Raw genomic sequence first — 72,089 nt, 5'->3', positions numbered from 1 at the left:
GTACCAGAGATAAAATGTAGCATAGTTTAATAAAATCTATTTTTATATTGAAATGTAGGAACTGGCTTCTACAATTTGAACCCCTGCTGTCTCTGGCTCCACACCCACCCCGCCCAGCCATCTAGATGTGTGAAAGTTAGTGTATAAGTTAATGATCCATCATGTATGACATTCCTGAGAGTGTGTAAACTTCATTTTGTATTACCATATCATTTTTGTATGTTCTCTATAGTTATGTATAAACAATCCACCCAAGGTTTCTTGGTGGAGTGGCATGCCTTAGCTAACCGTTGTTTAATGGATTGGTTAGCTCTCTCGGTATCCCCATTACTCTGGGGCTGGTAGATGGACACAAACCTCTGGTCCACTCCCATCATTATGACTACCTGCTTCACCACATCACCAGTGAAGTGGGTACAATTGTCTGCAGTTAAACCTCAGGAACACCAAATCTAGGTATTATCTCCCTCACTAGGAGCTTTGCTACTGTCTTAGCATCACAGTGTGTGGTTGGAAATGCCTCCACCCACCTGGTGAACCTGTCAATAAGGACTAAACAGTACCTTTTCCTTTGCTTTCTTTTTGCAAGATCTATAAAATCCATGGCAAGATGGACAAATGGTCCTCTTGGCGCAGGGAAATTACCTGGTTTCAGGGGTGTTCCTTTGGCAATGTTAAATTGCATGCACATAGCACATCGAAACAGAAACTGTTTCACATGCTGAGTCAAATTTGGACAAAACCAATCCAAATAAATTGCCTCTATCATATCCCCCCTCGACAAATTGGCCATACCATGGGCCACTTGGCAAACAGAGGCGATAAGACAAGCTGGCAGACACGGTCTGCCAGACAGTCTGTCTCCAAATTTTAGAAACGGGGTCACGTTTACAACCCCGCTGTTGCCATGCCTAATGAGAACCAACATCCAAAGCCTGTTTAGATGCCAAATCATCAGTGTCTTTCCCAACAGTAGCAGAGAAGGACATGGAGTAGCTATGACACTTTGAGGCAGCCAATTTAGCAGCCTCATCTGCCATGGCGTTACCCATACTCACAAAATCTTTCCCCAAGTGTGAGCAGCAACCTTCACAATAGCCAAAGCAGAGGGCAGCATCATAGCCTCCAAGAGATCTAAAACCATAGTTCTAATACGAATAGGAATTCCACAAGCATTGTGAAAACCCATACTCCTCCAGACACCACACCAGGAGAGACTAACCCCTATTGCATAAGCAGAATCAGAGAAAATTGTAACCCTTTCCCTTTTCCCATTTTACAGGCAGTCGTTAGTGCCAAAAATTCAGAGTGTTGAGCTGAGAAATGATCTGGTAATGGTTGTTGTATGTGAGTGGTTCTATCAATTGTCACAATACCAAACCCTGCATGTTTCTTCCCTGTAGTTTGATCTATATATGCAGAACTGTCAACGAAAAGCTCCAAGTCAGCATTAGTCAGGGCAGTGTCAGAGAGGTCAGGCCCAGCCTTCATTGGTGTGGGAGCCACAGTCTCTGCACTGCCTTTGGTTGAATCTGTCACGGTGCCCCGTGATTTTGTTTTAATCAGGTTCTATGTAATGTGGACTGAGTGACTTATCTGTATGGTACTGTAGAAAAACCCAGTTCTATCCCCGTATACGGGTAGTAGAACGTAACATAGGATGATATACCCAACGCAGTTCTATTTTCTATAACCCCTCTTCTTTAGTTTCACTACATTTATTCACTAACCACGCTAATGGCTAAATGGTTCCACATATGTTTGGTAAATAAACACAATTGGTTTCAATTGTATTTTAACTTCAGTACAGGGGCTTCCCTGTCTCCTCTCTTGCGGATGTAATGGAAGAGTAAACTCACAACATGTCTTTCCCAATACACAATTCGCAAATGTATCCCTTCTTGTACTAGTCTTAAAGACTTGTTGTCTGTACTAGTCTAGATTTATTTCAGTACATAGAAATGCTTGATATTGACTAGCATATATCCATTCACTTTTATCAAATACACTCACCTCATACAACAATTGTCCCACATCAAATCTGTTACACATATATCAAAACAAAACCAATGCCTTCCCTCAGGTAAGGTCACCACACATAAATCCAGTGTCTTCCCTCAGGTAAGAACACTACACATAAATCCAGATACTTCCCTCAGGTAAGAACACTACACATAAATCCAGTGTCTTCCCTCAGGTAAGAACACTATACATAAATCCAGTGTCTTCCCTCAGGTAAGAACACTATACATAAATCCAGTGTCTTCCCTCAGGTAAGAACACTACACATAAATCCAGTGTCTTCCCTCAGGTAAGAACACCATACATAAAACCAGTGTATTCCCTCAGGTAAGAACACCAATCAAGCTAGTCATCTTGACTACTTTCTTGTCTCTTTCTCTCTTGCATCAAAGGTTAAAAAAGTTTTAATAGGAGACAGAATGCGATCGGATCATCATCTAATTGGCATTCACATAACTCTTATAGATTTTCCACGTGGATGGGGATATTGGAAATGTAATCAAAGTTTACTGGAAGACAACTTATTTTTAACTAAGACAAAATAATTTATAACTGAATTTTTACAGTATAATATAGGCTCAGCAAATCCCCTTATTGTTTGGGATACCTTTGCAAAATAGTTGGGAAGAGATTTTTGATGTACCGATTCCATGGTACAGGGTGTATGAGTTGATATATAAAACAACGCAAGATTCAAGACTTCATGCTTTTCAGCTAAAATTATTATATAGAATTCTTGCCACCAACAAAATGTTGAATATTTGGGGCATAAAATCATCGACGCTCTGCAGATTTTGTTATGAAGATACAGAATCAATAGACCATTTATTTTGGTATTGCCCTCAGGTACCCTGTTTCTGGTCTCAGGTTCAGGAATGGCTGAAAATGCATAGCATTAATCTAAAATTGACCCTAGAAATAGTACTGTTAGGAGATCTGGAGAGACCGGGTCAGTCAATTACTAATATACTAATACTCTTAGTAAAAGTATTTATCTTCAACACACAATCTGTAGATTCTATTCGATTAGATAGATTGAAATTGCACGTTAAACATCATAGGATAGTTGAAAGATATGTGTTGCGTAGAAACACGAAGTGGGTGGCCAGCAGAGATAGATGGGATGGGCTGAGGGAAGCTGAGGGTTGGTATATGGAATTGGAGACAAGTGGGATTGGAGTTGCTGTGTGAGAGAGAGAATGATTGTCACGTCCTGACCAGTATTAGGGATTATTTGTAATTGTAGTTTGGTCAGGACGTGGCAGAGGGTATTTTGTTTATGTGGTTCGGGGTGGTGGTTTATTTAGTAGGGTGTTTGGTTAGTTAGTTCCGGGTTTTGGGGTTATGTTCTGTGTTAGTATTTCTATGTTCTTTCTGGTTAGTTGTATATCTATGTCTAGTTAATTGGGGTTGGACTCTCAATTGGAGGCAGGTGTTTTCTAGTTGCCTCTGATTGAGAGTCCTATATATGGGTATGTGTTTGGTTTAGTGTTTGTGGGAGATTGTTTCTTGTTTTGCTGTGTGTGCCTGACAAGACTGTCTAGTTCGTTTGTGTTTTTTGTATACGTGTTTATTTTGGTTTTTCCTTCTTTGTCCTAATAAAGAAGATGAGTATACAATTCCCTGCTGCATTTTGGTCCTCTCCTTACGACAACCGTGACAATGATGGTCAAAAGATAAAGGAAAAAAAAGTCCAAATAAAACACAATAAAAAGTACATTTGAATAACACTAAGTGGCAGTGTTTTTACAACTAATGCCGGTTTGCCTTAGGCTGATGCCGTGCAGGTGTTTGTACACATGCATATACACACACTCTCATTCAAATAACACATACGAGAACACACACATACATGTAATAGTGCCAGACATGCACACAAACATATACAGTTGGCATTGCTGTTATGATTTCAGTTGTCCTTGATGTCCTTTGTTTTAAATGTATTATTATTATTTTTTGCATTGTTGTTTTCTGTTTTCTTTTCTCTTTAGTTCATTCTCTTGGTTGTTGGTGCATTGGGGGGTTCTTGGGGGTGGAGAATGGAATGAATTGTATTTTTCTTTTTTTTTCTTCCGGGGGGGACTGTGGGAGGTGTCTCGAATGGTTGAGGGACAGCTATTGGGGAACTGTGGGGGGATCTTGGAGGGTTCGGGTTTCACAAGGTTGTGATCATGAAAAAGGAAACTATGGCATCTATTTTATATCACTATCATGCACACGCACCCTCACACATAAGGATGGCTCTGTTGCGGAAAGACTGATACATGTTTGATAGTGTCTTGATGCTGAATTGTTTGTCCTTCATGTTCTAATACTTTAATGTTACCCCCTCCTTGTGTTTTTTGTAATAAATAATTATTTTTAAAAAAATGTAAAAAAAGAACACCATACATAAATCCAGTGTCTTCCCTCAGGTAAGAACACCATACATAAATCCAGTGTCTTCCCTCAGGTAAGAACACCATACATAAATCCAGTGTCTTCCCTCAGGTAAGAACACCATACATAAATCCAGTGTCTTCCCTCAGGTAAGAACACAACCCCAACCATGAAGCACGGGGGTGGCAGCATTGTGTTGTGGGGTGCTTTGCAGCAGGAGGGACTGGTGCACTTCACAAAATAGATGGCAGCATGTTGAAGGAAAATTATGTGGATATATTGAAGCAACATCTCAAGACATCAATCAGGAAGTTAAAGCTTGGTTGCAAATGGGTCTTCCAAATGGATAATGACCCCAAGCATACTTCCAAAGTTGTGGCAAAATGGATTAAGGACAACAAGGTCAAGGTATTGGAGTGGCCATCACAAAGCCCCAACCTCAATCCCATAGAAAATGTGTGGCCAGAACTTGAAAAGTGTGTGCAAGCAAGGAGGCCTACAAAACTGACTCAGTTACACCAGCTCTGTCAGAAGGAATGGGCCAAAATTCACCCAACTTATTGTGGGAAGCTTGTGGAAGGCTACCCGAAATGTTTGATCCAAGTTAAACAATTTAAAGGCAATGCTACCAAATACTAATTGAGTGTATGTAAACTTCTGATCCACTGGGAATGTGATGAAATAAATAATTATCTCTACTATTATTCTGACATTTCACATTCTTAAAATAAAGTGGTGATCCTAACTGACCTAAAACAGGGAATTTTAACTAGGATTAAATGTCAGGAGTTGTGAAAAACTGAGTTTAAATGTATTTGGCTAAGGTGTATGTAAACTTCTGACTCTATAGTAACCCTAGGTGTAAAATAATAAATAATGTTTACTTCTCAAAGTATTAAACTGTCAAGAGGAGTAAAACAATGTTTTCCACTATCGGCATATCTATTATTGCCATCGAAATGTTGGCTATTAAAATCACATCAAACTATAATATCAAGGGGCTAGAAATCCAGGGCTTAAAAACAAAGGTGTCATTGTACGCTGATGATACATGTTTTCTTTTGGATCCCTCCATAGCCTCAGAGGATCTAGATTTTTTTCATAACCGCTCTGGATTACAACCAAATTATGATAAGTGTACCATAATACCTATTGGATCACTAAAAAAATACAACTTTTACATTACCGTGTAGTTTACCAATACAATTGTCTGGCGGCGAAGTGGACATAACTCAGTATTCATATCCCAAAGAGAGAAATTCTCACAACAATACATTTTTATACAAAGTTAGATAAGATCTGGCTACCATGGTGTTGGGGTTCATTTCCTTGTTCATTGTCAATCATTGGCTCATTGGTGAAATTAGCATTATGACAATATCTTTAATTAAATAATTCAAAAACCTTTATTAATGCAATTGCAGACAGAAATTGACAACAGGAACATAACTCATTTTTAAGTTCTGCATAAAAGAAAAGGTCCCAAGTTATTTTATTAAACCCAAAGTCCAGCCCTAGTGATGTCACTGCCTACGTCATTATCTTCTACTTATGAGACCAAAACCATGCCTACTCAACACTAAAACTCTTGTTTATATAGCTATCTAAATGGTTAGCAGTAAATGTCCAAATTGATTTATAGTGGAATGTCTGACTTATCTCTTACTCTCCCCTGCAGAGTTCTGTCTTCACAGTCACACATTTCTCAGACAGTTTCTTCATAAGAAGCAGAGAGACTATAAAAGTACTGTGGAACAATATTAAACCGTAGTCTAGGACCCTATACATGTAAGGAGGGAGGGGTCTTATAACCCCTCCCCTTCTATTAATACAGTATAAGCATAATCAATTATTATAATACATCCAACATTTGGTACAGCCCCTATCATGACCCCCTAGGTGAACCCCTTTCATTTCCCCCTTTGAGACTAATTAGTCTCACAGCTTCAATCATAATATTCTCCTCTGAAATCAAACAAATTTGGCAAATCCCCCGGATCCATTTGATCACAGGGATGGCCTTCTAAAGGGAGAAACAACTCCTGAGGCTCCTGGAATGCTGGTGGGGGTGGGGTGAGTCTGGCTATACTCCCATTTCCTCTTGAGTCCTGGGAAGAACCACACAATTTGAAAAAACAATGGGATTAAGAGAAACCAGAAATGCACCAGTATCACCTTCAGCACAATTTGCATCAGCTTCCACCAATACCATCATTCCAGCATGTTCAAGAGCAGTTACTGTCATTTTCTTACAAATATAAACAGTAACCAAAATCACAAAACCTCCTACAAGCATAGGAGTAAACAATGAAAACAAAGTCAACATAACTTTTCCCATCACATTTCCAAAATTAGCATTAAACCAGTCACCAATTTTGTCAAAAACTGATTTTTCAGATTTTGAGAGCGTTTTACTAAGATCAGCAATCTTATCAATTATTGCAGTCATATTCTCAGAGGAGTCGGGGAGGAGCATAACAACATTTTCAGGATCAATAAAACCTAGTACGTTACAGTGTTCTCCTTCCTTCGCCAAAAGATCATCTAAAGCCAACTCATGGTTGCCGACGACAGCTTTCAAATTTTGGACATCTAATGAGAGTTGGCTAAATCCTCAGATCGTTAAACTCATATGGGCCTGTAAAGAATAGGTTCAATTATTCACCCACTTTCCTAGGACAGCCACACCCCAGGAGGGTATGACTGACATACTAAAAATATCACCCGGGTGTAGGACATGACCATAGGCTTCCTGATTGTCTGGTATGAGTCTTTTTGCACGCTTCAGTTCCCCAGAGTTGGTTTTACCTGTCTCATTGAAAAGATCGGTGACCAAAATTCTTAACATGTACATTTCTGTTCTCCCAAAATAACATCCCCCCCATCCAGGAGGTAAAGTGAGATACCCCTTGTCTCACTGCATACCCACATCCATCCAAAAGTTGCTCCCATGCCTTCCTCTATCCTGTAAATGTTTACACCTGTCACTGTAAGTCTAACACACTAAAATCCCCTTTAGCATAGTTTCTCCAATCACTATACTCTTCTCTCAGTTGACCCATATATTCATGACAAGCTCTAGTATCTCCCATATCTTCCCTCTGCCACATTAGGTAAGTTTGCTCCCTTCTTGTAACCACCCCAACATACATGTGTCCCATAATCCCCAAATGTTCAACAGTCCTTTTAGCAAAGCACTTTATTATACATAAAGCAACAGCATTGTTCCTACCAGAAGTGGAACAATCATGGCAGACAAGAACATCATTACCTTACCCATCATGTTTCCAAATACACCAGTAAACCAGTGTCCAATTTGCTCAAAGATGGTGTTGTCAACTTTTCACAGAGTACCTCCTAATTTATCCAGGTCATTTATAATAGCTGTCATGTTGTCAGAAGAGTCAGGAAGCAACATGACACAGTAATCCTCATCGTCTATTCCAAGGGACCTGTAAGCCCAAGGGACCTGGCCAATATGTGCCATTTCGTCTCTGGTCACTACTGCCTTCAAATTCTGCACATTTAGTGACAACTAAGTAAAACCCTGTACTTTAAAACTAGTAAGGGCCTGCATGGAGTATGTCAAATTGTTAACCCCCTTATCCTTTACTACAACTCCTACACCTAGAAAGATTACTAGGCCTGCCATCTCTACCTGAGACAGCACATGTCCATTAGCTTCATTATTTTGAGCCATTGCTCTTTTAGCTCTGCCATTCGATCTGAAACTAATTTGCAAAGAACTGTTCAACAACTCAGAAGCAGGTAATGTTGCTACTGTCAGTTCAGTTTTCCCCAGATAATAACACCCTTTCCATCCCATGGGGAGGAACATCCTGGTTCTCTGGAACATCCAGAGATGATCTGGAGGTGTCCCCATGCCTTTGCTTGACATATTTACCCTATTTAACAATTGTTGCCCATCCAGTACATCAAGTACATGTTTTTAGGCTTGTGTAAGACAGGCAATTAGTGGTGTTTCCTACATCCACATTCCCTGAGTTGCAGATACAAACAGGGGGAGTTATTGTGGGTTTTAGTCTTGCCAACACAACATCTCCTTTATCATTTAGGGGCTTTACACTACCAGTCAGATACTCACCCCATTGTACTTTTGGAGGTCCTATGCGTTTAATCAGCTGGGAATTGTTACCTGGTTGTACGCTAGGAACCTTCTTCTACCTTGGCCATTTAGTCTCAATGGGCCCACCCTCCTTAAATTCCTTAGCTGCATCTGAACTATTGGATAATCCACATTCCCATGCTGCGTCTTTTCCCCTAGTGACCAACATCAGAATAGTATAATTGCTGTTTCTTTGTCTAACCCTGGTATTGTTCCTTTGCATAAAATGGAGTAATTAACATCCAAAATCATTCATTCCAATTGGGACTACCTGGGTTTCCCACAGAAAGGCTGTGGAGGTGGGTTTATGGAAAATCATTACCCGTGTGCCAGATGTGTTCCCCTTCCCCTGTAATCCTATGTATGTCACTGCTTTCACCCATTTATTATTCTCCACATCCCCTTCCACAAAGGGAACAGGTTGGATTTGGAGAGCAATAAATACCCTGCATGTGTGTTTCCATGTTTGCGATTTTCTTGTTTCACAACCATAGTGTGTATGTATGATGGTTTCCTCGACATCTGATGACTCTTCAGGTTCTGTGGCTGAACCGTCTTGTTGGTTCTTCTGACCTTTGGTCTTGGCCCTCTGGCTGTGGTCTTCCCCTTTTCTCCTCCGGCCCTCCTCATCGGTGGATCTCAGCCTCTTTCCTCCTCTGTGTCCTAAAGCAGGATGGTTGCCAACCTGGGAGAAACCTGGAATGGGAGAGATGGTGCCATCCGGACCTCTGGGATTGATTCTGCTACTTTCCTAGTGTGAGATTGGAGAAAATTTACAACAAAAGTTAGTTCCTTCGTGTAATCAAGATGGTCACACTATGTCTCAGTTATGTCTATCTGTCCGTCAGTCATAGGTCTCACCCCTGGGGTGTTCATTGGTTGTCTTGTTAACATTTCATAAGGTGTACACCCAATACCTTTGTTAAGGCTGCTGCGCATTTTCATAAGGACAAGAGGTAATCCAATGGAAACAAAAATGCCTGTCTATTTGTGGAAAAATCACTAAGCTAATGACTTGTTTTTAAAATTATATAAGCAAAAATTATTCAATTCTATTTGGATTGGCAAGCCTGACAAAATTAAATGGGTCTATTTATATAATGAATTTGAATTCAGAGGGCAGAAATTATTAAATACTAAAGCATTAGACCTCACTAAAGGCTTCAGTCATACAAAAGCTTTACTTAAATCCAAACTGGTTCTCTAGCAGATTAGTAAAGAATGGCCTTTTTCCCTTTATTCAGATTACAACCTCTGACTTTCGCTTATTTGAAAATGAAATAATCTCCAAAGTATTGCTATTTTTAAAACAACCCATAGAAAGTTGGTTGCAATTTCTGTTTAATCCACCAGAAAAGACAGAACTTAATATTACAACAAATATTATGGTGAAACTCAAATGCAAACTTAGCGCCGACAGATACGGCAGCTCTGCTTCTAGCTCCTAAGCAACTTTACAGTATTTTGTTTTTTATTAGCCCAGGAAATGTTTTGTGTTATTACATAAAGCCGGAAAGAACTTTTGGATATCAGAGCGGCAGTAACTCACCAGCAATATGACTTTCCCAAGTTGGATCCTTTGTTCGTACCCTCCAGGGCAATTGAACTGATTCCAGAGGCTTATCCAAAACACCCCCAGCGGAGAAGAGGTATTCGTAGTGGTCTTCTAGTCCGACTCAGCAGGCGCACACACCATCCACTGCTTCTGAGTATATTACTCGCTTATGTTCAGTCTCTGGATAATAAAGTAAACGAGCTCAGGGCGAGAATCCCCTTCCAGAGAAACATCAGGGATTGTAACATACTGTTTCACAGAAACATGGCACTCTCTGGATATACTGTCTTTGTCCATACAGCCAGCTGGGTTCTTAGTATATCGCACAGACAGGAAAAAAAAAACTCTCCGGGAAGAAAGGTGGGGGTTTATGTTTCGTGATAACATACAGAAACTCAAGTCCTTTTGTTCACCCAACCTAGAATACCTCACAATCAAATGCCAACCGTATTACCTCCCAAGAGAATTCTCTTCGGTTATAGTCACAGCCGTGTATATTCCCCCTCAAGCCGATACCACGGCGGCCCTCAAAGAACTTCACTGGACTTTATGCAAACTGGAAACCACATATCCTGAGGCTGCATTTATTGTAGCTGGGGATTTTAACAAAGCAAATTTGAGGAAAACGTTACCGAAGTTTTATCAACACATTGACTGTAGTGCTCGCGCTGCTAAAACACTCAACCACTCCATCTTCCAGGATGCCTACAAGGCCCTCCCCCACCTTCCCTTCGGCATATCAGATCGACTACATTTTGCTCCTCTCTTCCTATTGGCAGAAAATCAAAACAGGAAGTAACCGTGCTAAGGACTATTCAATGCTGGTCTGACCAATCGGAATGCACGCTTCAATATTGTTTTGATCACGCGGACTGGGATATGTTCTGGGTAGCCTCAGAATAACATTGACAAATACACTGTTACGGTGACTGAGTTTATCAGGAAGTGTATAGGGGATGCTGTACCCACTCTGACTATTAAAACCTAGCCTAACCAGAAACCGTGGATAGATAGCAGCATTCGCGCAAAACTGAAAGTGTGAACCACCGCAAGGTGACTGGGAATATGGCTGAATACAAAGTGTAGTTATCCCTTCCGTAAGGGAATCAAACAGGCAAAACGTCAGTATAGAGACAAAGTGGAGTTGCAATTCAATGGCTTCGACATGAGATGTACAGTGAGGGAAAAAAGTATTCGATCCCCTGCTGATTTTGTACGTTTGCCCACTGACAAAGAAATGATCAGTCTATAATTTGAATGGTAGGTTTATTTGAACAGTGAGACACAGAATAACAACAAAAAAATCCAGAAAAACACATGGCAAAAATGTTATAAATTGATTTGCATTTTAATGAGGGAAAGGCCAAAAAGATCATCAAGGACAACAACCACCCGAGCCACTGCCTGTTCAAACCACTATCATCCAGAAGGCGAGGTCAGTACAGGTGCATCAAAGGTGGGACCGAGAGACTGAAAAACAGCTTCTATCTCAAGGCCATCAGACTGTTAAATAGCCATCACTAGCACCTTAGAGGCTGCTGCCCCATATACATAGGCTTGAAATCACTGGCCACTTGAATAATGGAACACTAGTCATTCCAATAATGTTTACATATTTTTGCTTTACTCATCTCATATGTATATACTGTATTTTAGTCTATGCCACTCTGACATTGGTCATCCTAATATTTATATATTCCTTAGTTCCATTATTTTACTTGTGTGTATTGTTGGGAATGGTTAGATATTACTGCACTGTTGGAGCTAGACCAACAAATTTACAGCTGTGCCATACAGATTGCAAAATAGTCGGGAAAATATTTTCGATGTACCAATTCCAAGGAACTGATATACAAAACAGCGCTGGATTCAAAACGTAGAGTTTTTCTACTTAAATTATGCAAAATTCTTGCAACCAATAGAATGTTAGGGGAAAGTGTTAGGGAAAAATATATTTCAAATAATATATATTTATACAATAAATATGGGGGATTGGAAATGATGCAGACAATTACATTGATAGAAGCCACAATCTAGTTGCAATATTAAAGCTGATTCTTTCCCCCCCCCAAAAAAATAAAAAAAATATTGGGGTTTCCTAAAAACAACTTGACGAGGGACATCAAGATTTATTGAATTTACCATGTGTTCTATATTAAAGGGCTCTTCATTTAATATAACAAACAAATATAATATTGGTGCACAATTCCTACTTAAAAAGGACACAGAAACTACTCTATTCGTTGAACGACCCACAGAGTGATAACCCTTCTACATACACAAGCCTCAGTCATGCCATAAAACAAGTGACGCAGAGGATTGCGTGCAAGCCTTCTCAGTCTGTGTGAACTTGTTAATAGTCAGCCGGAGAGTTCACTGTCCAAGTTACGTAGTACTACTGATGAGGACATTACATAAGCTTCCTTTTTGGTGTCCAAAACACGCTACAGGGATGGACCGACTGCTGAATAAATTTCGAATCAGGAGTAGTCTTGTCAGAGAGTGTTTGGCTGAGTGCCTGGGGGTCTACATCATGATTGTGAGTGCCTTTCTGATACTGGGCAGAATAGTACATGGTGCTCTGTAGGAATGGTTGGAGAGACTTGTCCTTCTGTACCTCAGTTGTAAGGATTGAGGTTAGGCAGAGGGAGATGATTGTAGTATTTCAAGGATTGTAAATGAGTGTTGGTGTGCATCCTTCAGGTTAGGCAGAGCCTTATCCCTTAAGACATCTGTCCATTGGTCGGTCTGTCAAAGTACAGTGAATGGTGGACGGGACAGCGCAGGTGATATCCAACTAAGGATAACTTTGGCATTTAATGTTATTATTCTAATTTGAATCTCCAGTTCTTCCACACGCTATCTCGCTCTGATCTTGTTTTAAATTGTAAGTGCTTGCAAAACCCCATTTGTGCCATTGGTGGATCGTCACAATGGCTAACCAAGGACTTTGACCCCTGAGAGAGAGCAAAAGAGAGCATGAGTGGAAGGAGAGGTGTGGGAGGGAATTCCTAAATCAGTAGAGTGTGAGTCATTTGGAAAAGAGAAAGTTTTCAATATTATAAACGTTCTGCCATATTGAACATGCCCCAAGCCTTGAGATTAATGCCTTGTTGCTCTTGCCCAGGTCAATAAAAATTATAGCGCACAACAAAATCATAAAGCAATACACTTCCTCAGAACAGAGGACTGTAAAGACTGTCCTTGGCTTATCAGCCAAACATGCCTAATCTTGAATGGTACTCTGAAGTTACCCCACTATTTGAGTAGACGACAATGGGGAACCACTTTCAACTGATATTTGATATAGGCCTTCCTGGTTACCTGATTTATTACCCATGACAGTAAATTCTGAGATTATTTGACATCTCAATTCAAGCAGTAGTTAAAAAAAATGGGGATATGATGCATTAGGGATGTAACTCCCCTGATACAGGCCTTGTTTTGTTGTGACTGCAGCTGTTTGGATGTGGCTCCGTTGCCCAGGTAACGACATCTGAAAACAGTAATGGTCACTACCTGTCAATCAATCTGGGATTCGCTCTGGGAACCACCTTTGGAGTCTATGTTTCCCGTGGGGTGTCAGGTAAAGTCTATGAGTGTAAATCTATACATGTGGATGAGGACAGAGAGAGGCCATATCTTGATAAAATAGTTGATACATTATCAAATAATGGTTGTTTTGTTCTCTCAAAGGTGCTCACCTAAACCCTGCAGTGTCTCTCAGCCTCTGCTTTCTGGGCAGGCATCCTTGGACACGCCTGCCTTTCTACGTCTTGTTCCAGATTCTGGGGGCCTTTATGGCTGCTGCCACCGTAGCCCTGCAGTACTATGGTAAGGGGAAAATGTAGAATATCAATCTTGAATACTAGAATCAAAAGTTATGGCTGGAGCATGATAGTGTGTGTGTGTTTTTATTCACAGATGCTATACAGTTCTACAGTGGTGGTCACCTGACCGTGAGCGGTCCCAAAGCCACAGCAGGCATCTTCTCCACATACCCTGCTGACTACCTGAGCCTGTGGGGTGGCATCATGGACCAGGTCGGAACCCCCTTCTTGGTTTACATGAATATAAGATAACTAACATAAACACATTGGAAATGTATTTGTACCTGGAAGACTCAATCAGGTCTTTTTACTAAGGGCTGTTTTCTAATCAATAATTTGGGAGAGGTTGAATGGCGCCTCAGCCTTCATAGTTAGTCTTATCATGGTGTCACTGCTCTGTAGTGGTTAACCGGCTCACCACCTCCAGGTGGTGGGCACGGCTGCTCTCATGGTGTGTATCCTGGCTCTGGGGGACAGCAGGAACAGCCCGGCGCCTGCAGGTCTGCAGCCGGTGCTGGTGGGGGCTGTGGTGTTGGTGATCGGAGTCTCCATGGGCTCCAACAGCGGCTACGCCCTGAACCCAGCCAGAGACATTGGGCCTAGACTGTTCACATACATTGCTGGCTGGGGGGATGAGGTGTTTAGGTAAGTCAGTTCTGCTACATATTTTGACACTCTTAATGCCCTTGTTTAAGTAAACCAAACAAGTACTTTAATATGTTAGGCATTTTTAGGGGGATCTTGAAATTCACATGAGGATCTTAAGCGGAACGCAAAGTATTGTACTTTGACATTGTGTATACGCTGATACAGATAGCAGGTAAGAGATGTTACTGTTTCTTTCCCTCTCAGGGCGGGACGTAGTTGGTGGTGGGTGCCTTTAGTGGCCACTTGTGCCGGTGCTCTGGTAGGCACACTGATCTACGAGCTCCTCATTGAGGTCCACCATCCAGAGAAGGGGCTCATCTCGGAGTCCTCAGCCCAAGGACAGGCCACTGAGAACAGGCAGGCAGTGGAGCTACATCCAGAAAAAAACGACCCTAAGGATGGACTGGATGGGACCCTCATGTGAAATGGGAGAATCTAATAGTGGGATTTTAAACGGTTATATCCTAAAGGGCTATATGATTACACTCTTTGCAAGACACTAGTGTATGTGTCACAATTATAAACAGAGGAATGATTATCAATCTGTATAAAATACTGTAGTTGTACATAATGTAAATGTGCCTAAATTAAAAATGTCATATAATGCTTCTTCAATGACTGGACAGAAGTAAAGACTTGATAAAAAGTAAAGTTCTCCCTTACACATTTATTTTGAAACGGCACATAAAATGTATGGCAATTCAGCACACAGACCACAATACAGATGGAAAATAAAAGCGGAATCATTATTTATCTATAGTACCTTCGGAAAGTATTCAGACCCCTTCCTTTTTCCACATTTTATGTTACAGCCTTATTCTAAAATGGATTAAATAAAAACTTTTCCTCAATCTACACACATTTTTGCTAATATATAAAAAATAAACATACCTTAGTTACATAAGTATTCAGACCCTTTGCTATGAGACTTGAAATTGAGCTCAGGTGCATCCTGTTTCCAATGGTCATCCTTGATGTTTCTACAACTTGGAGTCCATCTGTGGTCAATTAAATTGATTGGACATGATTTTGAAAGGAACACACCTGTCTATATAATGGTCCCACAGCTGACAGTGCATGTCAGAGCAAAAACCAAGCCATGAGGCCGAATGAATTGTCCGTAGAGCCTTGGTCAGGGAGGTGACCAAGAACCCGGTGGTCACCCTGACAGAGCTCCAGAGTTCCTCTGTGGAAATGGGAAAACCTTCCAGAAGGACAACCATCTCTGCAGCACCCCACCAATTAGGGCTTTATGGTAGTAGCCAGATGGAAGCCACTCCTCAGTAAAAGGCACATGACAGCCTGCATGGAGTTTGCCAAAAGGAACCTAAAGGACTCTGACCATGAGAAACAAAATGATGTGGTGTTATGAAACCACCATTGAACTCTGCAGTCTGAATACCAAGCGTCACATCTGAAGGAAACCTGCCACCATCCATACGGTGAAGCCTGGTGGTGGCGTTTTTTAGCGGCAGGGACTGGGAGACTAGTCAGGATCAAGGGAAAGATGAACAGAGCAAAGTACAGAGATCCTTAATGAAAATCTGCTTGCTTCAGAGCACTCAGGACCTCAGACTGGGGCGAAGTTCACCTTCCAACAGGACAACGACCCTAAGCACACAGCCAAGACAATGCAGGAGTGGCTTCGGGACAAGTCTCTGAATGTACTTGAGCCTGGCCTGAACCCGATCGAACATCTCTGGAGAGACCTGAAAATAGCAGTGCAGCAATGCTCCCCATCCAACCCGACAGACCTTGAGGATCTGCAGAGAAGAATGGGAGAAACTCGCTAAAATATATATATATTTTTTATTTAACCTATATTTGACTAGGTAAGTCAGTTAAGAACAAATTCTTATTTTACAATGACGGCCTACCCGGGCTAAATACAGGTGTGCCAAGCTTGTAGCGTGATACCCAAGAATACTTGAGGCTGTAATCACTGCCAAAGGTGCTTCAACAAAGTACTGAGTAAAGGGTCTGAATACTTAAATTAAATGTTTTTAATTTGTCATTATGGGTTATTATGTGTAGATTGATACATTTTAGAATACGGCTACAACGTAACAAAATGTAGAAAAATCAAGGGGTCTGAATACTTTATGAATACAGTACCAGTCAAAAGCTGACACCTACTATTTTCTACATTGTAGAATAATAGTTAAGACATCAAAACTACTGTATGAAATAACCCATATGGAATCATGTAGTGACCCAAAAAGTGTCAAACAAATCAAAATATATTTGCGATTCTTCAAAGTAGCCACCCTTTGCCTTGATAACAGCTTTGCACACTCTTGGCATTCTCTCAACCAGCTTCATGAGGTAGTCACCTGGAGGTGTTAAAAGTTAATTTGTGGAATTTCTTTCCTCGATGTATTTGTGACAAGGTAGGGGTGGTATACAGAAGATGGTCTTTTACCAAATAGGGATAAGTCCATATTGGCAAGAACAGCTCAAATAAGCAAAGAGAAATGACAGTCCATCATTACTTTAAGACATGGTCAGTCAATGTGGAAAATATATTTTAAAGTTTCTTCAAGTGCAGTCGCAAAAACCATCAAGCGCTATGATGAAACTGGCTCATGAGAACCGGCACTGGAAAGGAAGACCGAGTTACCTCTGTTGCAGAGGACAAGTTCATTTGACTTACCACCCTCAGAAATTGCAGCCCAAATAAATGCTTCAGTTAGATATTACTTGTTTGGTATTACTACACTGTTGGAGCTAGAAACAAGGATTTCACTACACCTGCAATAACATCTGCTAGACATGTATGTTACCAATAAAATTTGATTTGAAGATAAGTTCATTAGAGTAATAGACAACTCAACATCACCTGTTCAGAGACTCGGTGAACCAGACCTTCATGGTCGAATTGCTGCAAAGAAACCACTACTAAAGGACACCAATAAGAAGAAGAGACTTGCTTGGGTCAAGAAGCACAAGCAATGGACATTAGACCGGTGGAAATCTGTCCTTTGGTCGGGTGAGTCCAAATTTGAGATTTTTGGTTCCAACGCAGTGTCTTTGTGACGCAGAGTAGGTGAACGGATGATCTCCGCATGTGTGGTTCTCACCGTGAAGCATGGAGGAGTTGTGATGGTGTTAGAATTCAAGGCACACTTAACCAGCATGGCTACCACAGCATTTTGCAGCGATACGCCATCCAATCATTTGTTTTCAACAGGACAATGACCCAACAACTCCCAGACTGTGGAAGGGCTATTTGACCAAGAAGGAGAGTGATGGGAGTGCTGTATCAGTTGAACTGGCTTCCACAATCACCTGACCTCAACCCAATTAAGAAGGTTTGGGATGAGTTGAACCGCAGAGTGAAGGAAAAGCAGCCAACAAGTGCTCAGCCTTAGTGGGAACTCCTTCAAGACTGTTGGAAAAGCATTCCAGGTGAAGCTGGTTGAGAGAATACCAACAGGGTGCAAAGCTGTCAAGGCGAAGGGTGGCTACTTTGAAGAATCAAATATATTGTGATTTGTTTAACACTTTGGTTTACTACATTATTCCATGTGTTATTTCATAGTTTGTCTACACTATTATTCTACAATGTAGAAAATAGTAAAAGAAAAACCCTGGAATGAGGTGTGTCCAAACTTGACTGGTACTGTATATACAGTGCATTCGGAAAGTATTCAGACCCCTTGACTTTGTTACGTTACATCCTTATTCTAAAATTGAATAAATTGTTTTTTCCCCCCTTCAAATATACACACAATACCCCATAATGACAAAGAAAATACATGTTTTTATAAATGACAAATAAACTTAAGACATTTACATAAGTATTCAGACCCTTTACTCAGTACTTTGTTGAAGCACCTTTGGCAGCGATTACAGCCTCACGTCTTCTTGGGTATGATGCTACAAGCTTGGCACACCTGTATGAGGAGTTTCTCCCATTCCTCTCTGCAAATCGTCTCAAGAGCTGTCAGGTTGAATGGGGAGCCTCGCTGCACACATTTTCAAGTTTCTCCAGAGATGTTCGATCGGGTTCAAGTCCGGGCTCTGACAGGGCCAACCTAGACATTGAGACTCCTGTGTTGTCTCGGCTGTGTGCTTAGGGTCATTGTCCTGTTGGAAGGGGAACCTTCATCCCAGTCTGAGGTCCTGAGCACTCCACAGCAGGTTTTCATCAAGGACCTCTCTGTACTTTGCTATGTTCATCTTTCCCTCGATCCTGACTAGTCTCCCAGTCCGTGCCGCTGTAAAACAACCCCACAGCATGATGCTGCCACCACCATGCTTCACCATAGGGATGGTGCCAGGTTTCCTCCAGACCTGGCGCTTGGCATTCAGGCCAAAGAGGTCAATCTTGGTTTCATCAGACCAGAGAATGTTGTTTCTTATGATCTGAGAGTCCGTTAGGAGCCTTTAGGCAAACTCCAAGCGGGCTGTTATGTGCCTTCTACTGAGGAGTGGCTTCCGTCTGGCCGCTCTACCATAAAGACCTGATTGGTTGAGTGCTGCAGAGATGGTTGTCCTACCATCTCCACAGAGGAACTCTGGATCTTTTTTCAGTGACCATCAGGTTCTTGGTCACCTCCCTGACCAAAGCCCTTCTCCTGCGATTGCTCAGTTTGGCTGGACGGCCAGCTCTAGGAAGAGTCTTGGTGGTTAAGAAAAATGGAGGCCACTGTGTTCGTGGGGACCTTCCATGCTGCAGAAATGTTTTGGTACCCCCTCCCCAAATTTGTGCCTCGACACAATCCTGTCTGGAACCTCTACGGATAATTTATTCGACCTCATTGGTTTGTGCTCTGACATGCACTGTCAACTGTGGGACCTTATATAGACAGGTGTGCCTTTCCTAATCTTGTCCAATCAATTGAATTTACCACAGGTGGACTCCAAGTTGTAGTAACAGAATGCACCTGAGCTCAATTTTGAGTTTCATAGCAAAGCATCTAAATACTTATGTATAAGTACTAAGGTATGATTAATTTTTTATAAATTTGTTAACCTGTTTTCGCTTTGTCATTATGGGATATTGACCGTAGATTTATTTAATCCATTTTAGAATAAGGCTAAATATAAAATGTGGAAAAAGGGTAGGGGTCTGAATATTTTCCATATATATATAGTATTTCATAGCAGGTGACAAAAGGAAACCAAAAAAACAAATAGGTCAAGCACTGATTCTGCAGTTAGAAAACAATTCAGAGAAATTTCCATACACATTAAAAACACAAATACAACCCCTCGCACTCTCCCTCTGCTTAGTTGAGAGTGACAATCTATAGCTAGCCTACCTACCATACAAATCCAGTTCTTTTTGATTCAAATTGGTAGAACAAAACATTTGAGTACAAATATTATACTTAAATTCACATTTTCATAACAAGTAACAAAACCCGAACGCTTTCTTTTAGTATATGATATGGTCTGTGCAACATATACCCATGTGCACCACTGGTAAAATCTTGGAACTCACTTATCTTGGCTAAAAGTTATGACAATGTACCACTCGAAACAAGACGGGTTACAATAATCTACACTGAACTAATATATAAACTAAATAAACTAAACTAATATATAATCGGTTCCGGAACTCCAATTTGAGCAGCAGCAGCTGAAAAATGAGCTCCTACAAATATTGAAATTTACATGGTTTTTAGAGTGAAGTACATCGGAAAAAAGCAAAAGAAAACTGCAAGACTGAAGAGGAGAAAAAACAAGCAACAAACAAAGAAGATAGGCTTTTGAAAAATAACTATTTTTCATAAAATTGTAGTTATCTTAGCTAGCTGAATTGTTTACCAGTTGCTAAGCAGTTGCTAGGGACTCTTTTGGAAGAAGCTAGCTAGCTAACGAAGAACAACAAAGAATATCTAGTTAACAGAAGAAAAGAAAGAGAAAATCAGGACAGAAGAAAAAGGATATCAAAGTGAAACAGTTCTCTAAAGACACAAGAGACAATAATACAAGAAACAACACTTCTGTAGCTTGTCAACTATGTGTCTGTCTATCCCTGTTCTCTCCCCTCTGCACAGGCCATACAAACGCTTCACACCGCGTGGCCGCTGCCACTCTAACCTGGTGGTCCCAGCGCGCACGACCCACGTGGAGTTCCAGGTCTCCGGCAGCCTCTGGAACTGCCGGTCTGCAGCCAACAAGGCTGAGTTCATCTCAGCCTATGCTACCCTCCAGTCCCTCGACTTCCTGGCGCTGACGGAAACATGGATTACCACAGATAACACTGCTATTCCTACTGCTCTCTCTTCGTCTGCCCACGTGTTCTCGCATACCCCTAGAGCATCGAGCCAGCGGGGTGGTGGCACTGGAATCCTCATCTCTCCCAAGTGGACATTCTCTCTTTCTCCCCTGACCCATCTGTCTATCTCCTCATTTGAATTCCATGCTGTCACAGTTACCAGCCCTTTCAAGCTTAACATCCTTATCATTTATCGCCCTCCAGGTTCCCTTGGAGAGTTCATCAATGAGCTTGACGCCTTGATAAGTTCCTTTCCTGAAGATGGCTCACCTCTCACAGTTCTGGGTGACTTTAACCTCCCCACGTCTACCTTTGACTCATTCCTCTCTGCCTCCTTCTTTCCACTCCTCTCCTCTTTTGACCTCACCCTCTCACCTTCCCCCCCTACTCACAAGGCAGGCAATACGCTTGACCTCATCTTTACTAGATGCTGTTCTTCCACTAATCTCATTGCAACTCCCCTCCAAATCTCCGACCACTACCTTGTATCCTTTTCCCTCTTGCTCTCATCCAACACTTCTCACTCTGCCCCTACTCGGATGGTATTGCGCCGTCCCAACCTTCGCTCTCTCTCTCCCGCTACTCTCTCCTCTTCCATCCTATCATCTCTTCCCTCTGCTCAAACCTTCTCCAACCTATCTCCTGATTCTGCCTCCTCAACCCTCCTCTCCTCCCTTTCTGCATCCTTTGATTTTCTCTGTCCCCTATCCTCCAGGCCAGCTCGGTCCTCCCCTCCTGCTCCGTGGCTCGACGACTCACTACGAGCTCACAGAACAGGGCTCCGGGCAGCCGAGCGGAAATGGAGGAAAACTCGCCTCCCTGCGGACCTGGCATCCTTTCACTCCCTCCTCTCTACATTCTCCTATTCTGTCTCTGCTGCTAAAGCCACTTTCTACCACTCTAAATTGCAAGCATCTGCCTCTAACCCTAGGAAGCTCTTTGCTACCTTCTCCTCCCTCCTGAATCCTCCTCCCCCTCCCCCCCCCCTCCTCCCTCTCTGCGGATGACTTCGTCAACCATTTTGAAAAGAAGGTTGACGATATCCGATCCTCGTTTGCTAAGTCAAACGACACCGCTGGTCCTGCTCACACTGCCCTACCCTGTGCTTTGACCTCTTTCTCCCCTCTCTCTCCAGATGAAATCTCGCGTCTTGTGACGGCCGGCCACCCAACAACCTGCCCACTTGACCCTATCCCCTCCTCTCTTCTCCAGACCATTTCCGGAGACCTTCTCCCCTACCTCACCTCGCTCATCAACTCATCCTTGACCGCTGGCTACGTCCCTTCCGTCTTCAAGAGAGCGAGAGTTGCACCCCTTCTGAAAAAACCTACACTCGATCCCTCCGATGTCAACAACTACAGACCAGTATCCCTTCTTTCTTTTCTCTCCAAAACTATTGAACGTGCCGTCCTTGGCCAGCTCTCCTGCTATCTCTCTCAGAATGACCTTCTTGATCCTAATCAGTCAGGTTTCAAGACTGGGCATTCAACTGAGACTGCTCTTCTCTGTGTCACGGAGGCTCTCCGCACTGCTAAAGCTAACTCTCTCTCCTCTGCTCTCATCCTTCTAGACCTATCTGCTGCCTTTGATACTGTGAACCATCAGATCCTCCTCTCCACCCTCTCCGAGTTGGGCATCTCCGGCGCGGCCCACGCTTGGATTGCGTCCTACCTGACAGGTCGCTCCTACCAGGTGGCGTGGCGAGAATCTGTCTCCGCACCATGCGCTCTCACCACTGGTGTCCCCCAGGGCTCTGTTCTAGGCCCTCTCCTATTCTCGCTATACACCAAGTCACTTGGCTCTGTCATATCCTCACATGGTCTCTCCTATCATTGCTATGCAGACGACACACAATTAATCTTCTCCTTTCCCCCTTCTGATAACCAGGCGGCGAATCGCATCTCTGCATGTCTGTCAGACATATCAGTGTGGATGACGGATCACCACCTCAAGCTGAACCTCGGCAAGACGGAGCTGCTCTTCCTCCCGGGGAAGGACTGCCCGTTCCATGATCTCGCCATCACGGTTGACAACTCCCTTGTGTCCTCCTCCCAGAGTGCTAAGAACCTTGGCGTGATCCTGGACAACACCCTGTCGTTCTCCACTAACATCAAGGCGGTGACCCGATCCTGTAGGTTCATGCTCTACAACATTCGCAGAGTACGACCCTGCCTCACACAGGAAGCGGCGCAGGTCCTAATCCAGGCACTTGTCATCTCCCGTCTGGATTACTGCAACTCGCTGTTGGCTGGGCTCCCTGCCAGTGCCATTAAACCCCTACAACTCATCCAGAACGCCGCAGCCCGTCTGGTGTTCAACCTTCCCAAGTTCTCTCACGTCACCCCGCTCCTCCGCTCTCTCCACTGGCTTCCAGTTGATGCTCGCATCCGCTACAAGACCATGGTGATTGCCTACGGAGCTGTGAAGGGAACGGCACCTCCATACCTTCAGGCTCTGATCAGGCCCTACACCCAAACAAGGGCACTGCGTTCATCCACCTCTGGCCTGCTGGCCCCCCTACCTCTGAGGAAGCACAGTTCCCGCTCAGCCCAGTCAAAACTGTTCGCTGCTCTGGCACCCCAATGGTGGAACAAGCTCCCTCACGACGCCAGGACAGCGGAGTCAATCACCACCTTCCGGAGACACCTGAAACCCCACCTCTTTAAGGAATACCTAGGATAGGATAAAGTAATCCTTTTAACCCCCCCCCCCCCCCTTAAAAGATTTAGATGCACTATTGTAAAGTGGTTGTTCCACTGGATATCATAAGGTGAATGCACCAATTTGTAAGTCGCTCTGGATAAGAGCGTCTGCTAAATGACTTAAATGTAAATGTAAATAAACGCAACAATTTCGAAGATTTTCCAGTTCATTTAAATAAATTCATCTGGCCCTAATCTATGGATTTCACGACTGGGAATACCAATATGCATGTGTTGGTTACATACCTTAATAAAAAAGGTAGGGGCGTGGATCTGAAAACCAGTCAGTATTTGGTGTGGCCTCATACAGCGCGACACATCTTCCCATAGAGTTCATCAGGCTGTTGCCTGTGGAATGTTGTCCCACTCATCAACGGCTGTGCGATGTTTCTGGATATTGGCGGCAACTGGAGCACGCTTTTGTACACGTCGATCCCAAACATGCTCAATTGGCGACTGGAGTATGCAGGCCATGAAAGAACTGGGACATTGAGCTTCCAGCAATTGTGTACAGATCCATGGGGCGTTGCTTTATCATGCTGAAACATGAGGTAATGGCGGCGGATGAATGACATGACTGTGGGCCTCAGGATCTCAACACAATATCTTTGTGCGCTCAAATTGCCATTGATAAAATGTGTTCGTTGTCCGTAGTTTATGCCTGCCCATACCATAACTCCATGGGGCACTCTGTTCCCCATGTTGACATCAGCAAATCGCTCATCCACACAACACCATCTGCCTAGTATAGTTTAAACGGATTCATCCGTGAAGAGAACTTCTCCAGCGTGCCAGTGGCCATCGAAGGTGAGCAACTGCCAACTGACACAGTTGACACCAAACTGCAGTCAGGTGAAGACGACGAGCACGCAGATTAGCTTCCCTGAGATGGTTTCTGACAGTTTGTGTTGAGGTCCTAGGCTGGCGTGGTTGTGAGGCCGTACTTGCCAAATACTCAAAAACAACAGAGGCAGTTTATGGTAGAGAAATGAACATTACATTCTCTGGCAACAGTTCTTTTGGGCATTCCTGCAGTCAGTATGCCAATTGCATTCTCCCTCAATAGTTTAGACATCTGTAGCATTGTTGTGACAACAGCACATTTTAGTGGCCTTTTATTGTCCCCAGCACAAGGTGCACCTGTGTAATGATTATGCTGTTTAATTAGCTTCTTGATATGCCACACCTGTTTGGTGGATTATCTTGGCAAAGGAGCAATGCTCACTAAAAGGGACATGCACAAAATTTGAGAGAAGCTTTTTGTGCGTCTGGGATATTTTATTTCAGTTCATGAAACCAACACTTTATATGTTGCGTTCATATTTTTGTTCAGCGTATCAAACAGAGAAAAATCTCACCTGTCTGTGTCATACATTTCAAGTTCCCTTTACCATTGAATCTTGCTATAAGATTGGCTGCAGATAACTCAAACGATGACAATGTGTTTCATATAAATAAATAGAACAATGTCATTAGTACTTAAAATCAGTGTTACTCTCAAAACTTTTTTGCTTCAGATACCAAATTAAATTGGACACTGATTTGAGTACAGTTTTATCAAACCCTCACTACAGAGGTGGACCCATAGAAACTGATGACCAACAAGAGTGCTTTCTTTGTACAGTGGGTTGGTGTGGATGCAAGTTTAACGATGTAATGCAAGACAGAATACCTTTCGAGACACATAGCTCGGAAAAGGAAATTAGTAAGAAAATACAGAAGGAAATGCATGTAGAAATGATAGACAAACCATATTAATGGCAGAAAAACGTACACAATCATGGAAAGGTTGGACACATATGGCTGATGTCGATGCTATGATCAGGTGGTCTTCACCCTCAGAACTCCCATCCTCATGCGTTTCCAGTCCACTGCTCAGTATGATGATCAGCATGCGAGTGTGACAAAGAAACACAGAGCTCAAGTGGCTCAAAACGGCACAGAAGTACATCTGGGTCAGCTCTCATCTATCCACATTCAGTTCCCCTAAAGTCAAAACCCCTCATCTCCCAGGCCTGTCCATCAACCCGAGGCCTCACCCCTCCTTTCCATACTGGGGCTTGTCCGGCTCTGGAGTGAAGTTTCCCCGAGTTACAGATCTAGGATCTGCTTCTTTTCCCCCAATCCTAACCATTAGTGTGGGAAATGAAAAACTGACCCAGGATCAGCATCTAGGGGCAACGTCACCCTACTGGGGCTTGTCAGTTTTGTGGGCGGCAATGAAGGCCATGCCGTGGGTCCTCAAGTGGGTGTTAAGGTCGGAGGCCCTGTCGAAACGCCGGCTGCACACCCTGCAGCTCATTTTCCCCTTACCGTCCTCTCCGTCCTGTGGGGATGAGGGTAAGCCGTCCGGGGAGGAGGGGGTGCGGGGTGGCCTGTGGTTGGACTCCCCCTGGGGATATCTCACACGGTGGGTGATGAAACGGTGGCGTCCCAGGGAGCCAGCCGAGGCGAAGCACACGCCACACTGCAGGCACTGGAAGGAGGCGGCGTCAGCGCGATGCTGCGGGATGTGGCGCTGGAATTCGACGCCGTCCTCCGTGGCAAAGCCGCACGGCACGCAGCGGAACACGTTGTCGTCCTCCTCGGGCTCGGGAAGCGCCAACGCTCGTGTTTTCTTCACGGGAATGCTGCTCTCCTCGCCCCCCTCTGTGGCCTCTCTGCTGTCAGTGCCGCCCCCTTCCTCGTCCCCTGGTGGCCCCCCTTCCCCGTCAAGTTCAGATGAGCTGCCTGGGCCCTTACCCGGGACTGAACGCTTCCTGGTCTGTGGAGAACCATGCATGGGGACAGAGGGGTGATGGAGGGAAAGAGAGAACGTCAAAGCATTATTGATTTTTGGTTTAACATACTCAGATCCAAGTCACCACACCATGGGTAACATTACTGAAATGTACCCCCACCAAGTGATGGAAAGAAGAATGGATTCTAACTGACCTGTCCTTCAGTGGCTCTGACCCTGTGATGATGGACCTGGATATGCTTCTCTAGTATGAGCCGACTGCTGAAGGTCCGCTTGCCCTCTGTGCAATATCTGCAAACACACAAGTATTCTCTGAGGATGCTGCACACTTTTCCTAGGTGGGCTGATATTCGACTGAACTTAACATTCTAAATATCCCTGCTAATTGTCTTGTCATATCAACTCTAGACATTTTCAAATATAATATATATCCTACTTAGCAGACACTTTTTCCCCCAAAGTGAGTTAGTTTATGCATACAGTATTTGTTTTTACGTACGAGTAGCCCTGGGAATCAAGCCCACTATCCGTGCTCTACCAATTGAGCTACAGGGGACAAAATATGGTGCTTTTGTGGATGTTTAGATGAGTATGGGGTTCACTCACTGGCAGTGGAAGACTCTCTTGTTGCCCTCGTGGATGACGCGTACATGGCGCCGCAGGCTGGAAGAGGTGGAGAAGGAGCTCTCACACACACAACACGGGAACTTCTTCTTAGCCTACAGAGGCAGATTCAAGGAGAAAAGAGAGGGTGAGTACACACGCACAGAGGACACACACACATTACACTAAGGTCATACAAATACTAAACAACCTTGGTACAACACCTAGTGACCTCAGCAAGAGATTCTTTTGTATAATGGTTTTGGGATGACAGTCACAGGGACCAGGGTTTTAGTCCCAGTCAGGGTACCCTCCTAAATAACTACATTGGTGTCAGATAACCTGGTTAGAGATGTTTCCATCCAACCATTTAATGAGGATGAATTACCTGATGCATGAAAAAAGGAATGAACGGGCTGATGGAAATAGGATATGCCGGTTATATTCTATAAACGCAGACAAAAATATATAATTCGACATGGTGGGATCTTTTTGTAACGGGAAAATTAATTCTGCGATTAATTGTGGTGGAAATGTCTCAATGCGCAAATATTTATATAATAACCATCATAACAAAGTAAACTTGGAGTTACGCGATATGTTGTGTGGTCCTCCCACAACGACTTGGGAAACCATGCAGTTTATTAGGCTACAGATGAAATAAATTATGACCTTCACAGGGGGGTGAAAGTGCACATGAGCCTAATGCTCCGTTCCAATAAATATCGAGGCTCTTATTTTTGTGACGTGATGATCGATGCTTGGCTGCAGTTTGACAAATAAAAATATCCATAATAATCTCTTAATGTAAGTTGATTTCATCGGCAAGCTGTTGGCTAGAACGCACGTGCCAAGACCAGAGTAGGCACATTTGCTATTTAACGCAACAGTTTGTGTGACAAAACCATCAGTAGAGTTCAATGCAATGGAAAGCTATTTTACTTGTATTTTTCCATTCAGGTACCTGGGAATTTAACCAACCCTTTTTATGTGCACGACGTCATCACGCACAGACTTTTATCCGCAATAAGTCAATTTGATGGCAACATATCTCGTGGGAAAATGTGCATATATTATTTTATGCAGATTTTCGAATATTCACATGAAAATCTAGCTACAGCAAGCATGTCCCAGCCAAATGAGTTCATTTTTCAGAGGCATGGTTCTGCCATATTTCAATGGAAACAGGATCCACTGGAGCTCAGTCGAGTCTCATAGCAAAGGGTCTAAATACTTATGTTTTTTATATTTAATAGTTGCATAAATTTCCAAAAACCTGTTTTTGCTTTGTCATTCTGGGGTATTGTGTGGAGATTGGTGAGAAAATATATATTTAATCCATTTTAGAATAAGTCTAACGTATCAAAATGTGCAAAAAGTCATTTGGTCTCAATACTTTCCAAATGCACTGTATATTCTAGGTTAGTCAGATTTATTTTTCATTAGAAGTGTTCTCTGCAAGTTGACTGGCAGCAACCGGTGTACATTATCCAATATAAGCTATCAACTGCTTTTCTCTCATGTTTCTCTCAGGAGTGTGAGAGGAGTCCACGTGGAGTGAGCATGGGGAAAGGTGCTGTTCTAACTTTTCTTATGTTGCTGGTATATTGGTTGACGAATGGACAAGACATAATGGGCATCTAAAGTGAAACATTGACATTGGGACATTATAATGGGTCATTCACTTTGAATTTTAAAGCTATCTGAAGAAGAACGAAGAGGACACCAGAAGAATCAGTGCCTGGAGAGAGGGGTTTGGTCAACTGTGCCCATAACTGTTTAGACTTTTGGGGTTTCAGGTTGATTGTAGAGGTCTACACCACGTAAAATTATAGTCATTTAGATTAAGAATGCATTGAGATACTGATCTGTAGAATAATCGTGATAAAATTGTTAATAGTAGAAATGATGGTATAATTATACTGGATGTTAAAATGAATGTGCATTCTGCTAATATTGATGTTTGTTTAAATTGAGTTTTTACTTTGAGTGATAAGACAATTTGAATAACTGAGCAATGTCATTTTAAAATTTTGGTGGGATAATTAACTGAGTTCTAATTATGATTTTATTTGGAAATTGAATGAATTATGAACTAAAGACGTTGACGCTATTATAAGCATGCCATGGGTGAATGCCCTGGGTAAACTCTGATCTAGAGAGTGAAACTGATCCTAATCTATTTGATCTATAGGCATTGCCTTATAAATAGTGGAATCATGATGCTTGTCTTGGGTCATGTTTATTAGGCACCAACAGAATACATTTTACTTTAACTAGGAGTCACTACCTGGATTTGTCCAACAAGATATGCTAATTTTAGTTTTTGGGATGGAAATAGTTAATTCCACCATGCTGATCCATTGGAGTGTGAGATACCTAAAGCTTATTTTATTAAGCTCCATTGTTGCATGCACTGCATTATGCATTACACGTGCTTTTTACTGTCTATGGAAAATATAGCTTGGAATATCAAACTGTATGCATTTTTTGTTTTTCTTCGTGGGTTCGTGCAGGTGACTGTGTATCATGGCCTTCCCAGACAAATTGCTAGAGTGTTTAGTAAATGTTGGGGGATGGTAATAAGAGACAGTGCTGAGTTTCTTGGGATGTCATGTGCAGGAACCCCATGCAATGAGTTATTGTTTTGTGATTTTTGGTTTATATAGAATATGTATGTTCTATGTGAATGAATGTTCTTAAATCTTGTGAATTTCTTTTAAGTTGAGAGGGGATGACTGTCTTTTCTGTTGTGATGATGTCTGTGTTTAGACACTGGTTCTCCTGTAACGTTACTGTTCTGATTCTCTAGAAGGGACGGAGTCCCTTGAGAGGGGCATGTGGTGGATGAATCAGAATTAGTTGGGTAACATAGATAATTAAGATGTTTTATTAGTATAATATGCTTATGTGAGATACTTGTCATCAGAAAGTGTCCTTTGGACTCTGGTGTCTTTCAGTTGCACGTTTCCCTTAGCTGGGGCCTAGTCACTTGGGGCCTAGAGAGGGGAGAGGTCAGACTTGTCTTTTATATGGGAATGTGTCTTTACCTATTCTTAAACCATGTGAAGGGATGGCGTGATTAATGGGGAACCAATGACTTGTCTGTGAGCAAGTTACTCTCTCCTTTTCTTTATTGTGGGGAGGTTTATGGCAGTAACTGGACCCTTGTATGTCCTCTCTTAGATCTCGCACTTATCCTGTGATAGTATATGACCTAGAGGCTCACTCCCCCCAGTGAGCCTGTCCAGGAGTGGGGTCAAGAGGGGGTTTGCTTGAGATGGGAGTATCTAGAGTTGACAATTGATATAGGAGACACCTGAAACCCCACCTCTTTAAGGAATACCTGGGATAGGATAAAGTAATCCTTCTAACCCCCCCCCCTTAAAAGATTTAGATGCACTATTGTAAAGTGGTTGTTCCACTGGATATCATAAGGTGAATGCACCAATTTGTAAGTCGCTCTGGATAAGAGCGTCTGCTAAATGACGTAAATGTAAAAATGAAATGGTGTTTTTGTTCTATGAAGTACCAGGGAGGGACGGTTCTAGGTAGACCAGACACCGGTCTATATAATGAACCCTGTTGACATAGCAGTTACTGTCTGCTGTGTTTTATGGATATCTGTCATACAAAACGTAACCTTTGTGAACTGTTACTAAGATCTGTCGTTTGTCAATGTACGTTGAAGGGGGTGTATCTTTGCTATAAAATATCTCTGTAGCCATTGTGTAATCACCTTCCTGGTTCATTCGAGAGAGTGCATTATTGAAGGTAAAGTGCTTTTGCAAAAGTATTAAAGATGTAGTTAACTCGGACTGGTGTGTTTAACTCTCCTCATTTGGTAATGCAGAAATTAGCCAGCACAGTTGCAATGCCCAAATCTTAAAGTATCTACAAAACAAGTTTTACAGCAACATAATCCAAACGGAAGCCTACAATTTATTTTACGTTTTGCAATTCACAAATTATCATTTGATTCAATTCACCGCGATCTAACCGAATCCCAAATACTACAATGGCAAAGTGAATCATTCGATTTGTTAAAAATAATCGATTCACATCTTTATTTTTTATGTGAAGTGGGGCATCGGTTATACAGATAATTACATTTGTACGACCTTACCTTTCCGTGCTCTGTCTTCATGTGAGAGATGTAGTCGTCGCTCTGTGTGAATGGCTTCTGACATTGCTGGCAGCTCCATTCTGAGATGGTCCCACGATGGCTGCCTACCTCCATAGAACTAGACTGATTCTCAGGTTCCTCATAGTCCTCACCCCCCTCTTCCTCTCCTTCCTCCTCCTCCTCCTCTTGGTCTCGGCCCCAGTCCTCCCCATCTGAGCTGTCCTTTTTTGCAGAGGGCTTGGGTTTTGGGAGGGCGGGGGCTGAGGGATTGGTGGCGGCAGGGGCAGAGGCATTGGATTGGCCCTCCTGTTTGACTGACAGCCTTCTGTGAGCAGTCTGGATAAGAGGAAGAAAGGAATAACCAAATCAGACAAGAGAAAAAGGAAGACAATATTGACAAATTAGCTCCTATAAATTACTACTTACCATCCAGGGGATTGATCAACTAACATATCACTTTCCTTTACTACAATCATATGTTTACCTGTGAGTTAGAATTTAACTAAACAAACCTTTATGTGTTCCATCATGGAACCTTTCTGTGCGTAGAGTTTGGTGCAGTCAGGACACTTGAACACATGCACTTTCTGCTTGGACAGGTGGGTGTCGAAATGCATGTACAGTAAGGGTTTCTGGGTAAAAACTGTATCACACATCACACACTTGTAGATCAATCTGCAAATACAGAGAAAGAGGGAATTTAGGAGTGAATTAAGCTTTTTTTCAGGGCTCAAATTGTGACAAAAACAGACAGACATGCTTTACAATCAACTAAAAACCAGTGTTTCCCAATTCTGGAGACCCAAAGAGGTGCACATTTTTGTTCTAACACACATGAACACAGTTGAATTAAGTGTGTTAGTGCTAGAGCACTAGGACAAAAACGTGCACCCCTCTGAGTCTTCAGGACCAGGATTGCAAAACACTGCTCTAAACCTAGAGACATAACATGGTTCAGTAACTGTGGGGTACTTACTTGGCCTGTCCCCCGGTGAGGGTGGGGTGCTGGGTGCTGGTGTGTCCCTGTGCACTAGGGGCAGACTTAAAGGCCATAGGGCAGCTGGGGCACTTATGGAACACCTCGCAGTGGGCCGTCTGGATGTGGGACTTGATGGAGTTCAGACCCCCGAAGACCACCTGGCAACTGGAGCACCTGGGGAACAGATATGAACAAAAACAAAATGTTAAACACATAGGTTTAGTCACTGATGCTAATATAGAGTGGCCGTTGACAATTGGGTGGCTTGATTGTGATGCAACTACGGAAAGAATCTTCAGCCACATATCTTTGAGTTAGAGGGCGTGTATTTGCATTTCATTACTGTATGTATCCCTCTCATACATCCACCTGACAATGGAGTGTCATAATAATACATAATGCTGCTACTAAGCAGTAGTTTGTGGTATGTACACTTGCACGTATTTGTAGCACAATTGTCTATCAGTGCAGGTGACCTACACACTGAATAAGGCTGCTAAGCCGAAACATCTGTTTAAGCTAGTGAAAATACTTTTGCGACATCCTTTTGTGTGCGGACTTATTACATTTGTTGCCGACTTGTAAGTGCAGACACTATCTCTTCACCTGTATCCAATGCGGCGGGCGAAGTGCAGACAGGCCTCCTCCAGGTGGGTCTGGAAGCTGGCCTGCCGGGCGATGCCCCCACACTCTGGACAGACGTGGGGTGCCCGGTGCTTATGAATCCTCTGGTGAGCCGACACACTGCACCAGTTAGGCAGCATCATGGGAGGGGAGCACAGCATACAGGTCTGGGCAGGGAGGAGAGAGTGGGAGAAAATGTTTAAAAAGTTGAATAAGGCATAACACTATGAATACACTACTACTTCTAATACTGTAAAACTAATACTAGTACTGTGTAATAAGCCAGTCATCAATGCACACCCACAGGTCTGGCCAAGGAAGAGAGAGAACATGTTTTAAAGTTAATTAAGTCATATTGAGGCATTACAAATGCCTTGTTTTCATAGTAACACACTAATATTGCGTAATAGTATTGACCAATACATAAAGTAAAGCAATACATAATGTAAAGCAGTCCATTGAGTAAAGCAGTCCACAATCCGTGTCTGGGAAACTGCCTTATTCAGTCATTACGTATGACTAAGCTTGACACTAGTAGTTCGTCATTAGCCTGTGGGTAATGCACACCTATACTTCAGGCTCTGTATCAAAGGACTCACCGAGTTGGGGGTAGCTCTGATCTGCTGGAAGTGGGCAACCAGCTCAGCCTTGCCAGAGAACTGGGCCTGGCACTCGGGACACTTGAAGTTGTGGTACTGCAGCACCTCTCCCTTCTTGCTGGGGAGGGGCATCAGCACCTGGGGGATCTGGGGCGCACGGCGGACCGGTCTCAGCTGGGCTGCAGATTGAGACTGTGTGTCCTTCAGTGGGCTGGAACTGGATGACACGGCGGGGGCTCCAGACGTGGTGGAGGGGGAGGAGACTGGAGGAGGAGAGGAGATTGAAGGGGAACACATGCCTGGTCAACAAAGCAAGAAAGCGAAGCAAGAATACAAAGAAGTTGGAAGTCAATTGCATGATGGTATCTCTCTCTTGTATTTCATAAAATAACATGGACCACATCCTGACAGAAATAAAGCTTTGTTTATATAGCCACATTGTATGTGTCCAAAATTGCTTAAACTTTTTTGCTGCGTCCTATGGGACGAAGCCATTTTCACTAAACTCTTCCGAAAGTCCAGCCTTACCAATGGGTGTGGTGTCCTGCTGGCCAATCATCTGCTCCACGGTGACGGGCCTCATGACGAGGTGAGAGCACTGCATTACCAGCCCTCGTTCCTTATGCTCCCTGGCGTGGAGCAGCAGGCTGCACTTGTTGAAAAAGGCCAGCCGCTTGGCACAGTGGTTGCAGGTCACCTCGATGCGCAGCGAGCGCCTGTCATAGTGGCGGGCCAGGCTGCGCTCCAGGGCGAAGGCATCGCCACATTCTAGACAGCGGTAGCCCATGGCAGGCAGAGGGAGCCCCCATTCTGGGGGCGGAGCTGCCGAGAGGTCGGGCTTATAACTGGGCAGCAGGTTCTTGCTGTTGAGGATCTTGTTGAAGGCCTCCACCAGGCTAGACTGGCTGCGGGAAATGACGGCGCCCGTGCTGTTCACAATGGAGGCAGGCTTATTTGGCTGGTGAGTGCCGGCTAGGACGCTGGCGCTGCCTCCGTTAGACGTTTTAGCACCAACAGGACGTACGCTCATCCCACCAGTGGCTACTGAGAACTTCGGAGAGGAGGCGACCGAGGGAGTGGCAGGCAGGGCGGCAGATTTAGTGATGCTAACAGCAGTGGCAGATACCTTGGCCTTGTCCGAGGAGGCAGCCATCTTGTTCTGAGCCTTGGTTGCAGCAGCTAGCATAGCACTACTGGCTGGTAGTGTAGACACAGGTAGTGTGTTGAGGCTCTTTGCTTTCTGTGGCTGGGAGGCTGCCATACGACCAGAGGGAGTGTCAGCTTTCCAGGCCCTGTTGACTGGGGTCTTCCGAACCACTGGTGGAGCTTTGCTGGGCTCCAAACCCTTGGCTCCAGCAGCACCTGCTTTGGGTGCGACCCTAGTAACAGTTCTGGTGATTCCACCAGTGGAGGTTTTGATGGTCTTTATCCGCACTTTGAGGGGCCGGGCAGGAGCAGCAGGCCCTCCTGGAGTTGAGGTGCAACCTTCAGTGGTTGGAGGTGTAGACTTGCCATCATCCACCTCCATTTTCTTCTCTCCTGTTCTTGCACCCTCTTCCCTCCTTGCCATTCATAGCCTTCTCTATTCCATTTCCCACCTCCATCTCCTCCTCCTCCTCAGGCTCCTGAAGGTCTGAGGGGGGTGGTGTGGAGGCTACTGCAGGGCTGGAGCACCTCTTGTCGGTTACTGGTGCTGCTGATTTGGGTATCTCTGGCTCAGGACTTTCAGGTGAGTCTCGCTCTTCTATAACATGCTCCTGTGGTAGACTCTTGGTGGAGCCTGACTGGGCAGTTGAGGTCACTCTACAGCCCGAGGGAGTGTCCCCTGGTTTGGGATGAGCTGCTGATGAGGCCATGGGATGGGTGGAGTCAGAGCTGCCAGCAGAGGACCTAAAACGACGGGTCAGTTTGGGAGGGGTGCGGGAGGGGGAGTCAGGAGGTTCCTGGATCAGCAGCGGGGGCCCTAGGTCCGGATCGGAATCATCCCCCTCTGAGTCTCTGGGACACAATGCCGGGCCGGCTTTAGGTGCCCCGTTAAACGGCTGAGATGAGTGCAACGGGTTTGAGGAGAGGGCAGATGGCAGGGACGGGAGCAGAGGCTTGGAAGGTGGGAAGAAAGGAGAGGACAGTCCTACTGATACTCCTGAGACAAGAGACGCAGACACAACAGATGAAGAGGAGGATAACGAAGCTTCTTTGCCGGTCTCTTGCCGTGTGTGCTGCTGCTGTAGGAGCTGCATCTTCCTCGCCCTCCCTACAGGGTCTCCCGACCCTTGCGCCATAAGAGGCTTCAGTCTGTTGAATATATTGCCAACCTGCTTGACTGATTTAGTTGATCCAGCACCGCCTCCTCCACCCTCTGTTTTGGGGGTAGACACTGACCACGGCTCCCCATTAGATTGGGCCTGAGCCTGGGTTAGGGGGGTAGTTATACCTGCAGCCCCAAACCCATTGTGGTTGAGTGGTTCAGATTCCGCCATGCCTGGGGCACAGACACCGAGCCGTGGACCCATAGCGACCCCGGCAATGCTGTCCATAGTGTTCTGGTCTGTGTCCTCATCCCCTCCATCGATGTCAGGTCGTACACAGTTCTTTACGATAACGCTGACAATAGGGGTGTCAGCCTGGGGGTCCGTGGGGCTAGGTGGTGTCAGAGATGGCCCTACACCAACCCCACCGTCCGGCTTTCCCAGAGGTGCACCGCCTGGTCCGTCAGCCTCATCAGCAGACTGGATGGCCTCTTTAGCATCGATGTCAGGAATGTCAAATGCTGCCAATAGGTCATCGAAATCTGGGGTCTTCATGTCCCCCATGCCGGGACCAAATCCTGCAAGAGAGGACACACCAAGAGGACAGAAAATGAGTGATATGATTCCAAGTTTAAAACATCCTGTGTTTCTAATTTCTCATTGAAATTGCTAAATTGATAGCCAGTTGGCTGTCCTTATATGTTGCAGTTCAGTAAAGGTAGCTAGCTAGTTAGTAGCTAAGCAAGTTATTAACACAGATCCAAGTCGAACAGGATTTATTTGACCCGAGCAGTTGTAGCGACTGTTAGCCAGCTTCTCAAAACATTGCATACAGTAAACATTGCGAAAGGGGTGCTGTGCTGTTATTACCTAGCCAGCTAGCATAAACACAATGCAGTTTGACAGACAGCCCGTCTCGCTACGATTGTCAACAAATAGCTAACGCTAGTTAGCTGAGATCTACGACAGACTAGCAACAACATATTTAGCTAACTAGCCAAGAAATAAATCCAATTGTTTTATCTGTTCAATAGATGAATTCACTGAGTGTGGACGTTACATTCGATATACTTTACATATGGATTAACCTGCAATGGTTTCACAATTAATCAATCATTTAAAACCACAAACGTCTCGCAGCTGTACGTTTATTTCGGCTTCCCCCGCCAGGCTAGATGGCCCGGCCGCGCTGAGCCCAAGCAAAGCGAGGGGTCCTTTAGTGGAGGCCATTCCATGCATTCATAACGAGTTACTGGGAAATAACCATAGATCACTGTCACTGTGGACAATTGATGGGAACGGTATTTTGATTCTCAATTGCACATATTTTTATAGTTTACCTGGATCTGTGATTCCACTATTGTCGCCCGCTCCAGATGACGTGCCTTTACTTCCTGCCACACGATGAAGAGGTCCTATCAGATCATTGTATTAATGCAATTTTTTCTTGCCGAAGCTACAAAAATAAATTGTCATGGGAATGGTGCCACATACGGACAAATGTCATTTGTTAATTCTAAATGTGAACACAAAAGATAACACAATAAAAACAGATATGTTAATTCTTTCCACAATAGTTCACACACCTCTCTCTAATTAAGCTTTCCTGTTCTAGCTATAAGGGGTTGAGAGGAGTGGGGACTGGGCAAGCAATCAATCAGACAGATATACATACCACCAAGCTTCATCCATCTTATTTATTGCAATAGAAAAATAACAAAAATAAAAGGAGGATATTGTTTAGTTTACAAGCTTGGTGACCTGTCATTAAATATAACGTATAATGCCAGTCAGTCTGCGAGTCAGTCAGTTAAGATGGGGTAAATCAGTGAGAAACCAGAAAAGATGGATATTCCATTTTTAGATTGTATGCCGATATGACAATCCTGGTGGCATTCCGGTTTGGTCTTATTGTCTGGTCTGTTTGTGTGTGCCTGTGGGTTTCTTCTGAATGTTGTTGACTGTCCGTCATATCATGCATTAGTGTCCGTCCAACTGTCTTCCTGTCTGTAGCCTTGCATAATTCTGTCGGTGTCAACTACCCTACCAGAGCCATGTCAAAAGTAGTGCACTATTTAAGGAAAAGGGTGCCATTTCTGACACAACCCATGTGTATCGTCAATTTGTCTGTCCCCATGCCTCATTTCTTCTTATCCTCGTCTTTCTTGCGGTTAGGCTTGGGTGGGCCTGTCTGGGAGGCCAGGGAGCCCATGGCGTTTCGGATGGCCTCATTGTTAGAGTCGACACCTGGCAGGTTCTGCAGGACGCTTTGGAGGAACTCTGGGTCCTGCATCACATCATAGTCATCCTCCTCCTGAGGAAGGACCACAAGGCACGTCATTAATAAGGGCACTGATTATATATTCTGTTTGTTGTCAGCACCATTTCAGCAGGTCAAATTCCTGGTACATGTACTTGCAAATAGAGGTGATTCTGATTGGAAGGGAGATGGAGAACTTACACATGAATGAGACAAAACATCAGTGACTAAATCGAGAAAGGGCGTGTTTCATAAACTGCAACTGGGACATTTTTGCGGACCGACATCACACGACTGTATTGAAAAACAAACTATGAGGTTTCTGATTTCATTGATCATGCGAGTTACCTACCTTGGCCGTTTCAGTGTCGATGAGGGCACCTGTGTCCATAGCATCTCCATACTCTAATCACAGGGACGGGTTGGTAGGGAATGGAGGGAGAGTCAAAATCAAATAAAATGTATATCATATGGAAACTATGTATCTGGAAATGTCAAGTGGCCACATCTGTCCCTTTGTTTTGGTTTGCGGTGTTAGAGTCCAGATCATTGCTAAGTACCAAGCTTTAAAACGTAAAAAAAAACCTACCTAGGGTCCATTTTTAATCATCCACACCGCAAAGTGTGTGTGTGTGTGTGTGTCAGTGGGTGCTATTCTGAAAGCATGAGTGTGGATGGTTATTATAACGCACCCTCTCCGGCCAGAGACATCCGCATGGCGTATGCAATCTGCTCCTCCTCTGTCATATTGCTGAAGTCGGGCAGCACTGCAGCACCACCCGTCTCTGGCTGAGACACCGACATCTTTAGCAGGGCCTCCTCGGATTCTGAGAGCGAGTCAATTAAACCATTATAGTACAAACATCTATTCTCCTTTATACCTAACATGCGTAAGAAATTAGAATGGTTATGCATAAATAATACAGCAGACAAAAGCGATACACTGTGGCTCAGTTGGTAGAGCATGGTGTTTGCAACGCCAGCATGGTGGGTTCGATTCCCACGGGGGGGCCAGTACAAACATTTTTTTTTTTTAAATGCATGCATTCACTACTGTAAGTCGCTCTGGATAAGAGCGTCTGCTAAATGACTAAAACATTTTTATGCACACATATCTATCCCTACCCTCCCTTTCTTTACTGTCTGCTGTGGTGACATCGGCTGCAGAAGCAACGGCCACCTGGCGAGCCTCCTCCTCCTGCCTTTGTCTCTGCTCCTCCATGGACACACGCAGAGCCTGAGTAGAGGGACACACAGTTAGATAAAGGCCAGAAAAACTGTATGCTGGTAACTCTGGTTCACTGATTAAGGTCACTCTGGATAAGAGCATCTGCTAAATGACCGAAATGTAAATGCAAAAATGGCACTTTAAAAGGAATCCTATTGCATTTTTACCAGAGCAAGCTCAGGGTCGGCGCTGGGGTCCACGCCAAACTCAAAGTCGCTGGCGCCCAGGCCCATTATGGAGCCTCCTTCCCCAGCCAGGATGGGGGAGGAGAGCAGGGCGTCAGCCAGGCTAGGCCCTGGGGGTACAGTCACGAGGTGGGAACCCGTACCCTCCTTCCCATTCAGAGTATTGATGAAGGCAGTCAGCTTCTCCGTATTAAACTCCTGGAGTACAATGGAGGAAGAGACACACAATAGAGAATATGGGAGAAGGGGAGAGAGAGAATGAACCATTCAAGAGTTAATACTGTGTTATCTATGAAAATGTATGAAATAAATGTATTTAGCTTGGAATGGAAACAAGCAGGAGTTAAAACCAAGGAATTGTGTTAATCACACCCCCCCCCCCCAGAAAGTATTCAGATCCCTTGACCTTTCCCACATTTTGTTAGGTTACTGCCTTATTCTAAAATGTATTAAATGGCCCCCTCTCAATCCACCCCCCCCCCCCATAATGACAAAGCAAAAACAGATTTTTACACATTTTTGCTAATATTAAAAAAAAATTAAAAACATACCTTAGTTACCTAAGTATTCAGACCTTTTGCTAGGAGACTTGAAATTGAGCTCAGGTGCATCCTGTTTCCATTGATCATCCTTGAGATGTTTCCACAACTTGGGAGTCCACCTGTGGTAAATTCAATTGATTGGACATGATTTGGAAAGGCACACACCTGTCTATATAAGGTCCCAAGGTTGACTGCATGTCAGAGCAAAAAACCAAGCAATGAGGTCAAGGGAATTGTCCGTAGAGCTCCGAAAAAGGATTGTGGCAAGGCACAGATCTGGGGAAGGGTATCAAAAAAAATTCTGCAACATTGAAGGTCCCCAAGAACAGAGTTGCCTCCATCATTCTTAAATGGAAGAAGTTTGGAACCACCAAGACTCATCCTAGAGCTGGCTGCCCGGCCAAATTGTGCAATCGGGGGAGAAGGGTCTTGGGCAGGGAGGTGACCAAGAACCCAATGGTCATTCTGACAGAGCTCCAGACTTCCTCTGTGGAGATGGGAGAACCTTCCAGAAGGACAACCATCTCTACAGCCCTCCACCAATAAGGCCTTCACAGTTGAATGGCCAGACAGACGCCACTCCTCAGTAAAAAGGCACGACCTCCTGCTTGGAGTTTCACAAAAGGAACCTAAAAGGACACTCAGACCATGAGAAACATTTTCTGATCTGATGAAACCAACATTGAACTCTTTGGCCTGAATGCCAAGTGTCACATCTGAGGAAACCTGGCAAAATCCCTACAGTGAAACATTGTGGTGGCAGCATCGTGCTGTGGGGATGTTTTTTCAGCGGCAGAGACTGGGAGACCAGTCAGGATCGAGGCAAAGATGAACAGAGCAAGTACAGAGTACAGAGAAACCCTTGATGAAAACCTGCTTCAGAGCGCTCAGGACCTCAGAATGGGGAAAAGATTCACCTTCAAACAGGACAACGACACTAAGCACACAGCCAAGATAACGCAGGAGTGGCTTCGGGGCAAGTCTCTGAATGGCCTTGAGTGGCCCAGCAAGAGCCTAGACCCCGATCAAACATCTGTGGATAGACCTGAAAATAGCTGTGCAGCAACGCTCCCCATCCAACCTGACAGAGCTTGAGAGGATCTGGTGTGCCAAGCTTGTAGCGTCACACCCAAGAAGATTCGAGGCTGTAATCGTTGCTTAAGGTGCTTCAACAAAGTACTGAGTAAAAAAAATGAGCAAAAACATCTAAAAACCTGTTTTTGCTTTATCATTACGGGGTATTGTGTGTAGTTTGAGTGAAAAAAATAAAACCTTTTTAAAATAAGGCTGTAACCTAACAAAATGTGGAAAAAGTAAGGGGGTCTGAATACTTTCTGTATATATAAACAGTACCAGTCAAAAGTTTGGACACACCAACTCATTCCAGGGTTTTTCTTTATGTTGACTATTTTCTACATTGTAGAATAATAGTTGAGACATCGAAACTATGATATAACACATATGGAATCATGTAGTAGCATCCTTTGCCTTGATAGCTTTGCACTCTTGGCATTCTCTCAACCAGCTTCACCTGGAATGCTTTTCCAACAGTCGAAGGAGTTCCCACATATGTTGAGCACTTATTGGCTGCTTTTCCATCACTCTGCGGTCCAACTCATCCCAAACCATCTCAATTGGGTTGAGGTTGGGTGATTGTGGAGGCCAGGTCATCTGATGCATCACTCCATCATTCTCCTTACTGGTCAAATAGCCCTTACACAGCCTGGAGGTGTGTGGGTCATTGTCCTGTTGAAAAACAAATGATAGTCCCACTAAACACAAACCATAACCAAATGGGATGGCGTACCGCTGCAGAATGCTGTGGTAGCCATGCTGGTTACGTGTGCCTTGAATTCTAAATAAGTGAACGACAGTGTCACCAGAAAAGCACCCCCACACCTCCTCCTCCTCCATGCTTCACAATGAGAACCACACACGCAGAGATCATCTGTTCACCTACTCTGCGTCTCACAATCAGACGGCGGTTGGAACCAAAAATCTCAAATTTGTACTCATTGGACCAAAAGGTCAGATTAACATCAGTCTAACGTCCATTGTTCCTGTTTCTTGGACCAAGCAAGTCTCTTCTTCTGATTGGTGTCCTTTAGTAGTGGTTTCTTTGCAGCAATTCGACCATGAAGGCATGATTCATGCAGTCCCCTCTGAACAGTTGATGTTGAGATGTGTCGGTTACTTGAACTCTGTGAAGCATTTATTTGGGCTGCAATTTCTGAGGCTGTTAACTCTAATGAACTTATCCTCTGCAAATCAAATCACATTTTATTGGCAACATACGTGTCCAGCCGATGTTACTGCGGATGTAGTGAAATGCTTGTGTTTCTAGCTCCAACAGTACAGTAATATCTAACAAGTAATATCTAACAATACACACAAATCTAAAGCAAAGGAATTAAGAATGTATAAATACTTGGACAAGCAATGTCAGAGCGGCATAGACTAAGATACAGCAGAATAGAATACAGTATATACATATGAGATGAGTAATACAAAATATGTGAACATTATTAAAGTGACTAGTGTTCTACTATTAAAGTGGCCAGTGATTTCAAGTCTATGTATAATGTGCTAGTGATGGCTATTTAACAGTCTGATGGCCTTGAGATAGAAGCTGTTTTTCAGTCTCTCGGTCCCAGCTTTGATGCACCTGTACTGACTTTGCCTTCTGGATGATAGCGGGGTGAACAAGCAGTGGCACGGGTGGTGGTTGTCTTTGATGATCTTTTTGGCCTTCCTGTGACATCGGGTGCTGTAGGTGTCCTGGAGGGAAGGTAGTTTGCCCCGGGTGATGCGTTGTGCAGATTGCACCACCCTCTGGAGAGCCCTGCGGTTGTGGGCGGAACAGTTTCCATACCAGGAGGTGATACAGTCCGACAGGATGCTCTCAATTGTGCATCTTTAAAAGTTTGAGGGTTTTAGGTGCCAAGCCAAATTTCTTCAGCCTCCTGAGGCACTGTTGCGCCTTCTTCACCACACTGTCTGTGTGGGTGGACCATTTTAGTTTGTCGGTGATGGATATGCCGAAGAACTTGAAGCTTTCCACCTTATCCACTGCGGTCCCGTTGATCTGGATATGGGGGTGCTCCCTCTGATTTTCCTGAAGTCCATGATCAGCTCCTGTGTTTTGTTGACGTTGAGTGAGAGGTTATTTTCCTGGCACCACACTCCCAGGGCCCTCACTTCCTTCCTGTAGGCTGTCCTGTCATTGTTGGAAATCAAGCCTACTACTGTTGTGTCGTCTGCAAACTTGATGACTGAGTTGGAGGCGTGCGTGGCCACGCAGTCATGGGTGAACAGGGAGTACAAGAGAGGGCTGAGCACACAGCCTTGTGGGGCCCCAGTGTTGAGGATCAGCAAAGCGGAGGTGTTGTTTTCTACCTTTACCACCTGGGGGCGGCCTGTCAGGAAGTTGCACAGGGCAGAGTTCAGAGCCAGGGCCCTCAAGCGTCATGATACGCTTGGAAGGTACTACGGTGTTGAATGCTGAGCTAAAGTCAATGAACAGCATTTTTACATAGGTATTCCTCTTGTCCAGATGGGACAGGGCGGTGTGCAGTGAGATATCATCGTCTGTAGATCTTTTGGGGAGGTAAGCAAATTGAAGTGGGTCTAGGGTGTCAGGTAAGGTAGAGGTGATATGATCCTTGACTAGTCTCTCAAAGCACTTCATGATGACAGAAGTGAGTGCTACGGGGCAATAGTAATTTAGTTCAGTTACCTTTGCCTTCTTGGGTACAGGAACAATGGTGGACACTCCAGCCAGCTGGTCTGCGCATGCTCAGAGGACGTGGCTAGGGATGCAAATCTGGGCCAGCAGCCTTGCGAGGGTTGACTCGCTTAAATTACTTACTCACGTCGGCCACTGAGAATTTGAACCCACAGTCCTTGGTAGAAGGCTGCGTCGGTGGCACTGTGTTATCCTCAAAGTGGGTGAAGGTGTTTAGCTTGTCCGGATGCAAGACAGTGTCCGCGATGTGGCTGGTTTTCCCTTTGTAGTCCGTGATTGTCTTTAGACCCTGTCACATACGTCTCGTGTCTGAGCCGTTGAATTGCGACTCCACTTTGTCTTTATACTGATGTTTTGCCTGTTTGATTGCCTTACGGAGGGAATAACTACACTGTTTGTGTAGTTATAACTACACCATATTACCAGTCACTTTAAATGCGGTGGTTCGCGCTTTCAGTTGTGCGACTTTCTGGTTAGTGTAGGTTTTAATAGTCCGTGGGTACAACATCTCCTATACACTTCCTGATAAACTAGGTTACCGTAACAGTGTATTAGTCAATGTTATTCTCGGAGGCTACCCAGAACATATCCCAGTCTGCTTGATCAAAACAATATTGAAGCGTGGATTCCGATTGGTCCGACCAGCATTGAATAGTCCTTAGCACGGGTAATTCCTGTTTGAGTTTCTGCCAATAGGAAGGCAGAAGCAAAATGGAGTCGTGATCAGATTTGACGAAGGGAGGGCCTTATAGGCATCCCGGAAGTTGGAGTAGCAGTGGTCAAGTGTTTTAGCAGTGCGAGTACTACAGTCAATATGTTGATAGAACTTCGGTAGCATTTTCCTCAAATTTTCTTTGCTAAAATCCCCAGCTACAATAAACGCGGCCTCAGGATGTGACTTTCAGTTTGCATAAAGTCCAGTGAAGTTCTTTGAAGGCCGTCGTGGTATCGGCTTAAGGGTGAATATACACGGCTGTGACTATAACCGAAGATAATTTTCTTGGGAGGTAATACGGTCGGCATTTCATTGCGACATATTCTAGGTCGGGTGAACAAAAGGACTTGAGTTCCTGTATGTTATCACAATCACATCAGAGTAGTTAATAATGAAACATACACCCCTGCCCTTCACCCCCTGCAGTAGAGGTAACTCTGGGTTTTCCTTTCCTGTGGCTGTCCTCATGAGAGCCAATTTATCATAGCGCTTGATGGGTTTTGCGACTGCACTTGAAGTAACTTTCAAAGTTCTTGACAATTTCCGGATTGACTGACCTTCATGTCTTAAAGTAATGATGGACTGTCGTTTCTCTTTGCTTATTTGAGCTGTTCTTGCCATAATATGGACATAGTATTTTACCAAAGAGGGCTGTGTTCTGTATACTACCCCTACCTTGTCACAACACAAATGATTGGCTCAAACACAATAAGGAAATAAAATCCACAAAAATCTTTTAACAAGGCACACCTGTTAATTGAAATGCATTCCAGGTGACTACCTCATGAAGCTGGTTGAGAAAATGCCAAGAGTGTACAAAGCTGTCATCAAGGCAAAGGGTGGATACTTTGAAGAATCTCAATATAAAATAGAACACTATTTGGTTACCACATGATTCCATGTGATATTTCATTTGCTGTCTTCTCTATTATTCTACAATGTAGAAAATAGTAAAAATAAAAAACCCTAGGTGTGTCCAAACTTTTGACTGGTGTATGTATGTATGTATGTATGTATGTATGTATGTATGTATGTATGTATGTATGTACAGTGAGCGCCATAATTCATTGGACAGTGACAATTTTGGGGTTATTTTGGTTCTGTACTCTAGCACTTTGAGTTTGAAATGATACAATGACAATGAGGGTGAAGTGCAGACTGTCAGCTTTGAGGGTATTTTCATACATATTGGATGAACCGTTTAGAAATTATAGAAGCTTTTGTACATAGTCCCCCCCCATTTTCGGGCATCAAAAAACACTGGACAGTTTAACATAATGTAGAATAAAGTAATCATTGTTAATATTTGGTCACATATCCTTTGCATGCAATGACTGCATCGCAGACTTCAAGCATCGACATCACCAGACGCTGGGTATCTTCCCTGGTGATGCTCCTCCAGGCCTGTACTGCAGCCATCTTCAGTTCCTGCTTTTTTTGGGGACTTATTGTCTTCAGTCTCCTCTTCAGCATGTAAAATGCATGTTCAATTGGATTCAAATCCGGTGATTGACACGGCCAGTCAAGGATTTTCCACTTTTTGGCCATCAAAAACCCCTTCTTTGCTCTAGCAGTATGTTTAGGGTCATTGTCTTGTTGCATGATGAAGTGCCGTCCAATGAGTTTGGAGGGATTTGGTTTTATCTGAGCAGATAAAATATTTCTGTAGACTTCAGAATTCATTGTTCTACTTCTGTCTGCAGTCACATCATCGATGAAGACAAGTGAGCCTGTTCCACTGGCAGCCATACAGGCCCAAGACATAACACCCCCTCCACCATGTTTCATGGATGAGGTGGTATGCTTTGTCTCATCTGTCCACAATACTTTTTTCCCAGAACTCTTGTGGTTCTTTTAGGTGCTTTTTAGCAAACTGTAATCTCTCCTTTCTGTTCTTCAGGCTTATCAGTGGTTTGCATCTTGTAGTGTACCCTCTACCCACTACAGTGGTCTTCCTCAGTCTACCGGGTCTTTTGACATAATTGAGTTCACCGGTTGTTTTTTTCTTGTTAATGATGAACCAAACTGTTGACATGGACATGCTCAGGGTTTTTGCAATGTTCCTGATTGATTTTAATTTCTGAGCCTTATGACGGCCAGCTTCATTTGCATCGACACTGCTGTCTTCCTCGTGTTGTCACACCCCAACAACAACCTCCAAAGGCAATAGCAGTCTAGAATCAATACATTCATCAACAGCTCTCCTACCTGCCTAACAACACACATCTGTGAAGCCAATTCAACAAATACTTGTAGTACCTTAAAATGGGGGGACCATGTACAAAAGGTGCTATCATTTCTAAACGGTTCATCCGATATGTATGAAAATACCCTAAAATTAAAGCTGACAGTCTGCACTCACCCTCATTGTATCCTTTCAAACTCGAAGTGCTAGAGTACAGAATCAAAATAACAAAAAAGTTGTCACTGTCCAATGAATTATGGTGCTCACTGTATGTATGTACGTACAGTTGAAGTCGGAGGTTTACAAACACCTTAGTCAAATACATTTAAACTCAGTTTCACAATTCCTGACGTTTAATCCTAGTAAAAATTCCCTGTCTTAGGTCAGTTAGGATCACCACTTTATTTTAAGAATGTGAAATGTCAGAATAATAGTAGAGAGAAGGATTTATTTCAGCTTTTATTTCTTTCATCACATTCCTAGTGGGTCAGAAGTGTACATACACTCAATAAGTATTTGGTAGCATTGCCTTTAAATTGTTTAACTTGGGTCAAGCGTTTCGGGTAGCCTTCCACAAGCTTCACACAATAAGTTGGGTGAATGTTGGCTCATTCCTCCTGACAGAGTTGGTGTAACTTAGTCAGGTTTGTAGGCCTCCTTGCTCACACACACATTTTCAGTTCTGCCCACAACTTTTCTATAGGATTGGCCACTCCAATACCTTGACTTGTCCTTAAGCCATTTTGACACAACTTTGGAAGTATGCTTGGGGTCATTATCCATTTGGAAGACCCATTTGCGACCAAGCTTTAACTTCCTGACTGATGTCTTGAGATGTTGCTTCAATATATCCACATCATTTTCCTTCCTAATAATGCCATCTATTTTGTGAAGTGCACCAGTCCCTCCTGCAGCAAAGCACCCCCACAACATGATGCTCCCACCCCTGTGCTTCACAGTTGGGATGGTGTTCTTTGGCTTGCAAGCCTCCCCCTTTTTCCTCCAAACATAACAATGGTCATTATGGCCAAACAGTTCTATTTTTGTTTCATCAGACCAGAGGACATTTCTCCAAAAAGTACGATCTTTGTCCCCATGTGCAGTTGCAAACCATAGTTTGGCTATTTTATGGCGGTTTTGGAGCAGTGGCTTCTTCCTTGCTGAGCGGCCTTTCAGGTTATGTCGACATAGGACTCGTTTTACTGTGGATATAGATACTTTTGTACGTGTTTCCTCCAGCATCTTCACAAGGTCCTTTGCTGTTGTTCTGGGATTGATTTGCACTTTTCGCACCAAAGTACATTCATCTCTTCATCGCATCTCCTTCCTGAGCGGTATGATGGCTGCGTGGTCCCATGGTATTTATACTTGTGTACTATTGTTTGTACAGATGAATGTGGTACCTTCAGGCGCTTGGAAATTGCTCCCAAGGATGAACCAGACTTGTGGAGGTCTACAATTTTGTTCTGAGGTCTTGGCTGATTTCTTTTGATTTTCCCATGATGTCAAGCAAAGAGGCACTGAGTTTGAAGGTAGGACTTGAAATACATCCACAGGTACACCTCCAATTGACTCAAATTATGTCAATTAGCCTATCAGAAGCTTCTAAATCCATGACATCATTTTCTGGAAGTTTCCAAGCTATTTAAAGGCACAGTCAACTTAGCGTATGTAAACTTCTGACCCACCGGAATTGTAATACAGTAATACACAATATAAGTGAAATAATCTGTCTGTAAACAATTGTTGGAAAAATTACTTGTGTCATGCACAAAGTTGATATCCTAACTGACTTGCCAAAACTATAGTTTGTAAACAAGAAATTTGTGGAGAGGTTGAAAAACTAGTTTTAATGACTCCAACCTAAGTGTATGTAAACTTCCGACTTCAACTGTATACATAAAAAAATAACAGGGCTAATTAAAAATACTGGCACAAGGAAACAATTCTTACCTCTTCCCCAAAATTAATAATATCCACATTGACCTTCTCTTTCTTTAAGCGCTTGGCCATTTTAACAAGCTGTGGGGGCCATAGATTGGGAGGAACGGAAGCAATAGAAGCAGAGGGGGAGAGAAAGACCAGTAAACATGGTGACAAGCTGCATGTCTATTGTTGAAAACACACCTTCTGTGGAACCAGCTATAATGTACATTCATTTTATACAAAAATTGTATGTGCCAGAGAATAGTACCATTGTGAGAAAAATTACATAATACTCTGTTAGGCTAGTTGCTATATCAAAGTAAGAGAAATATATGTTTAGATAAGACACTGGTAGGTGGCAAACTCACATCCTTGTCACTGTCTTCCACAGGGCTGCCCACAAAGGCAATTATTCTCATCTTGTGGTTCTTCCCCTGTCTGTGCTTTAGGGCCAGCTACATAGACACGGAGAAAAACACATTATGCATGAACACACACACACACACAACACTAGCCTGCTCAATTGTAACCTTTGTAACTCAGTGTAAAATAATTATTTGGCTTATATGACATTTTCTGCAGAGGCAATGACACTCACATGGGCCACCCGGATGCCAGTGCAGAAGCAGATCTTGCCTTTGGGCTGGATAGCGTGCAGTTTGGACAGAATGCGGCCAGTGTCTGGGGTCAGTGTGGTCAAGACCTCACAGTTACTGCAGTCAAACATAAAAAATCCAACCAAACAGCATTAAAACTGGGAATGTCTGTCAGTCAAGGCATCAGTTTTCCACCTAAACACCACTATTTGATATCAGAGGCCTCCATTTTATTTTGTCTCAGACTCACATGTTCATATGAAACACTAGTTTCAGAATAGTTGTTTGTTCTCCTAGTTCTCAGTCAGACAACTCACATTTTGAACACACAAAAAAACACAAGCTTACTTAGCCATCGAGATTAGGCCGACATTGTTCTCGGGGTTTGCCCGAGTTTTGGAGTGACAGACGATGTTGACGGCATCTTGCTGGGCTTGTAGTCTAGTGGGCAGGAAGTCTCCATTGCGCATATACTCACTATTGTCCACACTGGAGATGAGAGGGACATAAATGAGTCGGACTGGAGAACAATAGGATTATCAGAATGGTTAATGCTGCTAAGCAGAGCTGGGACGATAAACTGAAACTTATCGACACCGATCATACAAATCATTTATTGCAGGCCTTTTGCTGACAACGTTCATTATGATAAGTAGCCTATACTAGAGAAATGTGAAGTTTGAAATTAAACAAGTGTACTAATATGGGTGATCGTTAATGGGCCAATTGATGGCTACTACTCGGGGCCCAGAGTCAAATATTTGCATAGTATTAGTAGATTTGGATAGAAAACACTCTGAAGTTTCTAAAACTGTTTGAATGATGTCTGTGAGTATAACAGAACTCATATGGCAGGCAAAAACCTGAGAAAAAAATCCAACCAGGAAGTGTGGAAATCTGAGGTTTGTAGTTTTTCAAGTGATTCCCTATCCAGTATACAGTGTCTGTGGGGTCATTTTGCACTTCCTAAGGCTTCCACTAGATGTCAACAGTCTTTAGAACATTGTTTCATGCTTCTACTGTGAATGGGGAGAGAATAAGAGGTCCTGGAGTCAGATGACTGAGAAAATGACATGAGCTCAGTGGCACGCACTCCCGTGAGAGTTAGCTGTGTTCCTTTTCTTTTCTGAAGACAAAGGAATCGTCCGGTTGGAATATTATGGAAGATTTATGATAAAAACATCCTAAAGATTGATTCTATACATCGTTTGACATGTTTCTACGAACTCTAATATAACTTTTTTGACTATTCGTCTGAACTACTGTGCGAGCACAGTGGATTTGGATTACTCGACGGAACACGCTAACAAAAACGAGGTATTTGGACATAAAGTATTGTCGTGTCTTTGGGGGTACCATTAAACTGAAGATATGTTTATCAATTAGCTCCCTATAATTATTATCACGCGATTAAACTGATTAATCGTTTAATTGTAATTAACTAGGAGGTCGGGGCACCAAGGAGAATATTCAGATTACAAAGCTATAATTTTCCTAATATAACTTTCCTATACTATAATATTATATTCTATTATAGTATAGGCCGATTATCTCCTAGTTTAAATGGTGTATTTACCTCTAGTCCAGTCTCATTCCAAAACGTCGTAAATTGTTGTATCTGCACGAACCCAGTCTTTACTAAAATCATCCATACATCAATTGTCTTAAAATCATTTATTTACTACACTAAGTAATTAACAGAAAAACATACAAACAGTAATTATTGTCACAAAGGATTGGTATCGGAATGTGCCCTTGTGGGCTAAACAGGCTGGTCGGCCTGTTGAACAATGGGTCATAAATGGTCAGCTGAGAAGTTTACACAGAGTTCATTAATATTACAATTGAAGGCTCACTCATTCGGGAACAATTGCAATCAATATGTATTTACGTTCAGTGTGTCGTCGTTCTTTGTTGGAGAGTTCGGTTCTGTTGGAGAGTTTTGTCCGCGTTCTCTCTCTCTCTCTCTCTCTCTCTCTCTCGGTTAGAATGGATCTTTCAGAGCGACATTCATTAATGTCGTCATAGAATGGTTGTTTCGTTGGTCTTCGCGTTCGATGATATTAATTATTAGTCTGCAGCTAAGTAAATTATATCAAAGACTTGTTCTTATTCTGTCGGTATCAATAGTCTAAAAGTTAACCACGTGGTATGGTTCACTTTCAGTAGAGTACTTGGATGGTCAAACCTCTGGCCATAGAGTGTAGGCCTGGTCTGGAGAAATGTAAATCAGGGAGTGTTTTATAGTGCCCATCGAACAGGCTGGTCAAATGACGCCTGGTCCTGTGTGTGTCCCTGGGGCGTGCCTATGACTGAGTTAGATTTGGTTACAGAAATACAATTCTATCACATTACATCAGTACATAGCATCTCAATGTCTTACAAAAGCTTTATCCTTATTAATACATTCCATACACCCATATGAGGCAAGTCTTAAACTGAGTCTATTAAATAAACAGTTATATGGTAATATGGCTATATTGTCTCTTCTGAGTATCACAAAATGGTACCGAGCGGATCAGTTCGTAGCTGGATTCTTCAACAATCTTCCATACCTTCTCCAGCACACACGTCGCTCGGTTCTCCAATTCTATGAGTTGGAAGAATTTCCTTTGTCTCTCTATGAAACATGGGGTAGGAGATTCTCCTCAGAGGGTTTTTTACAACCCTGGGTTGGGGGGAAGGTAGGTTGGGTGATGGTACGAAGGGGAGGAGGTCAACTGTCCTTCCTGTACCCAAAGAGGCCAACGTCATGACAGGATGGACTTTATCAAACAAAACAAACATTTATTGTGGAACTGGGATGCCTGGGAGTGCATTCTGATGAAGGTAAGTGAATATTTATAATGTTATTTGTGTCTTCTGTTGACTCCAAAGTGGCGGGTATCTGTATGGCTTGTTTTGATATCTGAGCCCTGTACTCAGATTACTGCAAAGTTTGCTTTCGCCATAAGAATTTGTTTAAATCTGACACAGCGGTTGCATTAAGGAGAAGTGTATCTTTAATTCTGTGCATAACACGTGTATATTTTGTCAAAGTTTATGATAAGTATTTCTGTAAATTGATGTGGCTCTCTGCAAAGTCACCAGTGGTTTTGGAGGCAAAACATTACTGAACATAACGCAATGTAAACTGAGATTTTTGGATATAAATATGAACTTTATCGAACAAAATAGAGGTCGGCCGATTATGATTTTTCAACGCCGATACCGATACTGATTATTGGAGGACCCAAAAAAAAATGATACCGATTAATCGGCCGATTTATTTATTTATTTGTAATAATGACAATTACAACAATACTGAATTAACACTTATTTTAACTTCATATAATACATCAATAAAATCTATTTAGCCCCAAATAAATAATGTAACATGTTCAATTTGGTTTAAATAATGCAAAACAAAGTGTTGGAGAAGAAAGTAAAAGTGCAATATGTGCCATGTAAGAAAGCTAACGTTTAAGTGCCTTGCTCAGAACATGGGAACATATGAAAGCTGGTGGTTCCTTTTAACATGAGTCTTCAATATTCCCAGGTAAGAAGTTTTAGGTTGTAGTTATTATAGGACTATTTCTCTCTATACGATTTGTATTTCATATACCTTTGACTATTGGATGTTCTTATAGGAACTTTAGTATTGCCAGTGTAACAGTACAGCTTCCGTCCCTCTCCTCGCTCCTACCATGGCTCGAACCAGGAACACATCGACAACAGCCACCCTCGAAGCAGCGTTACCCATGCAGAGCAAGGGGAACAACCACTCCAAGTCTCAGAGCGAGTGACGTTTGAAACGCTATTAGCGCGCACCCCGCTAACTAGCTAGCCATTTCACATCGGTTACACCAGCCTAATCTTGGGAGTTGATAGGCTTGAAGGGGTGGGTATAATGTGTGGAACGTTCCAACAGGAATCTGTTCCAAAAAAACGTAAAGTAAAAGGTTGCCAACCAACAACGCATACAAAGTAGCAACGCATACAAACCTAGCTAACTAGCTGCCGAATAGGCATCAACTCACCACGTAGCTTATTCTTAATGTTTGTCCATAGGCAACCAGAGTGAGGACAGACATTTTTCGGAATAAACGTGATGAGTGAAAAACGCAATGAAATAGACCACTCCCTACCCAGTATCTTATTCTGCCGCTATACAACTTTGTATGCGTTGTTTTTTGGTAACCTTGTTATTTACGAAGTTTTTGGAATAGATTCCTGTTGCAACTTTCCACAAATTATACCCACCCGGCTTGAAGTCATAAACAGCGCAATGCTTGAAGCACAGCGAAGGGCTGCTGGCAAAACGCACGAAAGTGCTGTTTGAATGAATGCTTACAAGCCTGCTGGTGCCTACCACCGCTCAGTCAGACTGCTCTATCAAATCATAGACTTAATTATAATATAATAAACACACAGAAATACGAGCCTTAGGTCATTAATATGGTCGAATCCGCAAACTATCATCTCGAAAACAAAAGTTTTTTCTTTCAGTGAAATACGGAACCGTTCCGTATTTTATCTAACGGGTGTCATCCCTAAGTCTAAATATTCCTGTTACATTGCACAACCTTCAATGTTATGTCATAATTACGTAAAATTCTGGCAAATTAGTTCGCAACGAGCCAGGCGGCCCAAACATTTGCATATACCCTGACTCTGCGTGCAATGAACGCTAGAGATGTGACACAATTTCATGTTAGCAGGCAATATTAACTAAATATGCAGGTTTAAAAATATATACTTGTGTATTGATTTTAAAGAAAGGCATTGATGTTTATGGTTAGGTACATTGGTGCAACGACAGTGCTTTTTTCACAAATGCGCTTGTTAAATCAACACCCGTTTGTCGAAGTAGGCTGTGATTCAATGAGAAATTAACAGGCACCGCATGGATTATATGCAACGCAGGACACCTTAGATAAACTAGTAATATCATCAACCATGTGTAGTTAACTAGTGATTATTTTAAGATTGATAGTTTTTTAGAAGATAAGTTTAATGCTAGCTAGCAACTTACCTTGGCTTCTTGCTGCCCTCGCGTAACAGGTAGTCAGCCTGCCATGCAGGCTCCTCGTGGAGTGCAATGTAAGGCAGGTGGTTAGAGCATTGGACCAGTAACCAAAGGTTGCAAAAATGAATCCCCCCTGAACAAGGCAGTTAATTGAAAATAAGAATGTGCTCTTAATTGGACTTGCCTAGTTAACTTCTTGGGGCTATGTGGGACGCTATCTTGCCACCCGTGGTGCACCCTATCAACAGCAGGTGCATTTCAAGAGCGGCAAATTTGAAACCAAATAAATGTCAAAATTCAAATTTTTCAAACATACAACTATCTTACACCCTTTGAAAGATAAACATCTCCTTAATCTAACCACGTTGTCCGATTTCAAAAAGGTTTTACGGCGAAAGCATAAAGTTAGATTATGTTAGGAGAGTACATTGACAATAGCTGTGTGTAATGTTTTGTCAATTCAAAGACAGGCGTCACCAAAACCATAAAACCACCTAAAATGATGCACTAACCTTTTACAATCTCCATCAGATGACACTCCTAGGACATTATGTTAGACAATGCATGCATTTTTAGTTCTATCAAGTTCATATTTATATCCAAAAACAGCGTTTTACTATGGCATTGATGTTGAGGAAATCGTTTCCCTCCAATAACCGGCAGTCAAGTCAGCACCACAAATTAAATAATTAAAATTAGAAAACATTGGTAAAATATTATATTGTCATTTAAAGAATTATAGATTTACATCTCTTGAACGCAATCAACTTGCCAGATTTAAAAATAACCTTACTGGGAAATCACACTTTGCAATAATCTGAGCACTGCGCCCAGAAAAATATGCTTTGCTATACAGACAAACGGCCATGTTGGAGAGATCTAAAATCGAAAATACTATGTAAATAATCCATTACCTTTGATTCTCTTCATCAGATGTCACTTCCAGTAATCCCAGGTCCATAACGAATGTAGTTTTGTTCAAAAAAGCTCATCATTTATATCCAAAAATCTCTGTGTTGTTAGCACATGATCTAAGCCAGCCGGACTTCTCGTCATGAACGAGGGGAAAAAATATATTTACGTTCGTTCAAACATGTCAAACGTTGTATAGCATAAATCATTAGTGCCTTTTTTAACCAGAACATGAATAATATTCAAGGTGGACGAATGCATTCTCTTTTATAACGTATTGGAACGAGGGTACCCAACATGAACTCGCGCGCCAGAGTCTAATCGGCCATCACCGTTCCATGGCTCTTGTTCGGTCAGATCTCACAGTAAAAGACTCAAAACACTTTGTAAAGGCTGGTGACATCTAGTGGAAGCAATAGGAAGTGCCAAAACATTAATCAACCCCTGTGTGTTTCAATGGCATAGGCTTAAAGGTAATTCAACACATAAGGTATCCACTTCCTGTCAGAAAATGTCTCAGGGTTTTGCCTGCCAAATGAGTTCTGTTATACTCACAGACACCATTCAAACAGTTTTAGAAACTTTAGGGTGTTTTCTATCCATATATAATAAGTATATGCATATTCTAGTTACTGGGTAGGATTAGTAACCAGATTAAAATCGGGTACGTTTTTTTATCCAGCCGTGAAAATACTGCCCCCTAGCCCCAACAGGTTAAATAAAGGTGTACTTAAAAAAAAATTTTTTTTATTAAAATCGGCAGCCAAAAATACCGATTACCGATTGTTATGAAAACTTGAAATCGGCCCTAATTAATCGGCCATTCCGATTAATCGGTCGACCTCTAGAACAAAACATACATGTATTGTGTAACATGAAGTCCTATGAGTGCCATCTGATGAAGATCAAAGGTTAGTGATTAATTTTCTTTATTTCTGCTTTTTGTGACTTCTCTCTTTGGCTGGAAAATGGCTGTATGTTTTTTTGTGACTAGGTGCTGACCTAACATAATCGTTTGGTGTGCTTTCGCTGTAAAGCCTTTTTGAAATCGGACATTGTGATTGGATTAATGAGAATCTTATCTTTGAAATGGCGTATAATACTGCACATTAATGTTTTAGACTTATCGTTCCATTTATCATCATCACATCAATTCAGGCAATGTATAGCGGCATGGATTTTTGTCCATATTGCACAGCTCTATAAACACCTGCTTTCAGAATAGTGACACTGCAAAATGTAAAAGGTTAGCTAATGAAAGATATTGTAAACAGCTAGATAAAAATCAACATATGCCATTCTTATGCCTATCTGGACTCTGAAGACTAGAATAGTTTGGAAGACAGTTGAAACATTCAAAATAAACTGGTTTAAAAATCGTCCCAACCCGGAACATGTAGCATAGGAATGGGCAACGCCCGCCCCCCTTTAGAAGGCTGGCGTAACAGTGTAGGTTCCGTCCCAACCCGGGCTCGAACCAGGGACCCTTGCACACATCGACAGTCACCCACGAAGCATCGTTACCCATCGCGCCACAAAAGCCGCGGCCTTTGCAACGCAAGGGGAAACCCTACTTCAAGTCTCAGAGCGAGTGACGTCACTGATTGAAACGCTATTAGCGCGCACCACCGCTAACTAACTAGCCATTTCACATCGGTTACACTGGCCTCATTAATAAATACTCACAGGGCTAGGGGACTCCAGACAAGTAGCTAGAGTACCCAGGAATATTACATATGTAAAGAAGCCAATTGATACACCCGGAAACATGAACAACAACTAGGCTGAATAAATTGCAATCGAAGACAAACTGTTAGCTACAGTTAATGTCTGTCTAGCCAGCTAACTAGCAATTAACGTTAGACAACCTCTTGTGATTAGCATACAAGCTAAGCTAACGTTTAGCTAAATGGCAGGCAAAGCTAGTTTATAACATTATATGCTAGTAGGCAAACGGGTGCCATTGGTTTGTTATGCATTTGTTCAAAGTGACAAGTAACGTATATGATAATGAAAAGCGTTGACGAATTTTGCCCCTTGATGTTCCCTGACACCGATAACGTTAGCTAGCTAGCTAATGACTCAGCCAGTCAGTATTAGTAATCCCCCTATTTCACTGGTTTAGCTAGCATAAACAATTTTACCCCAAGAAGTATACAATTGCGTCGGCGTTTCCTTCCCTTCATTGTAACCTATAAAGAAATCCTTAATGAAACAGATATAAATCAAACAAGATGTGTGTTATTCTTACCACACCATAGTACTTTCGAGTCCCATTTTGAAAACTTTCTGGTCGCTCTCTGACAATGTAAGAACGTCACTGTCTATTGGAGAGAAGAAACGAGACATGTGATTGGCTAATAGATGTTTTAGCTGACAATGTGCAGCTAAAATGAGTTAGCGAGATGTTTTGATTCTGGATGGCCAAATAGCTACCAACAATGACAAGAAACTGCCATGCGTGAATAAGTGATTCGTTTCAGTTAGTTTCATTCTTGTTCTTGATACCATGTCTTGTTTTGACTGATTTCATGTCAATGCTCATATGGCTAAAATGAACTAGCTACATAACCAACAACTGTAATATAGTTTACATGTTGTCAATAATCTAAGCCAAGTCTGTTTTGCCCCAAAGTTGCGCACACGTCGGTTTTGTTACGAAACAACCAACCCATCTATGGCACCTCATATCAAAGACACTTGCTTTTTTTTCTGATACCCAAATGTGTAATCATTCCTCCAAGCATATTCATAATACAATTGTAAATAATATAAACAGCACATCATGTAAATTATGCAAACATTTTTTTTAGGGTTAGGGTTCTTTCAAGACAGAATGATTGCATTATTTCTCTTTAATGAATTCAGGGAGCAATACAGTATGAAAACATGCCAGTTCTCCAAGAACAGAAATACAAATTTGCAATTGACAGCATATGAAAAGGCATTTCTGTGATTCCAATATACAGTACCAGTCAAAAGTTTGGACACACCTACTAATTCAAGGGTTATTCTTTCTACATTGTAGAATAATATTGAATACATCAAAACTATGAAATGACACATGGAATCATGTAGTAACCAAAAAAGTGTTAAACAAATAAAAATATATTTAGCTTATGTAACCTTCCTGGTCCCGTCCCTCAAGTCAGTGAGTCAACACAGGATGGAGCAATGGATGGATAGTATATTTATTTCCAAAGCTGTAATGATGGGACACACACAGTATGGATGAACGATCATTAGTCGACAGGATAATAATAGCACTCCCCCAGCAATTCTCCATAAATCTGCTGTATAATATACTAACAAAAAAACGATCAAAATGTCTATCAAGGTCATCGTGATCATATAGTGGATTTAACCATTTCTAATAATTCCTATAATAAAAATAAATACATTGTTTCCATGTGTAATCTCATATTTACAGCATCATCCATTTTACTATTCAAAATATATAAAAAAATAACTTGAAATTACTCAATGTCACACTTGTGGCAAAGAAATATAATACACCTAGAATGTGATACATATTTGCCTCAACTAACAAAACCAGGCTAATACGCTGGCTGGTGCTTATGAGTTTATAAAACATATACATTTGTCATAAATGACCTGCAATGATGGGACACACAGTATGGATGAATGATCATTAGTCGATGGGATATAAATAGCACTCCTAAAGAAGATGCATTTTCGAGTTAGCTACCAATTTCAAAGAGGGAATTTTAGCTAGCATAAAACCCACAAGGAAAACTGAGATTCGGCAAATAACAGAGTGGTTTATTTGAAGCCAAAACAACAACAGTAGTTACTAATAACATACATTTCTAATGTACAATGTAAAAGGTGGATTTTACAAATTTCTCTCCCGGGACCATTCAATTTTCAACTCAACCATAGCAATTCTGCATAAATCTGCTGTGGATTACCCAGAATCCCATAATTTTATCACTGAGTGTATTAGACAATGTAAACACACTAATCTACCAGGAGTTGGCATAATACCCATTTTATGCAGGAATTTAAAATGTAATTACACTGTTACACTTACAAACCATAACGCAAAAATATTGCTGATTACAAAGCTGATTGTCACCAAAAATTTAGTCACTTAGTCTCCCCCACCTCACTTCTCTCCCAGTCAATATCATCTTTGCTCGAGCCTTGAATTGACTGTGTGTGAATGATGTCATGGGTCTTAGAGACAGCACACACTTCTATAAAAGAGATTGCTTCTTCTAGGCAAATGTTGTAATGTTTCCCTATATTGGCATCACTCCGCGGCGGAGGGATACATCCAAGGTGAGAATTTACAGATTTACTCCCGTGTACATCTATGTCACGGCTGGTGTCCGCCCCTATATATAGACCCCATGGCCGCGACACACATTGTCTTTCATTTTCTCGGTGGACGTCCGTATGGTTTGAACTCTCCCAGGGCGTCGGAACCCAGCTCCGTGGCCTTGCTGGCTTGGCTGAGCTTATGGCTTCCCTTTTTGACAGGTGTGATGGTGGCACCCCCCTGGAGAGCCGCATACCTCGTGTATGCACTGCCTGGGTTTGAGCCACGCGGAGAGGGCGGTGGAGCGCCCTACTGGATGCCTGGTCCAACACTACCGTGGGCAGCATCTTGAATATATTGTTTGACATGACAACAAATGAATATGCCAGGAAGGAATTGACAGTGTTGGACAGTGTTTCCAGAGGACCCTAATTAGATGTTACATTACATGTTTTCTTACCTCATGTATCAAGCTAACATATTCATGCTTCGCCTATTCCTCTCCGATTTACAAGATACCGTTGCACAAACATGCTTATCTAGGCCTACACCAGCACTGGCACTATTAGCTAGCTTCGTTTGCTCTGACTCTTAGTACATTTTAGAAAGCTACCGAACTAGTGATTTAGAATTGGTAGCTAACAATTCATTTGAGCTAGAACTTGCTAAGAAAAGACAAACTATCAGACAGTAGTTTGCAGACAGTAAGACAAACTAATAGTGTAGTTATAGAACACTTGTAGAAAGCAGCATCTTTCTCACCAACATCTTTCTGCATCTATCTGACTATGCAGAGTGAACCGCAATAAAGTGCTTGTGACTCCGTGGTCGAGCATCTACGCTCTCCTTGAGTGATGGCAGGATTGATGTGGTAAGCGGCATGCAGAAGGAGGAGGGGGAGAAAGGCTACTCAAGTGGCAAACTGAGTAAACTATAAAAACTGAGTTGCGTATCACATTTAACAAACCAAACATTTTAAATACCGTTATAGAAGGTAAAGTAAAAACACAAACCGGTCCGTGCATCAATACCAGTGTATAGTAAAATACGGTATACCGCCCAGCCCTATCTGGTTGTCTAGGGCTTACTTGAAAGGAAAAAAACATAATCCAGCAGACACTAGGCCCTCCATGGAATTAGTTTTATTGTTAGGTACTAATAGGTTGAGGTATCGAATACTTACATAACAGCTGCATGTCTGAGGAAGTATGCCACTAAGTGAGATGACATTATCTCCACAGAAACACTCGTCAACTGATGACACTGATGTCAGTGCTTCAACACCTGAGGACAAGAGAGAAGTTGTTTGTGTGTGTCTGTGAAACTAAGAGCTTATAGTGGAAAGGTCTGAGAATGCATTTCCGTTCCTCACCTCTTGGGGGTGCTAGCGTCCTGCTCTGTGCTGGCTGCCTTGTGCTCCTCCTTTCCCACTGACCTGTGAGAGGACCGATGAATGAAAGCATGATTAATTAAAGCATTATACAACCGTATTAACATGACGCAGATGTGATGTAGTGACGAGACAATGGGAAATTACTCGATATAACTGGACAGCTTAGCGAAAGACACACTCGTTCACAGACACAAACCTGATGGGAGGAGCCGTGGTAGTGAGCCCTGAGCTTCCCAACGAGGAGTTGGAGGGTTGTTTCACCAGAATTACTGGTGACATCATTGAGTGTGGGGGTCTTGGGGAGTAGGTCAGGGCATCCTGACTGCATGCCAGAGTGTAGGGGGGAACATTAATAATTTGTTTTATAAAAGGCGTCAACCACTGATATGTGCTCTCAACTGCAACTTCCAATGACCACAAACCAGACATAATTTCTCATCATCCACATACATCTCTTCCCAAAACTCCCCTCCCTTTCCTAAACCCTCCCACCTAACATCGATCACCGCTGTCTCCCTCAGTCTCGGTCTGTGTGCTTTGGGAGTGTGGAACTCCTAGGCAGCTGCCACTGCAGGGTTGGGGGAACGGAGAGGGTCCGGAGCCTGCGTTGTTGACCTCCCTGTGCTCCAATTCTGCACCCTTCTCAAGAAGTGTGCACTCGTTCACACCCCATTATGCATTTAAAAGCATTGTATTGGTGCAAGCATGGCTGGAAGGAGTTTTCACCATATTCCTTTTAAATACATGACAGGGAGTGCACACTTCCATAAATAATTCCATAAAAAATGGAGAACACCATTGTGTTCGTCATAGTCTCAGCTTTCCACAGAGGGGTCATATTAGTGTGTAGCCCAAACCTTTTGGATGCTACAGACGTTTTTGTGAGAAGACCTATGTGGAAGACTTCGATATCGGTGGATTGAGATTCACCATTATAGGCCAAGGGTTAAACTCCTGAAACAAAAGAAAATGCATAATACAAACTGGTTCTCAGTGTCCAGTGCTTCCTTGCCGTGCGCTTCTCCTCGGATGGCCTCTATGGCGGTGCAGTAGAGGGACTTCTGACCCTGTGATGGTGGGGGCCTCTGGTTGGCCGCCCGCACTGCCTCCTCTCCAGTCTGCTCCCGGGCCGCCTGCTTCAGGTTGTGGATCCACAACAGTTTGCTGTAGTGCATGATCTCAAAAAGCTCTGCAGCAACTACACGGGACGAAGGGATAAAGGAGTCAGGAGACAAACGGCGAGTACCAATTTAGGATTAGTTTAGCCTTTTAGATTACAAGAAATAAGATTACATGGACGGGGGGGCCTGATTCTAGATCTGCACTCCTACTCTGAGACGCTTGATACATATGGCACCTGGATAAACAGTCAAGTGTAGATGGAGTGAAGTTGATAAAAATGCAGTAGCTTGATATAGCATATATAACAGTTGCTGACCAAGTTGAAGTCAGTTCCTCGCTACAATGTTGAGATGCAAAATGATACATGATAGAACAATGTTAACATAATCATTACAAACATATGACACATCTCAGCAACATTTTCATCCCACAAACGTACAAAGGCTGTGACGATACCAGTATCACAATATTTTTTTCCATGGCCAAAATGAAAACACGAAGCGACAAGTCTGGTCCTTTAAAAACCTGCTGTATGTAAAATATTATGAGCTATAGCTTTGAAAATAATCAAATGTGACTGGATGAAGACAATGATATTGGTTAACAACATTAGGGCTGTTTTCCTATAGAAGTTATCCTGTTAAACTCTGAGTGGTTGTTTTGGACCCTGTACAGTATGTGTCAAACTCATTCCACGGAGGGCCAAGTGTCTGCGGGTTCTCTCCACCCTTGTACTTGATTGATGAATTAAGGTCACTAATTAGTAAGGAACTCCCCTCACCTGGTTACCTAGGTCTTAAGTGAAAGACCACCTTCCGGAGACACCTGAAACCCCACCTCTTTAAGGAATACCTAGGATAGGATAAAGTAATCCTTCTAAGCCCCCCCCCCCCCCCCCAAAAGATTTAGATGCACTATTGTAAAGTGGTTGTTCCACTGGATATCATAAGTTGAATGCACCAATTTGTAAGTCGCTCTGGATAAGAGCGTCTGCTAAATGACTTAAATGTAAATGTAAAGAAAAAGAAAAACCTGCAGACACTGCCCTCTGTGGAATGAGTTTGATAGCCATGCTGTACAGGGTCTGGCGAGTTGGGGGTGGGTTCCCCCCTATTTCTGTCAGAAAATAGAAAGCGACATGTCATTTGAAAGCTACAGCCCTCGTCTTTTTGGAAATCAACCTCATCTTACTGAACCAAAATATAAATGCAGCATTCAACAATTTTACTGAGTTACAGTTCATATATGGAAAGCAGACAATTGAAATAAATTCATTACGCCCTAATCTATGGATTTCACATGACTGGGCATGGGCCCACCAACTGGGGAGCCAGGCCCAGTCAATCAGAATTAGTTTTTCCCCACAAAAGGGCTTTATTACAGACAGAAATACTCCTCAGTTTCATCAGCTGTCCGGGTGGCTGGTCTAAGCCAGATATGGAGGTCCTGGGCTAGTGTGGTTACATGTGGTCTGCGGTTGTGAGGCCGGTTGGACATACTGCTAAATTCTCTAAAACAAAGTTGGAGGCGGCTTATGGTAGTTGAATGCTCCCTCACCACTTGAGACATCTGTGGCATTGTGTTGTGTGACAAAACTGCACATTTTAGATTGGCCTTTTATTGTCCCCAGTAGAAGGTGCACCTGTGTAATGATCATGCTGTTTAATCAACTTCTTGATATGCCACACCTGCCAGGTGGATTAATTAATTATTTTGGCAAAGGAGAAATGCTCACTAACAGGGATGTCAACAAGTGTGTGCACAAAATTTGAAAGAAATTTGCCTTTTGTGCATATGGATTTAAAAAAAATTAAAAAATATTTCAGCTCATGAAACACTTTACATGTTACATTTTTATTTTTGTTTAGTATAGGTCAAGTTACCAAAAGTGCAAACATGTAGTATGCATGGAACGAGTACACCATGATAGTCATTGTAAAGCAATGCATTTCCCTCTCCATGCACATTACCTTGAATGTACTGCTGAACTAGCTCATCATTTACAATAAAAAAAGTGAATGGGAAAAGAAGTTTGAAGTTCTCACCTCCCTATCCATCTCATTCCAAAATCATGGGGATTAATATGGATTTGGTCCCCCCCCCCCCTTTGCTGCTATAACAGCCTCCACTCTTCTGGAGTGGCTTTCCACTAGATGGTGGAACATTGCTGTGGTGACTTCCTTTTCATCCACAAGAGCATTAGTGAGGTCAGGCACTGATGTTGAGCGATTAGGCCTGGCTCGCACTCGGCATCCCAATTCATCCCAAAGGTGTTCATTGGGGTTGAAGTCAGGGCTCTGTGCAGGCCAGTCAAGTTCTTTTACACCGATCTCGACAAACCATTTCTGTATGGACCTCGCTTTGTCCACGGGGGCATTGTCATGCTGAAACAAGGAAAGGGCCTTCCCCAAAATGTTGCCACAAAATTGGAAGCACAGAATTGTCTAGAATGTCATTGTATGCTGTAGCATTAAGATTTCCCTTTCACTGGAACTAAGGGACCTAACCCGAACCATGAAAAACAGTCCCAGACCATTATTCCTCCTCCACCAAACTTTACAGTTGGCACTATGCATTGGGGCAGGTAGCGTTCTCCTGGCATCCGCCAAACCCAGATTCGCCCGTCAGGCTGCCATATGGTGAAGCGTGATTCATCACTCTCAAACACGTTTCCACTGCTCTAGAGTCCAATGGCGGCAAGCTTTAAACCACTCCAGCTGACGCTTGGCATTGCGCATGGTGATCTTAGGCTTGTGTGCTGCTGCTCGGCCATGGAAATCATGGAGCTCCCGATGAACAGTTCTTGTGCTGACGTTGGTTCCAGAGGCAGTTTGGAACTGGGTAGTGAGTGTTGCAACTGAGGACAGACTATTTTTTTCACTCGGTGGTCCTGTTCTGTGAGCTTGTGCATCCTACCACTTCGCGGCTGAGCCGTTGTTCCTCCTAGACGTTTCCACTTCACAATAACAACACTTACAGTTGACCGGGGCAGCTCTAGCAGGGCATACATTTTACGAACTGACTTGTTGGAAAGGTGGCATGCTATGACGGTACCACGTTGAAAGTTACTGAGCACTTCAGTAAGGCCATTCTACTGCCAATGTTTGTCTATGGAGATTGCATGGCTATGTGCTTGATTTTATACACCTGTCAGCAACAGGTGTGGTGAAAATAGCTAAATCCACTCATTTGAAGGGGTGTCCACATACTTTTGTGTATATAAAGTGCATGTATATAATTGCTGTAAGACAAAAAATGAAGCAATGACACATTACACAAGGCCTGCGTTTTTAAAATGGCTGCGTTCCTATGGGAATTTGCACGTTTAGAGCGCCACCATTCGGTAAAAGATCTGACAAAATGTTTTTTTTGTTTTTTTTTATCCTTTTGGAAAAGTAATTGGTGATCTTTTTTTCAAATCTTGACTTTAGAATCTCTTATTCCCCAACATCGGAATAAAATAATAAGAAAAAAAAACAGTACATTTCAGGGGTTTTTGGCCTGCTGCATTTCGGGCTCTGTAGTAGTCACATTGATTCTTGTCACCTTTTATCAGAATCCCACAGTTCTTAAATTTTGGACATTATGTGTTACTTATAGTTTTGAAACCGAAATTCGGATGTTCTCCCCCCCTCCTGGACGCAGTAGAGAACGATTTGGGTGTAAGTGTATCAATCAAATCCACTTTGGTACCATTCTATTAGCATAGAATACAACACAGAATAAATTGGGAAACATTCAGGACAAAGCTTGAATTGTATAGCAACTACTAGGTCAGCTTGATAACTCAAAAGACAAAACATAACGTACACAATGGATCATCACATGGACACACACTCTTGCATGCACATGCATGCCCACACGTACTCTTACCATGAAGTAGCGAGGCAATCGTTTCTGTAAGAACTCGACCTCTGTGCTGCAGTACTGGTTGCAGTACTCGTTACACAGCGAGTGCTGCAACCAAAACAGTGATTCATTACTTGTTAGTTAAATAGACTATTGCACTTCCTGTATTGACTTTACCATCTATGATATCCTGTTGATCTCCTACATAATCTGTTGTTTAACTGCCCTACTTTCAGGATTCTTTCCCCTCCTTTGCTCTCTCATTTAGATTCCAGTAACAGAAGCAGGACAGCAAGGTGGGTTGAGAGAGTGTAGTACCAGGTAATCGTCTGGTCGGATACCAAACATCTCCATGAAGTAGCGGAAGGCAATGGGAGCGTAGGTCACTGTAGTGGTGGGCTTGGGTCAGGTTATTGCCCTCACTGAGGACAAATAGAGGAGTGTGATTAATAAGGGTGTCGTGACGTTGAATTGATTTAATGTGACAACTGCTGCTCGTCAAATGATTAACGGTTTATAATTACGTGATTAGATGAATCAGGAAATTATTAAGTCATTAACCTGGGGCACCATGGGAAAGTTTTAGCTTTGAGTTTCTATTTCCCAAATGAACTCACAGAATATCAGAATATCGATTTTACAACAGTCGCTAATTAATCAACAACATTAATTAACCTATTCCTTAATGTCACATGAGGTTGGGCGGTATCCAGATTTTCATACCATCACATAATTTCTGTACCATATCGGGGTATACAGTATTACCGAATGTGCACACAAGGGGGGCTATTTATAAAAAATACTCAAAAAAATGTTTTGGGGGGGACGCACAAAACTATTTAGGAAACAGGGATCATGATCTAGGAGGGGATTGATTGTCTCTGCTGTAACCAAGAAGCTTGATCTTGACATCTAGTCACCTAGCTAGAAAGTTAGCAAACCAAATGCATAGCTGGAGCCCTGAGCTTTATATAATTCATTTGACACATCTTAGATTTCTTATAGTTATACTTAACTTTAAGTTATGGCATAGCACTTTTTTTACGGTATTGAAAGTCATACCATCTGGATTTCGAAATACCAAGGTATTCTTTATAAACCTTATCACCTAAACTTGCAATTTTGACATAAAAACTTTACAGAAAGCCATACTAGTTCCTACTCCCTCTATATCTTCCTCTCTATAAACAACACACACACACACACACACACTTGGGGGAAAAAGATGCTCTCCACCACTTTAAAGTCCTGCATGAGTACATCACTCTCAGGCTTCTAGCTCAGGCTACCCACTGTGTGGGTGATGCCCAATTGGATGGCACCGTTCAGGGCAGACAAGGTAATCTGGAGGCGGGCAGAGCAGAGCGTGAGATTGAAGATGTGAATAGAAATGTTGAACATATCCACATGTTAAACTCAGCAGAGGAGTGCTCTTTGAGTTTGAAGTGCATGCCTGGGGTGCACACCCTAGAAAACTGCAGTAAAATACCACAGAATTATTATTATTTTTTTAATGAAAACTTGTGTCTTTATCAGACAAATTCAGGTATGTCCCTCCCTGTTTTGTCCCATTTGGTTCCTAGTGAATATCAGATCACATAAACATTCCTGACAGAGTGCTCACTGCTTTCTAATCAGCTGTGACAGAACCATACACACATTGTCCGTTGTTAGCTCAGGACCTTCTTGTAGGTGGTCTCAAGCCCATGGTGGCCAATAGTCTTCTTTATAGTTTGGGATGAGCTTGAGGACCCTAGACCCTACGAGTGGAAGAGTGGGAGAAGAGGTTAGTCACAGGGAGAGACAAAGGACATAACGTAACCTTTGAGTTAGCCTACTTTATATACATGAGTGTGATTACTGAAGGCATAAAATATTGGGGTGAAAACCACACTGTACATCTTCATCTTCTCACCTCTAAAGAAGCCATCTTCCAAGTCCCAGTTGAGCCTACAGAAAAAGAGATGAAAAGTGCGGGACAGAAAGAATGAAAAGACAACAAGCAAAAAGATTTAGAGCGGTTGGTTACTGCACACACAGCACTGTGCAATAGATCATAGAGCTGCCGTTGTGAATTGTTGCTGTTGATCATGCCAATCTTAACCAGTCTAAAAACACACCCAAAAACATACGTAGACCCAGTTTTCATGAAGGTGTTTGCCATGAATACAATTAATGGTCTCAAGATATCACATTCTGTAGCCTAAATCTCTGAATGAATAGGAATGCAAAACGCCATAGCCCAAGGAGTAGGATACGTACATGTGATGTCATCAGTGACCAATTGTCCCAGCTTTGGGCAGCTGAATTAGTTCCCAAGGCAACAAGGCGTGTAAACATTCACAGGACTAAATTGACAGAACCTGAATATTTCATGAATATTTCATGTCAACCAGTGAATTTATCTTTGGCTTGCAAGCTCACACACTACTATTTAGTAATTTCCTGTTGACAGTAAAAGACGTGATGTAAATAAAACTATGTACATGTGTTTGCCTGTGTGGCAGTATCAACCAAAAACATAATCACACACTACTGCATGCATCATGAACACCCAAGTTTCAGTTATTTGATACCTCTGAAAAACTAATTAAAAGGCAGGGTTTCATACATCACCACAAATATGGGAGAAGACAGTAGCTGTGTTTTCACACAGACACACTTCGGTACCTCTGAGGATAGTCTCATCCAGAACTGGGTCTGCCCATCTGTGGGATGGCATGGGGGGGTTAAACGGTTATGGTCACTTTTTGTTAGTTAGTAGCTATGTTGTGTACTTGGCAAAGGTGGGTTCTGTCACCAGGCTGTCTTTAAAGCTCAATCCACATACTACAGGATCGACTCTCAAAGACATTTTATCTCCAAAACGGGTAGTTACCAGGTGGTGTAGGGAGAGAATTTACACTTACCAGTGGAACTCGCAGGACTTGAGGAAACTGTTCCGGCTGTGGCCATTTCTAAAACGTGCACTGTTCTTGCTAAGTGTCAACAAACTAGCTGCCTAGATTGCATGGTATATTTTTGTCAAAGCGATTGCTCTGGTGCGCTTCTACACAACTCTGATCCAGGGTCATCACCTGTTGGGGCTAGGGGTCAGTATTTGCACGGCCGGATAAAAAACGTACCCGATTTAATCTGGTTACTACTCCTGCCCAGTAACTAGAATATGCATATAATTTGTACATTTGGATAGAAAACGCTCTTAGGTTTCTAAAACTGTTTGAATGGTGTCTGTGAGTATAACAGAACTCATATGGCAGGCAAAAACCTGAGAAGATTCCATGCAGGAAGTGGAAATCTGATTTGTGGAATCACCTTCAACACTTTGCCTATGAAACACACCGTGAGTTAGGATTCATTTAGCACTTCCTAAGGCTTCCACTAGATGTCAACAGTCTTTACAAAGTGGTTTGAGTCTTCTCCGGTAAAAACTGACCGAACGAGAGACCTGGAAAGTTGGTCATAGGGGGAGGACCATTACTACTATGATGCGGGCGCCCGTGGGTACCCTTTCGTTCCGAAACGTTTAGTAAGACAATACAATCGTCCGCCTTGAATATTATTGAAGCTCTGATTGAAAAAGGCCCTAAAGATTTATGTTATACAACGTTTGACATGTTTGAATGAACGTAAATATATATTTTTTGCACATTCGTGATGACAAGTCCCGCGCGCCTCGTACATTATGAGTAGCCTTCAGAACGCGCTAACAAGAAGGAGCTATTGGGACATAAATTATTAACCGAGTGACTTCACCAAATTCTGTCTACCCCACATTGGCAAAAGTCTCTCAGCTTGTTTCGCAGGGGTGAGCTCAAGAGTTGGGTTACTCCCCTGAAAAGAAAACCTAGTTAGCTAGCAAGATGGGTCCCCTGACATTGACAAACTCAATGCAAATTGTAGATGTGTTGTTGTTAGATTCACCGGTCCTGGCTGGTCATTATTAGCCAATATCAACTAGCTAGCTAGCAACTTGGCTAGCTAACATTTACAATACATTTACATTTTAGTCATTAGCTGACGCTCTTATCCAGAACCACTTACAGCTAGTTTAATTTAGCTAGTTGGTTCAAATTTGCAAGCCATGTTGGCTTCCTAATCCTAGCAATGAAAATGGCTATTTCTGATATCACTAGCTAACTAGCTGAGCAATATATGCTTTGTTTTATAATGACTAGCTAGTTGCACTTACTGAAGCCATCTACCATCTCACCTTTTTTGGAATAGTTTTCAAACAGCTAACCTTGCCTAGTTAGTTAACGTTAGCCGAGATTAACATTAGTCTGGTAGTGCTAGCAACTAATCTTGATAACAATGGATTTCTCTACTTAGCTATCAAGTTAACGTATACATTAGTGGATGCCTATCTGGGCATCATCTCAGATTGATTCGATGGTGTTTCTGTTAGTTTCCCCGGAGATTGTAAAGCTAGCTATTGCTGCCAAACCCCGCTTCAAAAAACACACTGCCCAGACATGCACTGCCTGCTGGGGTGTTTTATTATCACCGCACCAACCGAACCGGGAAAAACAAAAGACCAAGGAACAAGTGCAGGGAACGAGAGACGGTTAAGGGCCGGTTCACGACCTTAAGGGCCAAACAGGACCTTCGGCAAGAATGAGGAGTTAAGATGGAGGATGACACTCCTCTTGTCTGGACCCATTCTGAAAAAGTTCACTCACCCTCTTAGTGGAGGTAATTGCCAACAGGAATGCCACTTTCATGGATAGGTGCTTCAAAGTCATCGACTCTAGGGGCTCGAGGGCGGCTTAGCAATTGCTAACAGTACCAAGTCAACGTTCCAGTTTGGCACTGAGCGGGCCAAACTGAGCTCGTTACCTGTATAAAAGACACCTGGGAGCCAGAAATCTTTCTGATTGAGAGGGGGTCAAATACTTATTTCCCTCATTAAAATGCAAATCAATTTAGAACATTTTTGACATGCGTTTTTCAGGATTTTTTTGTTATTCTGTCTCTCACTGTTCAAATAAACCTACTATTAAAATTATAGACTGATCATTTCTTTGTCAGTAGGTATACGTACAAAATCGGCATGGGATCAAATACGTTTTTTCCCTCATTGTAGCTGGCAAATTCACTTTGGCTATCTACTCCGATTTCAGAGGACTCTCGTCTGAGTGTGCCAGATCGCAGAATAACTGACAAATTTACGAACGCTCAACACCCGTTGAATATGGCCGTGTCAGTAAAAAAAAAGCGTATTTAAATTGTTGCCATCAGCGCAGTTGCAGTCACCAACGCTCTGGATAACAAAAAACAGCCTAACCAGCTCTGCTAGGGCAAGTAAAATGGTCAGTGAGCTGTTCTTTCATTTGTGTCTGGAAGTAGCTAGCAAGCTAGCCAACGTCATCCAGTTAGCTTGGGTGCTTGACTGCTGTTATTAGGTCAGAACGTTCAAATCAACCCTACTCCTCGGGCCAGAACGTCCAGTGTGTGCTCTGTACACTCCAAGAGCGAAACATTCTGAATTTACAAATGGACAATCTGACAACTCAGAGTTTTTGAATGCCCAGAAAACACTCTGGCACTCCAGATTAAATTTACGAACACGGCCGTAGTAGACTTCAAATCTTTGGTTATTTATTACATGACCTCACATGTGAATCCTTAAAGAGATGGGTGAGGCTAAAGCTTAAGAGGGTGTAAACGGGTGTCGATAAGGAAGAACTCTCCAGTATGTGTACCAAAACATTCAAGGGACATTTTCTCAAAAGTGATTTTACAAGTTTATCAACTTTCAAAGCAGAATTCCTTTCCCATTGTTCCTCAACTGTAGTGTATTATATACCATTTTCTAGCTCTGAGTCTCTACTTTTATCCAATGTAAAAACACCAATCGAGCCGGTCGGTCACATATGGCTCTCAAACCAGGTACAGAATATGCCGCACCACATTTGATATGACGCATTGGTGGAAGAAACCATGGCGCTCCACAACGTGTTCACCACATTGTCCTGTAGGCCTAGACTGGTCCACTAACGCTCTTCAGAGGCCAAGCCCGAAGCGGTTTTGGATGCCACAGTGTCCCCCCAGCCTGAAGAGAATGTCGTGCCTCAGGGGAAGCTGGTCCCCGAGAGGAGAGACAGCAGAAGGCTGAACCGTCTCGGCCAGCATGGAGTTATCAAGAGCAGCTGGTGGCCAGTCAAGATGACCCTGTCTAGCGTGGCGTTGGCCACCAATCATGAGCGAGGGCATCCAGACCCATAGGGACCGACATGGATATCCTGCTGGGGCAATGAGTGTTCTCCTGAAATGCAAACAGGTCCACCTGTGCTTTTCCGAACCTGTCCAAAAGCTGTAGCACCACCTGAGGGTGTAGACTCTAGTCACTAGTAACCGAAAGGTTGCAAGTTCAAATCCCCGAGCTGACAAGGTAAAAATCAGTCGTTCTGCCCCTGAACAAGGCAGTTAACCCACTGCTCCTAGGCCGTCATTGAAAATAAGAGTTTGTTCTTAACTGGCTTGCCTAGTTAAATAAAGATAAAGTAAAAAAGATGTAATTTTTTACTAGGATTACATGTCAGGAATTGTGAAAACTGAGTTTAAAACCTGTTAGGGCTAGGGGGCAGTATTGACACGGCTGGATAAAAAACATACCCGATTTAATCTGGTTACCACTCCTACCCAGTAACTAGAATATGCATATACTTATTACATATGGATAGAAAACACCCTAAAGTTTCTAAAACTGTTTGAATGGTGTCTG

General features: G+C 42.8%; 3 protein-coding genes across 4 annotated transcripts; 1 reads left to right on the top strand and 2 right to left on the bottom strand.

Moving 5' to 3' along the window:
- Positions 1-12,412: 12,412 nt before the first annotated feature.
- On the top strand, positions 12,413-15,211 carry aqp10b (aquaporin 10b). The gene is made up of 6 exons (XM_014142217.3): positions 12,413-12,621; positions 13,542-13,668; positions 13,779-13,916; positions 14,007-14,125; positions 14,340-14,557; positions 14,765-15,211. Exons 1-6 carry the CDS (start codon positions 12,484-12,486, stop codon positions 14,982-14,984), a joined length of 960 nt encoding a protein of 319 aa, XP_013997692.1. The 5' UTR covers positions 12,413-12,483; the 3' UTR covers positions 14,985-15,211.
- A 10,014-nt stretch (positions 15,212-25,225) lies between these two features.
- On the bottom strand, positions 25,226-36,928 carry LOC106570115 (zinc finger protein 687b). The gene is given in 11 exon segments (XM_014142140.3): positions 25,226-26,255; positions 26,426-26,522; positions 26,838-26,950; positions 30,961-31,296; positions 31,473-31,635; positions 31,937-32,113; positions 32,546-32,730; positions 33,163-33,461; positions 33,691-34,718; positions 34,720-35,989; positions 36,752-36,928. Coding segments are annotated over 10 exon segments (4,230 nt in total). The 5' UTR covers positions 35,976-35,989; positions 36,752-36,928; the 3' UTR covers positions 25,226-25,679.
- Positions 36,929-37,094: 166 nt separating this feature from the next.
- On the bottom strand, positions 37,095-57,034 carry LOC106570116 (26S proteasome non-ATPase regulatory subunit 4). 2 transcript variants are annotated; one of them, XM_014142145.1, is made up of 10 exons: positions 56,965-57,034; positions 49,142-49,282; positions 48,796-48,910; positions 48,566-48,652; positions 48,225-48,293; positions 39,067-39,282; positions 38,797-38,908; positions 38,364-38,498; positions 38,024-38,076; positions 37,095-37,725 (listed from the first exon to the last, which is right to left on the bottom strand). In XM_014142145.1, the coding sequence occupies exons 1-10, from the start codon at positions 56,988-56,990 to the stop codon at positions 37,552-37,554; spliced, it is 1,128 nt and encodes a 375-aa protein (XP_013997620.1). In that variant the 5' UTR covers positions 56,991-57,034; the 3' UTR covers positions 37,095-37,551. The 2 variants fall into 2 exon arrangements, with proteins under 2 accessions (XP_013997620.1, XP_013997621.1); XM_014142146.1 differs by having other exon boundaries at positions 38,812-38,908.
- Positions 57,035-72,089: the final 15,055 nt, after the last annotated feature.

This window comes from Salmo salar, chromosome 14, assembly GCF_965601325.2.
Source record: "Salmo salar chromosome 14, fSalSal1, whole genome shotgun sequence".
In the NCBI taxonomy this organism is placed as follows: domain Eukaryota; kingdom Metazoa; phylum Chordata; class Actinopteri; order Salmoniformes; family Salmonidae; genus Salmo; species Salmo salar.
The sequence above is the reverse complement of the archived record's forward strand: the minus strand, read 5'-3'. Positions and strand labels throughout refer to the sequence as shown.

Excerpts from the sequence above, each read along its gene's own strand:
- aqp10b (XM_014142217.3), top strand. The coding sequence starts at position 12,484 with ATGAGGACATTACATAAGCTTCCTTTTTGGTGTCCAAAACACGCTACA. Across the intron at positions 12,622-13,541 it reads TGGGGGTCTACATCATGATT|CTGTTTGGATGTGGCTCCGT; the intron begins GTGAGTGCCTTT and ends TTGTGACTGCAG. Across the intron at positions 13,917-14,006 it reads CGTAGCCCTGCAGTACTATG|ATGCTATACAGTTCTACAGT; the intron begins GTAAGGGGAAAA and ends TTTTATTCACAG.
- LOC106570116 (XM_014142145.1), bottom strand. The coding sequence starts at position 56,990 with ATGGGACTCGAAAGTACTATGGTGTG. Across the intron at positions 38,499-38,796 it reads AGACAGTAAAGAAAGGGAGG|AATCCGAGGAGGCCCTGCTA; the intron begins GTAGGGATAGAT and ends ACTCGCTCTCAG. Across the intron at positions 37,726-38,023 it reads TCGACACTGAAACGGCCAAG|GAGGAGGATGACTATGATGT; the intron begins GTAGGTAACTCG and ends GTCCTTCCTCAG.